The following is a 62,256-nucleotide window of genomic DNA, read 5'->3' on the forward strand; positions in this document are numbered from 1 at the left end:
ACACAACCCACACATATGTAGACACCTGCATATGCACATGTCCCACTACTACACAAACTCACCTGGGAAGGTTTTCTTTGGATGAGGTGTTCCCTACATGGTATCTCTTCCTCCCCAGCCTGGTGCCTGGTGGCCGTGCCTCTCTGAACAGTGCTGGGCAGAGGTGAGATAGGAAACCCAATTTTCTATCCTCTCCCCAGCCTCCTCTAGGCTATGGCCACAATCTGATTCTCCTGCAGAGACTGCTTGGTCAGCTTCCTGCCATAACTCCTACCCCAGGGCTTATCCTATTGGGAGCTGAGACAGGTCCCAATAAGGTCCCACTGTGCACTGTGCCTATCTCTCAACTCCAGGGCTGAAGAGCCACAATGTCACCGTCCTGCCACTTCCGAGGTGGGAGAGAAACAGGTCTGGTGGCTTAGGCATGACCTGGAGGTCCTCACAGCCCATTTAGCCTGTCTCGATGTCCTTAGTGTGGCGGTGCTAGTGGGGTTAGCTCAGACACCCACCCTAAGTTTCAGGGGGAGACAGGCCCTTGGGCCTGTATCGTGGAGGAACAACACAGTTCTTCTAATGTCTGTGCCAGGATTGAGAGCTCAAGAGAAACAAGGTGTGGGCAGCCCCATACACACATAATGCTTCCTAGACATCACTCAGAGGAGGCACAGAAGAGTCCACTGCTCAGTAAGTGCCCAGCCAGCTCTGGTGACCTGGGTGTAAGAGGTCTCAGACCAACCAAAGAGCCAGCGCTGTCATCCAGGGTGGTAACTCCCAGCTGGGGACTGGGCTGATGAAGTCTGGCCTTGCCTCTCTGGGATATACACAGAGACAACACACACACATGTACCCCACAAAAAAAAAAAAAAAAAAAAAAAAGCAAAAAAAAAACAAAAAAAACTTCATGTCACTATGAGACCAGTGTCTGCTGCCAACATCCCATCACGGAAGCAGGTGTGTGGAGGCAGCCAGTTGGAGATAGGCTCAGATATTAGCCTTTGAGCTCCAGCGATGTGATCTCCATCGAAGACTATATAAGGTGACGAGGCCATCTTTGAAGACCCGGCTTGCCAAAGCTAAGCACCTTTGAGGAGGATCCTGTCAGCACTGCCGCTGGCAGGGAGTGAGACCTCCTGCCTCCCGGACTCCTACCTTCTGACGGTCATCCCAGAAGAGCAGACCCATCCCCACTGAACCCCTTCCCACATTCAACTCCTCCAATGAAGGGCTAAGAAAATTCATCAATCCCTTTCCTAAGCAGAGGGGTAGCAAGGATTTTTATTTTCTATAGAGAAAGCATTTATTCTGATGCAGAGCCGAAAGGGCCCAACCACCAGTTCTGTAGCATCTAGGCGGCAGCGGCTGCAGGCTGCGGGCAGCACCCTAGAGTCCCAGGCCTGGGGGAGGGAGCCTTGTTTACAAGCCCTTTTGCCCACCTTTGTGGCGTTCTGCTTTCTAGGCAAAGATGTCTGTCTGTGGTACTGTCCAGCCTTTAAAACACACCCCGGGGATGAGACTCTTTTTAAGAAAGGCAGTCTGTTTCTAGAGCTCTGGAAAGTGGTGGGGGCAGAAAAACATCCCCGCCTATTCACCACGTCGGAGGGATCTGCGGAACAGCTTTTCTCCTTCCTAGGTTAGGCTGAATAAGCAGCAATGTATCTTTTCTGTACTCAAAATAAATGCTCATTATCAACAAATACGTAGAAGGAAGTGATACTTTCGAGGGGTGTATAGGGGCCCCGGCGGGTTCCTGGTGGCTGCAAATTCAGAGGGTGAAGGGAACCCTGTAAACAGGCAGTCTTAAGTATGCCCCTCTGAACGCTGAGACGCCCAGCTGGCTGTTTCTCAAGTTTGCGCCAGGTGGCGCTCTTGTAGGGAGGGGGTGTCTGCACAGTCTCATGGGATTTCCTCTTTTGTTTCTCTGCTTGTGTTTGGGTTTTAGAAACAAATGTTGCTATGTAGCCCAGGGGGCGATCCTCCTGTCTCTGCTTCCTTATTAGTTTAGACCGGCTGGCTGGCCACCCAAGTCCCCCAGACCTCCTGTGCCCCGCTGTGCTTGTGCACCTGGACTTTATGTGGTACTGGGAATCTGAACTCAGATCCTCCTACTTGGACCTGCTTGCACGACAGGCACTTCACTTACTGAGCCATCTCCCAGCCCCCTTCATATGGAGCCTGCTGCCACTCCTCTGAGACCTGTCTGATGTGAGGATATGATGAGCCACCAATTTCAGAACTTGACTCCACATACACAAGGTACCATCTTTTGGCCTTCAGTACTCCATAGGCTTATCCTTCTGAGGAAAATAGAAATATGCTCCATGCTTCCCTCTGCAGAAACACTCATCTTTCTCATTGCCCTTCAGACAGAGGCTTTGCCTGGTGACCTCTTTTTACGCACAGAGACTGTCTTTCTCGGACATGTTTTCCTTCCGCTAGCACAGAGAATCCCAAAAATCACACCCTAAAATTGGGGTGTGACCCTGAACAAAGTGAGGCAGATGGGGGTGTCGGGGGTATTATGAGACAGGGACCCACAGGTTCCTTCTGAAAAATCCCTAGGCCTGCTGTCCTGCAACTGGCCTAACTCAAGCACACACTGCCCCCTGCTGGCTCTCTGCTGCCACTGTTCATTTGTCACAGACTCTACCCTAGGAGGAGGAGGAAATCCCTTTTATTTTTAAGCCCACTGCTGCTGTGGGACACTCACAGCTATATGAGCCTGATGTTTGGATCCCGGGTTTGTATTATACCGCTGATTTTCAAGAGGAGATTTTGTCTCTGGGTCTCATTTTCTGATAATTCCTGTTGGCTGCATTCTCCTCTCTATGCAAAACACTTGGCCCTCTGTTCTGTTTGCTACTATGTTGCACTGTGGGGCTCTACCTCCTTTATGGTGCTGGTGTCCAGCCACATGCTGACTCCCACCCGGACCACCTACACTGACGCTCATTCTAACGATTTAAACTCCTGGGACTCTCAGCCTCTTGGTTCTGCCTGTCTCTTCTATCCACGTACTCCTTGGGCTGTAGGCATCCTGCTCAGGGCTCTGCCCATTCCTACAAAGAGCCTGAGCCCTCTGTTTGCCAGGGACAAGGCCTAAGGAGAACAGCTGGGTGCCTGGAATCCCTGGGAGATGGCATGTGATGGTCCATCATTCGGATGGTAAGCCAGGAAGAAGCAGGACCAACTCCTGGTACATGGCCATACTATCAAAAGCGCCGGTCAGGGAAATGGCATCGGGGAAGTAGAAGGTGGAGGTGGCGGGAGATGAAAGCTTGAAAGGATGCAGGCCACCAAACTCTCCCAGTGGCAACCCAAGAGACAGGGTACACCATGCCTTGAAGGCCTCGATGTCAGGCATTCGGAGGTGACAGCTCCGTGTCGCTCATACCTGGCTCTCAGCAGCGCTGTTTTGAGGCAGCCTTTTACAGAGTGTTGATTCCTGCCATGCAGGCTCTTTAGATCAGAAGAGGCCTTCACACAGGGAAGCCACAGCGGGTGGCAGACAAAGCCATACCGTAGCTGAATCATTATGGATGGGCACAGAAAGTCCCAGGCTTTGGCTAGCAACCAGAGGCCTCTGCCACTGCTAAGCACCAGGCCTCACTGAAGCACAGACGGAAAGAACAAGTCACTAGCGAGGCTAACAGCAGTCCATGGCTACCATGCGCACCCTCCACCATCACTGGGTTAAGCCTGTGTTCATATATACAAACCGTGTGCATGCACACGGCACCATTACATAACTCCCTCCTCCTTCCTACACGTTTACTCAGACAACCTTGGTGCCCACACAAGTACCCTCTCCATGCAAGGCTCTCGTTTGCACAGCCAGGTGCAGCTCACACCTGCTCCCAGCTCCCGTCTGCATCCTCTGACACTAACATGGTTGTCCAAGGACTGGATATAAAGGCCACCGCTTTATCATCAGAGAGCGATCTATTGTCCTGGGTTCTGTTCTGCCTAGCTTCGCGGTACTTCCCAAGCCCATGCTAACTCTCTGGAGCCCAAGAGCCCTTATCTAGCCAAAGCCTAATGGGTCTGAGCTTGGGAGCTAGGTATACCTTTGACCACTGGGCTGTAGCAGAGCTGTGTCTGCTCAGCACATTTCCAAGAAATTCCAAGGCGGCAGCCCTGTTATAGTCTCAGCCACCAAACTGTCACCCTCATCAGGCTGAGTCCTTGGGGCCCGGGGAGGGGCTGCAGGGCTGTTTTCTATTAAAATGGAGAGTTTGACCCTCTGACAGGCTCTGAGCCCCAACCATCACCCCCTTCTTTATTCAATTGCAAGAGGCAAGAAAGAATACTTACTGGGTCATGTGACTAAATTGTCCAAGTGATAAGTCAGGCTTCATTTGTGGCTAGATCCAGGAAGTCCAAGGGCATGGATTGATATACTGTCCCTCTGGACTCTGACCACCACACTGTCTCCATTCTCCCATTGGTAAAATGACGATAAATGTCCCATGTCTGACTTGGTTGGTTCCTGACCCAGAATGAAGAGATGCTCTCTCTTCCAGAAAGCAAGTATCAGATCTCACAGGACTCTGACTGGACTGGACAGGACTCTGCTGGAGCCTCTAAGTGGCTGTGGTTGGCGGCAGAGCAAGGGAGAGAACATGTAACAACATACGGTTCTATTCTGACAGAAAACAGCCCTTTCCCTGGTGTTACACATGAGCTTGATGACAGTTAAGTGCTGAGTCTCAGGCCTGGGACCCTGTGCCCAGGCCGCATCCTTAACTGGATCTCTCTCCTTTATGAGCCCAAGTTCATAGGTTATACAAGGGACCTTAGGGCTATTGAAAGTGAAGGTCCTCCGGCCTGCTGAGACAAAAGAAGTTCTTGAATAGCCGTTGTCCAACCTCCGCACTAATCCCCGTTGCTTCCCTGCAGCTAAGTGCTTGGGCATCAGTGAGAGCAGGTTCTCTCTGAGCGCATCACTCTCTTGAGGGCCCAGAGAGTATAACCAGGCTTCAGCCGGCCAAATGTAGAGGCAGGCATCAGGCCAGGAAGCTGCCGTGGAGAAGCAGGACAGGTTCAAACATGTGAGGCCGGAGAGGGGACTTCAGCAACCATACGCAGCGTTTTCACTCTCCTTCCCAATCATGGCTTCCCTTTGAGAACTAGAAGTGGGTGGCTCTTAGGCCCAATGGGTGCTGGGGACTAAGGTGTCTAGATCTGGGGAAATGGTTCACTTACTAAGAAATCCAAAGCAAACAGAAGAATCCCATGAGAAGGGGGAAACTGAGTCTGCCAGTTTTCGAGGTCTGGGAGAGTGGAAAAGGAGGCCACTCCCGCCTTCTCTTCAAGGAACTAATCTGCCCACAGCCAAGGGATTAAAGAAAGAGATAGGAAGACAAACACGGTGATTAGTGTCTTTAAGATGCCCAAGTGCGTGTTAGCACTCAGGAGATGGAGGCCAGAGAATCAGAGCAAAACCAGGCTCAGCTCCATACTGGGTTTGAGCCAGCCTGAGTGGCATGAGCCTCTGCCTCCAAAAATCAGGGAGAGTGGAGACTCTGGCTCCCACGGACACACTTCGTGGTCAAGTGTCTTAGTCAGGGTTTCCATTGCTGTGCTGAAGCACCATGGCCAGAAAGCAACGTAGACAGCAGAGGGTTTATTTCGCTTGCTCTTCCACCTCGCTCTTCACAGCTCAAGGAAGTCAGGACACAGGGCAGGATCCTGGAGGCAGGAGCTGATGCAGAGGCCATGGAGGTGTGCTGCTTACTGGCTTGTTTCCCCTGGCTTGCTCAGCTTGCTTTCTCATAGAGCCCAGGATTACCAGGCCAAGGATGGCACCACCCACAATGGGCCCTCCTTCATTGATCACTAATTGAGAAACTGCCTTACAGTTGGATCTCATGGAGGCATTTCCTTATCTGAGGCTCCTTCCTCTCTGATGACTCTAGCTTCTGTCAAGTTGACACACAAAACCAGCCCGAATCGCCAAGGACCTAAAGTCCTGCATCTCCCCATCTAGAAGCCCCCCACCCCTGTTCTCAACGACCAAGTTTCACAATATTGGACAGGTATGACTTTGAGTATCAGCTAGACTTGGGATGGTGGACCACAGGACTCCCCTCCCATGCAAAGATGCTTGTATCGTAATCTCAGAACCTGTGAACCTGCTGCCTTTCTTACTGGTGGTCAGAACTGTCAGGGTTGCAGCAAGTATTTCTAGGTTCTTGGCCTTTTACCCAAAGAATTGAAAATAAGGGCTCAGCTTTCTGAGACGTGGTGGTGCGGGCTGTGGAGCGCTGTACAGTCTGCTCCGTCCCCACTCACCGCTGTTCCCTCCTGCTGAAGAACAAGTCGGTCAGGAAGCCATGCCTCAGCCATGGTATTTAAAGATTAAAGAGACCCGTGGAGCCTGAGATGGCAAGTCACCATACTGGAGTCACACTAACCACCCTCAGTGTGAAGTCGCTGGAGGAGGTTTGTGTGGATTTGATCAAAGGGGCAAAAGAAAAGGCTCTGAATGTGAGAAGGCTGGTGCGCATGTGTACCAAGACATGGAGAATCATCACTACCAGAAAAACCCCTTGTGGTGAAGGTTCCAAACGTGATCATTTCCAAAGGAGGATCCACAAGCTACTCAGTGATCTACACTGTCCTTCTGAGATTGTCGAGCGGACTGCTTCCATTAATATGGAGCCAGGAGTGGAGGCTGAAGTCACCACTGTAGATGCCTAAGTCAACTGTTTCAATAAATTAACTTAATGGCTAAAAAAAAAAAAAAGAAAAAAGAAGACGAGCTCACACCAATTTGTGTAAATGTAACTTACCAGATATAATTGGCATCTTCGAGGCTTACTGCTGAATAAGCTCACTCTTTCTAGTTCTTTCTGAGCTCCGGCTGGCTGGTTCAACTCAGTTGCTCAAAACTTCTCTCCAAGCTGACTGATTCAAACTGGCTTCTCTCAGCTTCTGACTGAATTGCTCGGCTTGACCTCGGAACTTTGGCAGTCTGTTTCTAATCTTCTGGTTCCTTCTCGTTCTCCGGCTCGTTCTGTCTTCACCCGCAATCTGTCTCAGTAATATTGTCCTGGTAGACCTGTCCCCCGCCTCCCCCTTCTCCTTCCCTCTCCTCATGAGAGTTGGGCATATCCTATTCTGTCAAATCTTTCTCTCATTTGTCACTCTACCACTCAATTAGACATCACTTTCAAATATGGCTGCTTCCTTCTACAACCTAACCTTAGCTGCATTGTTTGGGATTGAAGGTGTGTACTAAAGGCATTTTATGTGTGTATTACAGGCAGAGGGGTTGAAAGTGTGCGCCTTGTCAGCATTCCAGCCTGACCCTACAGATCTAAAAGGTCTCTGAATGTGCTCCCTTGCCATAGCAAGTACCTCTAATCAGAGCAAAGTGATGGAACAGACTGGAGAGGGACACACTGTCAAGACGAGTGGGTGAGGATGCCCAAGGCTCCGATTACGGTTCCCAAGAGAATCATTTGTTACTAAGAGGTGGTTCTGTTTTGATTGATAGCTTTGGACATCTAACCATCTTTCTGCTGGGCATACCGATTCTCATAATGCATCTGACATTCATCATACACACACCCTGCTAGGCATAGGCATATAAGATGGTAAAAATAGAAGATTCTGCCTACAAGTGTTTTTGCCTATCCTGCATGTACACCCAAAACCAGCTGAGGCCACACCAGCCTTTCTATTCTTTATACACAGACACACTAGGAATATATTTGAATAGAAACCATCTGATTGTTGTTAGAGGAAGAGAAACTCACCCCATTGTTTCAAGGTGTGTGTGCGCAACCTGACAGAGGTAGTGAGCCCATATTGCTAGGTAACCTGGTTACGGAGGGGTGTGTGCACAGTATGTACATATAAAGGAGCTAGGTTGCCCGTTATTATTAGAAGAGGGAGATGTACCTAGCCTACCAGAAGAGCCCCAAGTTACTGAACTATCCCTAGATTGCCGGCCTCACATTACCTGGCAAAGGAGCTATGGAAAATACACAGTGAGCCCATATCTGATCCCCGGAACCGTCGTCCAGCATCTCACAACATGAAACTACAGCTCCAGGGCATTCAGGGCCCTCTCCTGGACTCCGTGCACACTGTGCACAGGTACATATGTGTGTATATATGTACATATATGGGGCGCCACAGATACATGGGCATATACATGATTCAAAATAAAAAGAATGTTTTCGTTTAGGAAGCGAGTCCACGAGGTCGGGAAGTACCTCTCTCTCCCTCCAGGAATACCACACCTCAGTAGCCTACTACTTAGCCTGAGGAATCGTGGAGGCCAGAAGCAAGGGCACCTTGCTTGGCAGAGTGTTTACCACATTTATTTAGCCACAGGTCGTTTTCCAAACACTGAGAAGGGACCCTCCAAAATGCAGTTTGTGAAATCTGACCCAGATGAAAGGAATAAGTGGTCTTGGTTAGGATCAAGTGACAACACTCTAGCTCTTCAGGGATGCCAGTCCCTGCCACGCTCCACCAGCCACTCGGAGACAGCTGAAGGCAGTGATGCCCTGTGTCTAAGAACTAGGCCTTGTGGCCCACCATGTGTTACCTGCCCTTTTCTGGCCATGAGATGTTAGTGCTGGTACTTGCTCCATGACCCCTGCCCCTACCAGGTCTGCCTGATAGCAGTCCTTGGGAAAGATGCTTCTGGCTGTTTTGAGTGTGATCTTTTGAGCTGGAAGGTTCTGCAAACCTTAGCCATTACTGGAGATGATCTCCTGTCTGCAGTGTTGAAGTGCAAGGACAGCAGGCTCTTTTTTGAGCCATGCGCACTATACTATAAAATGTGGTGTTTGAAAAATGAACACATGGGGCTAGAGATGGCTCAGGAGTTAAGCACGCTGGGTGTTCTTCTAGGGACCCTAGGTTCAAGTCCTAGCATGCCCATGGCAAGCCACAACTGCAACTCCAGTCCCAAAAGATCCAATGCCCTCTTCTGGCCTCTATGGTCACCAGGCATACTTTTATATACAGGCAAAACACACAAACACATAACAATAAAAAATAAAATAAAGTCAACTCAAAAGTGAACACACAAGCCAGACATAGTGTCACATGCCTGTAACTCAAAAGTTTGAGGCAAAAATACTTCTGAGAGTTCAAGGCCAGGCCAGTCTATAAAATATAACCTGACTCAAAGAAGAGAGGGAGAGTGAAAAGGAGAGGGAGGGAAGAGGGAGAGAAAGAGAGAGGGGGAGAGAAGGAGGGAGGGAGAGAGAGAGAATATGGATGAATGAATGAATGAATGAATGAATGAATGAATGAAAATGAATTTACATCATGGTTTAGCTGTAGAATTTTATTGGCTACTAGAGAGAAAGAGAAACAGCACATTTCTCCCCAAAACAAGTGTTCTGGTAGAGCAAAGGGCAAGTACTAGACTGTTCGTTTGCAAATTCTAAAGATGCCCCCATGAGTACTGCTGGTTCAAAGTTCCTGCCTTTCTCAGGTTTATCCATTGCTGGACTGCAGGTGCTGATGGACAATCTCCCTGGATGCTACTCTTCATACTACCAAAAGGGCCAAGAATTGGTCCAAACAGAAAGGACCAAGAGCTGGACTCTTGGCCCTCTTTCTAGCTCCCAGGCAGCTAAACAGGGGAGCAGGGCTCCCCTGCAGCCCCCTCCCCAGCCTGTGCTGTGCTTCTCCAGGGTATACGGTCATCATTCCCCTGTATCATCTGTGTCCAGTCTTTTCCAGATGCACTCCATCCATTCTAGAATGTCAAGAGCAGCAAGGCTTAAATTGTCTTTGTTGGCAAACCATGACTTTCCAGTCTCACGGTCCTGAGGAATGGCCGGCCTCTCTTGGTCATGACTGATTCAAGTAACAGCTGCACCTTCAGTGCACAGTTACGGCTCAGCAAAGCTAAGGTATTTTCTGATCCAATAGAGATGACTTCTTCATGCTCGTGGTCCATGACATCTGCTCAGATGGAAAAACACTTCAAAGGAGTTAAGGCCACTGTCACTCTCCCTGGAGCAAGGGGACACTGCTCCTCACACAAGGACAGGAGAGAGTGATGGGGTCTTGGAAGCTCAGCTGGCTGCCCTTGGCCTCGCTCAGCAAAGGGTAAAGTGTCCAGGTCCCATAACCCCCTTTTTTCTGACACAAAACGACAGGGAACTGGTAGAGTCTGGGGAGGACTCATCCTCAAGGACTCTGGCACCAAGCAGAGGCCGATCCAGGAGTCCCCAGTGGACACCGAGGTCCAGGTGACAAAGGAATGGATAGAGGTCACAGTACCCTCATACCAGGACACCCTGGGCTCATGCCAAATAAGAGAGGTGTGCCAACACCTAGTGATGTCTGGTCTCCTTGAACTGGCCCGGTACTGAAAGATGATGGAATTCACAAACTGTCCACTCTTCTCACAGAGGCGGGGGCTGGTGCTCAGAGCAGCAGGGCGGTGGGGAACAGCTTAGGAGGAGGCAGCCCAAACCAGGTATCTGAATGGTCCCAGCTCCCTCCACAATGCTCTGGCTTGACGAGTCCCCACACCTCTCTGGGCTTCAAATCCTTGCCTGGGGTGGAAGACTGCTCCCTCACCCATGAGGTGACCTGATGCAGAGGATCCAGAACAACCCCAGGGATACAGTCAGTGATTTTAACACAGGGCTTCATCGTTAGGAAGCCACCAGGAGGGGCACCAGGAGGGATGTATGCTGCAAGCATCTGACAGACAAAAGCCATTTGTACTGCAGTGAAAAGACCATTGAGAAAATAGATCTGATTAGATAACAGACCCTCCTAAGAGTAGATTCTTCCAAATGCTCCTAGCAGCTAACCTGGCCCTGGCTGGGCTGTTCCTGGCGCTGTCTTGTAGATCACTCAGTCCTAGGGTCCATGCTTCCAGTTCTCTGGAGTTAATATCCGGGCCCGGTTTTGTTCAAAGAGTTCTAACATTTTCTCCAAGTTGTGGTCAGCCTCAATCACCTGGAAATAAAACAAACAGGTCACAGGCTGCACTGGCCATCTCCATCCCCACTGGGGAGGCAAGAGGCTGAGAGGCCAAGAGGGTCAGAACCACACACTCTGGCTCCAGGGCAACTGACACTCTCAACCAGATTTCCACATCCCACCAACAATGCCTTTTCTTTTCACTGAGACAGGAGTTGGGGCTCTGCTGGGGGCTAAACCCGGGGACTCCAATGTCTAGACAAGTTCTCTGCCACTCTGCCACTTTCCCAGCCCTCTCAGGTTTGCTTTTCACAGTGAAGGAAACAATAAACTCTGAAAGTTCCCACAGTGACATGTCCCTTATCACCTGTCTCTTAGCACCAGGATGTCTCTGTGGCCTACAGCCCAAGGGCATAAACAAAAGCCCATGATCACCGGCTGGATGTGAGACGGCCTCAAGTACACCTGCCTGCCTGAGGAAATTCAGGAGGAGCACACTGGGGCACAGGACACACAGTAGGACATATGGATAGGTAGGACACACCAGCACTGCTACATTGGCCTGCAGCTTGGAGGCAGCAGGAGCGTGGCACTTTTACACCTCAGCAGCTCCTGAGGTGCCACTGTGTGACAACTGAGGACAACCACTGAGATGCCTTCAGAAGATGCCCAGTCACCTAACTATGACGATGGGTGACGATGGGCTCCGTGTCACCCACTGAAGAATGGACACCATCATCCCCAAAGGTCCAAATGCAAACCCAGGTCCAGAGTAACTGAGGACTTCTTTGTGGTGATGATGAGTACGACATGTTACTAAAATAACTAGCCTCCTCAAGTCCGAGTCCCTCTGAGTCTCTGTCCAGGTGACATTCTCTGGGAGGGACAGTGACTTACCAGAACAGGGGCTGCAGCTGGGAAGAGGCTCCCGTTGACCAGCCACTCCTCGTAGAGGCGGTGAATAGCATGGAGGTATTCCTGCCATGGAAACACAAGGGCTGTAGGGAGAGGGGAGGGGGGAATCCCACCCACCAAGGGTCTCACAGGGACAGGGCGGGGCAGAATTCTCAAGGACTATTAGGAAGTGACATGAACAGCCTGGACTCCCCCTGGTACTAGAGCCAAGCTTGTCCTAAAGACCTTGGCAACCCCTTGGATAATGGATTGGAAGAACTCCAGACATGGCATTTCTAAATGCCAAGCCTCATTACAGCACAGCCCACAATGCTCCATCCTCTATCACTCCTGTCTTTGAGATTTCAAACGAAGTGCCCAGAGCAAGGCCTAGGCCTTCATGGCTGGGATGTCTCTTGTTAGTCCAAAACAAAACCTGGCTGAGCTTAAGGGATCAGACTGGTCTTTCAGGTCTCATCTTTTTTTTTTTTTTTTTTTTTTTTTGGTTTTTCGAGATAGGGTTTCTCTGTATAGCCCTGGAACTCACTTTGTAGACCAGGCTGGCCTCGAACTCAGAAATCTGCCTGCCTCTGCCTCCAGAGTACTGGGATTAAAGGTGTGTGCCACCACACCTGGCTTTTAGGTCTCATCCTAGGTTCAGAGCACCATGATGTCCCAAAAGAGCCTGCCCCTATCTATCCTTCAAGGACAACTGTGCACATAAAGTACTCACACTCAGTCCAGTATTAACTAAGCAACTGCTAGGTGCTAGGCCCCAGGACACATGTTGAAGACAGAAGAAATAAAACCAAAATCTAAAAGTGTTTATGGTGTAAAGATAAATGGGAACAAACTCTGCCAATATGCTGTTCTGAGGGCTATCACCATAGGAGGCCTAGGGGCAATGTAAGGAAGGCCAGGAAAGTGACATCACAGCTGAAGAGAAGCTACTATGCAAAGGCACATTTGTCTAAGTCCATGGGGTGTGAGTGCATGCATGTGCGTGTGTGAAGACAAGCTACTGTACAGAACAAATGAGTATATACACAGTGGGTGTGTGGGGGGGGGGGGTGTGCCTGTACGTGTGTGTGTGTGTGTGTGTGTGTGTGTGTGTGTGTGTGTGTGTGTGTGTGTACATGGAGGTGCAGAGGCCTGAGTCAGGAAACATAGGAAGTAAAGTGGCCCTGGGACCCACAAGGGCTCCAAAGCCATAGAGGAAGCCTGAGCTGCCTCAGTCGTACTTCCTGGGTTTTGCTCCAGATAAGCGTGATAGTGTCATGGTGGAGGAAAGGAGAGGGCTGGCAGGATGAGGTGGAGGTGGCTCTGGTCTCTTACCATCGGAATGACTTTCTCCTCTTCCCGGCACCTCATCTTTAATCTCTGGTAGCAGATTTCGGGAGTGGTTCGCAGATAAACTGAGAAGTAAAACCACAAGCGACTGAGTGCTGTGCTCCTGGTGTGGGAGCAGACAAGGGCAACACAGGCCTGGGGTGGAGCGTGCAGGAGCCTCACCAAGCCTGCTCAGTCTGTGGGACCAACAGGATTCCCGACCCTCAGGCCCCAGTCCCCTTTCTTGTCCTCAGCCCTACAGTATCATCATGAAGCTTAAAGGAATTCCATTCTTAGACAGGGTCTGGCAAGCCATTGGCTTTAGCCACTACTCAATTTCTGTCCCTCCCACACAATACTGAAAAGCCATCAAAACAGAACAAATGGGGGCCACCAGAAGTAGTTGACCCAGAAGAAGGAAGTTTAAGGAACCAAGGCCAGAGTTCCTTCATGGACAGAAGAACCCCCTAAATGCTGCCTGCCTTGGTGAGCTGTGATAGAGGAGGCATCACAGGTGATAGGTGTCCCTGCCTTCTGTCGATCCAAGGTAGAACCTCCCAAGTATACCCCAGCTGTGCCCAGGGAAGCCTCCAGGTAGGGGACAGAGAGAGACTGTCTTACCTATCAGATCAACAGAGACATCAATGTTCCTGACGATCCAGTCAAACCACTCAGACAGAATCGCGTAGTCAACCTCGGGCATCTTCCCACTGCAATCAGAGGTCAAAGATTTTTATTCACCCATGTGCTGTGTCATTCCCCCAAAGGACTAAGGGGTGGCTTTTGTTTGGAAGGGCAGCACCAAGAGCATGTTGCATAGTGTGGTCCACAGATGATGCCCACATGGTACTGCCAGGACCCTGAGCATCTGTCTGTCTGACCTTCCACCACTGGGAGATGGGAGCTGGCCCCAGCAGTGACTGATGGAGCCTACTCTGGAATGAACTCCAAGGAGACAAAGCATCTTAGTCTGCCCTCTACACGTGGAGACATCATTCAAGTTGGGAGTGGATCAGCCAATCATTTTCACTTCTAGAACTCATTCTCTGTGAAAATGCTCATGGATGCTCGCCATGCACCACTGTTCAGCATTGTGAGAAATGAAGTCTTGATCTATCTCTGCAGCAAAAGCACACAGTAGCTGAAGGATGATGTAGGAAAGTCATACGCAGACAGGGGAAAGACTCTGAACTTGATGCTGCTCAATGGATACAGGAGGCTAAATTGTATGCATATGCCTCAACCACACAAAAAACATATGTCCTCATTTGAAAAGATACACAGAAATGCTTGCAGGGCTTCTCTCTGAGCTGCAGACTGTAGACTCTTCCTCCTTGGCTCTTTACTTTTTAAACTTGAGCAAAGTATCAGTGCTCAGAACAAGAGTGAGGCGGCACTATTACACAGTTTAAATATTAAGACTAAAAAAGCAATGCTGGGAAGAAGGCTCAGTAAATAAGAGTGCCTACTCTGCAAGCATTAGTGCCTGAGTTCAAGTCCCCATAGGGAAAAAAAAAAGCCAGGCATGGCCCTGAGCCTCTAAACCCAGCCCTGTGGTGCTGGGACAGATAGAGCTCCTAGACCAGCAAGTCTAACCGAAAGCAAGCTTTGGTTCAGTCAAGGACTCTGTCTCAGAGAAGAAGGTATAAATGTGATAGAGCAGGGACTGTGTCCTTATCTGGGCTCCACACTTGTGTATAATGAGCACACATACACGCTGGGTTCTATAAGCGAGCAGGCTGAGCAAGCCACTGGGAGCAAGCCAGTAAGCAGCACCCCTCCACGGCCTCTGCATCAGCTCCTGCCTCCAGGTTCCTGTCCTGCTTAAGTTTCTGCCTGTTCTAACTGCTTTTGATGCTGAGCTGATCCATGGAACTGTGAGTGAAATACTTTCTTCCCCAAGCTGCTATGGGTCATGGTGTTCATTAAGCAATAGTAACCCTGACCAAAACACAGAGAGTCCAATTCAACTCCTTAGCTGAGCCATGGACAGTCCCACTGTTCACCATACTTTGTACCATGTTTCTATTTAGTTCAGTTGAAAGTACCTGATGCTCAAAAAACCAAATCAAAGGCTGGTTGAAGTGGCACCTGCTTGTAATCCTAGCACTTAGGAGGCTGAGGCAGGATGATCTCATGATTGACACCAACCTGGGCTACATAAAAATTCTTAGTTCCAGATTAGCCTAGGCTACACAATAACACACTATTTCAAACAAATTAAGACAGAAACCTGATACTTAAATACACTGTTTCCTCTTCTAGCCCTGTGTTCCAGCAGAGCCTTGCCCTCAGTCCCACCTGCTCTCCACTGCATTTGTTGTCCTCCCTGAGGGGCTAACCTGGATCCCCCGTGTTTCTGTGGCCTGGCCTCCTGGTTCTGGGGCTGGGCAGGGAGGTAGGGAGGACCTGCCCATTGTTCCCATGTGCCAGGTGAGTCAACGCCATGTTCCCAGCTGCACCCACTCCATTCCTCTACCCTGACCTTAGGAAAGGAAGACCAAGCAGTCTTGTAAAACATTTGCTCAATCCCTCAGCCACAGAGCTTACTACACAACTGCCTGCGTGGCTTCTTTGGCCATAACGCTTCTGTGCCACCTTTAGCTCTGCATTGCAGCCCAGTGCACACAGCTCAGTTCCTGTTTCTGAGGACAGCATGAAAGCTGACCTTCCTCTTCAGTAATCCACACAAAGCTCTCGGACTGCTAGTGATGTAACTGAGCTCACTCTGCCTTCCTACCTCACCAGAAGAGGTATGTCTCTCCTTCGCAGTTACTTGTTCAAGATCCCAAAGGCAAGAACACGGAGAAATTTTGCTTTGAGGAAATGTAGAACACCAATTCATATCTGTGGGCTTCTCCAGAAACCCAACCTTTCAATTACAGATTGCAGAGCCAGGCCCCCACCTCCAGATCCTCAGCAAAGGGTCTAGGGATCCCTGGGGAAAAGATGAACCTGGCACTGCCAGGTCAGCCATGACTAGACCCGTCTATGAAAGGGCTTTCCACCACTGCACATTAGCAAGCCATGGGCAGCACAGGAAGTGGGGAAGCATACCAGTGCCCAGCTGAGCTTCCACAGGTAAGAACCAAGACATTTTAGTCCAAATACAGGCTAAGGATACCACTAAAGCTAATTCTGCATTACAGAACCAGCTTTCAGGCTGGAAACAAGTTGACGGCTCGTATACATGTTTGTCGTAACTCTATTTTATCCACCATGAGAACCTGGCGTGTATTTCAAGCCCTAAGGAGCAAATAGATATTCAGATAGCTATCAAGGGTGATGTATGCTGGTCACTGATGCCCAAACTGCTTAACTGACACAGAACACATTGACGGTTTATTTAGTGGTGGTTTTTCAAAACAGGGTTTTTCTGTGTGGCCCTGGCTGTCCTGGAACTCACTCCGTAGACCAGGATGACTTCAAACTCAGAGATCCGCCTGCGTCTGCCTCCAGAGTGCTGGGATTAAAGACGTGCACCACCACACCCAGCAACCCTGACAGTTTTTTGTTTTTAAGAAAAGCCAGGTACCTATCCAATCGCCAGCCTGAACAAATACGTTTCTCTCCCTGCTTTAGGGCGCTGGGCTCCATCCTCCATCTTGCTGTCACCCAAGGCACGCTTCTGCCCCCAAGTCCCTAATAAACTGCAGTTTGCACAGTCCTGGATCTATCAGCCTCTTTGTTTTTTCAGCACCTTCTACCTAAGGTGACTAATTCTCGATGAGATGGGAACAGGAGGTAGAAAGCTCTAGACAATTTCCTTTCTCTATAGCACCCCCTGTGAGACACCGGTGCACTGGGCATGCTGGAGTTACGAGGAGAGTGACCGTATAAGAACCCCAAACTCCCTTCTCCTCCTATTGGTCCTCTGAAGCTCTGATCAAAACCCTTTTCACTGTCAAAACAGAAAGCCTTTGGCTGACAGCTGCTCCACTCTAGACCTGGACAAAAACCTGGGACTCTTTACCATAGAAGTGTAAAAACCCAACCAGCAAAACCTCAGGTCCCACGTGTGAAATGGAACCCACAGGCTGAGTACAACACAGAGGAAACCCTGCACCATAAACCCTCAATCCCAAGGACAACTCTCAGAGCTCAGTCTTGTTCCCAGGACAGAAGGCCAGGCCTCCCCGGCAGGAAAAGGGCTAAAGCATAGGGATGCAGGAACCCCTGTAGTTACGCAGTGGCTGCCCTCTGGTGGACCTCGTTTACATCACAGTCCTCAACCAGAAGGTGCCTGATAAACACAGAGAGCCCTGGGCGGCCTCAGTACAAGGGGACTTGCTCAGTATGGTAATAGAGGGCATGAGTAAAGCCAGTGTGGAGAGAGGAGGGGCTTCAGTGGTGCCTGAGGGATGACCTGAATAAGAGAAATCGGAGCCTCTCACTATTCCGCACACCTTGCTTGCCCCACTAGCAAGATGTAGATAATTATCCTTTGTCTTGAACTGTTTGCTGCTTCCACCTAGGAAATGGAGTTAGCTGTGTACATAGATTTAGTCTGAGAGGATCCAATGCCTTATTCTGACCTCCATGGGCACCAGGCACAGACACACAGACACACAGACACACAGACACACAGACACATGAAGGGCTGAGACAGAACCATAAGGACAGCTGTGATGGGAGGGAGGGGTCTGGGAAGCTAGGAACATTCTGTACAAGTGTCAGGACTGCCTAAGAAGTGGCAGTGGCACTGCAGGCTCAGAGCAGGAAGAGGTGGTAAGAATCGGGCACTGACAAGGACATGAGGACAAGATACATGGCTATGAAGATGGAAACAGCTCAGAAAAGGCTGAAACTTCAGACCTCAGTCTGCAACCTGTTTCCTCTAAGACCCTCCCAAATTATCAATAACCTGAGCAGACATTAGGCCCTGCCCACACTGGAGCCCTAAGCCCGGGTGGGCACCTGAAGCCTTCCAACTGTCTAGATAACTGAGGACAGAAGCTATACACAGCATAAGCACGGGGCAGACTAACTGCTCTAAGCATCCCAAATCTCCATCTTCCCAGAAGCTTGCATTGTGCCATGGACCCCCTTGGCCCTCTCGCCTGCCATCCCTAGGCATGGGACCAATGGGATGTGGGCAAGGGCGGAACAACAAATGTAAGCATGCCGCTGTGTGTCCACTGGGACTTTTGCCCTATGCCACACACATGAGATGACAGGGCCTATGCTTGCTTCTGGTCCCAGAGGGGATGACAGGTGAGAGGAAGAGAAATGAGTTGCCTGGACCACCTGGGTCAAGTCCATTCTAGTCCAGCCCACTCCCAGGCATTTTGCTAAGCCCAGCCAAGGTAAAAGGAGCCACTTGGCTGACCTCCCAAACTGACCTGGCAATAAAGGAAGGTGGCTGTCACTAGTGGGTTGGTGGTTGTTACACAACATTATAAAGCAACCGAAGCTCATCAATACTGTTGGTACTCCGAATCTGTCAGGTAACTAGGCAACTAACTCCACCAGCAATAGTTTAGGGCCAGGGAGACAGCTCTGATGGTAAAGTATTTGTGCTACCATGGGGAGCCGAGTTCAGCTGCCAGATCCCATGTAAAAGCACGGGCATGAGGCTATCTGCTTGCAATTTTAGCACTGGAAATTAGAAACAGGCAGATCCCTGAGGTATGCTGGCCAGTCAGCCTAGCCTAGAAGCGATAACTAAGAAGTGAGCAACCCTGTCTCAAAAAGCACAGTGGAGGGCTGGAGAGATGGCTCAGGGATTTGCTACTATCTCAAAGGACCTGGATTCAGGTCCTAGCACCCACATGGCTCACAACCATCTGTAACTCCAGTTCCAGGTAATCTAATAGCTTCTTCTGTCCTCCATGATCACACCTGGAACACATACATATATGTAAGCACACTCATACCCATAAAACTAAACAAACCTAAAGAAAAAATAATTAAAGTAATATAGATACTTCCTGAGAACCAGCACCCAAGGCTGTCCTTTGGCCTCCACATGCCTACATATCCACACCTATGCACTCACACCTACACACCCACATCTACGCACCCACACCTATGCACTCACACCTACACACCCACACACCCACACCTACATACCTACACCTACACACCCACACCTACATACCCACACCTATGCACTCACACCTACATGCTCACACCCACCTACACCTAAACACACATATACATATTAATATATATACACAAACACACATACACAAAATCAGTTAATAAATGATGGGCTATACAAGCTACAGTACCTTCTATACAGGTTTTCTACAAAAATGTATCTTGCGCTGTAAATTGACCTTTCCATCAACCGTACAGGTGACATCTAAAGGAATGGAAAAAGGGATTTACTCTCAGGCGAGGAGGAAGGTACAGGAAGCCCTGAAGAACTTGCCCCAGTCCTCTTACGGGTCCCTTCCATCTCTGCTGGACAGAGACTGTGAGGGAGGACAACAGTCAACAGAAGCCAAATCTGCCATGAGACTCACTGTGTGTCTCCCTCCACCCTGACCTGAGCCATCCTGAAGTTTAGAGGACAGAGGACAGTAAAGGCAGCCATGTGGGGGCCCAGGGCTGCCAGCAGCCCCACAGTTGCTCTCACAGGAGAAGGGAGACTCACTAGGATATGGAACACGTTGGCAAAGCTGCCCCGCTGACACAGTCTGGTGAGTGGAGCCCTGAGCCAGGGACCTGGGTGTCTGAAGCAGAGCCCCAAAAGACTAGGGTTAGGGAGGCACTGCCTGCTGGAACTGAAAAGTACTCTGACCAACAGAGAAGAGGCTGCACATCACCTTTCTGCAAGTTGCTCACACCCTCCATGGATCATCTTTCCCTTCGTCTACTACGTCCTTTTGGAGAGCAGGAGGGACCTGCCCATCCGACACCTAGTAGACAGTGTGACCCAGAGCACGTTCAAGCCTACAGCCCACTCGCTGCTTACCTCCCGGCCTCCTGGCTCTGCGCACCCATCTGTTTTCCTTCTGTCCCTTCTGCACGTGCTGCTCCTATCTTTCTTTCCCATCTGTTTCCGGCTCCCTCTTCAGCCATCTCTCTCCTGCTGAGTCCAGCCAGCTCTGCCTTTGCCTCCTTAGCAGATTTCAGCCCACATCCCATAATATTCACAGATCATCGGATATAATTTAAAATGCCCACTTAGGCAAAGCAGAGCAAACCAAGGGGAAGGTGCTAACTGCAGGTGTTCTGCTCTCTGTCACTTAGGAAACCATTGGAAAGGACAAATTCATATTCTTCTAAAGATTCTATTCCCATCTGTCAATTTGTAAAGATACAGACTGATGTCGACAGAAGAATGACACCTACAGCTGCAGGGAGCCACACTTGGAGCCAACTGCTCAGCCTAATGATGGTGCTAACGTAACTGGCTATAGGGGTATCCTGTCTCCTACAGGGAAAGGGTCTACCTGTGTATAAAGCTTTTCCCATAGGTAGCAACCATGGTCACCCTTGCCACCTGACCTCCTAAGACAACCTGCTCCTGCTAATGGAAGGACCTAAGTATCGCTGTGTGTCCTGTCCTGCCCCAACACCTGGTTGTGACCCAAGGTGAATCAGATTCTTTCGAGAATCTGAAAGCCAGACCTCACAAAGGTCTGCTCTCAAACAGGTAGACACGCAGAACACATATCCAGGAGTCCTGCACAGCTGGATAAAGCAGGCTCCTAGACCTTAGCCCCAGATTTCCTGACTCAGTAGATCTGGGGAGGAGATGAGAAATGTACAATTCTAACAAGCCCCCAGGTGACAATGATGCCCCAAGCCAGGGATTCTGTGTTAAAGGATGGTCAAAAGCTGGAATCACTCAGCTCTATGACAGGAATCTCACTTGTGTGCATGCGTTGGTATAATAGAGAAAAACCACCGGCCTTCATACTTTCTAGAAGTCAGAGAGAACTCAAGGCTTGATATCAAGTAAGACAAGGGTAGTAGTTTAGATGCCTGAGACTCAAGGAGACACTTCACAGACCATAAGTACAGTCTCAGAAGGTTGCATTGTGTGTGTTATCCTTAGCAACTTTTCATCAGATTACAGATGTGAGCTCAGGATGGCACCAGCACAGCCACCTGTGAGGACAGGAGACCTTACTGAAGTCAGAAGACTGGACAGCATAAAGGTCCAAAGGGACATTTACTATGATGTCCCTATCTGACAACACCTGAATCTGAAGGATGTTTATAAGGTTGAAAGTGAGACCTGTGACATACCTGAGGGCGCGTGTGCTGGTCCAGCATGGTGAGCTGCACGTACGTCTGCAGTGTGAGGCCCCATCGGCTGGCATCATGGTACATGAGGCTCTGCAGGGAGGAAAGCAAAGCACTTTGTGTCCAAGTGGCAAGTACAGGCAGGGCCCAGGTCTTGAAGTCCGTGAAAGCCATTTCAGGAAACCCACAGGGGCAGGGCTGAGGCCAGAGATGTACTCAGGACAGCTGTAGGAATCTCAGAGTAGGTGGACAGAGACAAATGTGAACACAACTATAAGAGAGCCCCCTAACAGCCAGACCAGGATGTGCTGCCTGAGGAAAAGGCACTTAGACACTCATAGTTGGCCTTTGAGTTTCCCTGTGGTCTGTTCTCTATCCAGCAGCCAAAATGAGCTTGCTAACATCTCCCGTCTAGGGACTTTGCATTGGGTGCAAATCAAATCTAAACCCCCATCTGAACCACAGGCCCTAGAAACCCACCTTCATCCACTTGTCTCTTACCCTTCTTTCTCTGGCCAATCAGCTTCCAGGCACACAAACTTCCTTAGTGCTCTGCAAGCATGCCAAGCAGGCCCCCACCTCAGGGCTCTGGCACCTGCCTCTTTTACTCTTCCTCCAGGTGCCTGCAGTGCCCCCTCCCTCACATGTAGGTCTCTGACAAATGTCGCCTTCATAGAGATGCATTGTCCTACCTACCCTGATAAAATAGAGGCCAGCCCTCAATCTTCTGTCACCTACAGATAAAAGCACTTCCTGCTGCAGTCTACTCTCTAGTAATTCTAGTAATCTTTTGCTTCTCTCTCTAGGGTGTACGTGTGCATATGCACGAGTGTGTGTGTGTGTGTGTGCTGGTGTGTGTTGGACGGATAAGGATGGGGTTCTGTCTGGAGAGAAGAGGGAAGACCGAGTCTTATTAAACAACCAGGATGGTCAGGAACTTGGGGTTTTCCTGCCTCAGCTTTCACGGGTGGAGAGATCACAGGCATGTGACAGGACGCCAGCTTCCTTTCTGCACTTCCGCACTCGGTGCTCAGCACTGAGAACTAAAGGCTTTCCTAGTTATGGGTCAAAGAAAATCTCAGCAAAGTCAGAAGCTGGATGACTGCGGAAACAGGCGACTTTCTGCATCACGGAGCCAGCGTGGTGAGCCAGTAACTGTCACACAAGCAGCAGTCTTGTGTTTCCAACCAGCAGAAAGGAGTGGAAATATATCTGATGATGGTGGTGATGACGATGATGATGAAGAGATGGTAAGGATAACACTTGTTATGCGACCTTCTGAGACTGTACTTCTGGTCTGTGAAGTGTCTCCTTTAGTCTCAGACATCTAAAACTACCCTTGTCTTACTTGATATCAAGCCTTGAGTTCTCTCTGGCTTCTAGAAAGTATGAAGGGCAATGGATTATCTCTGTTATACTAAAAGATGGCTGACAATCCATCTTCTTCCACATGCACACAAGTGAGATTCCTGTCACAGCTCTGTGCGATTCCTATTTTAAAACTGTGAGCTTCTGTCTTATCTAACTAGCATCCTTTCACCTGCTGTAGCTCTCCTCACAGCTCCTGTCACTCGCCACCACATTCTAATACCTGTCTCCTTCATCTCCACAGTGGATGTTAGGGCCAGGAGACCAGAGGCTTTATTAAATTGCTCAGTGTCCTAGAGTGCGAAGCAGTGTTGGCCACATAAAAGGTATGTAATAAATCCTGAGTGAGTGAGCAAGTGGGTCCTAAAGCCGGGTTCCAGCAGACACAGTGCTGTCTGCTGTGGGCCTGAGTCTAATGGACTCTACACGTGGTATTGCCGAGGTACTGCGAGGCACTGCTAAACCTACATGACCAGTTTTCTTAGCTGAGAAATACTAAGCACCCCATACCATAGCACGGGAGCCCAGGACCACAGTCCTTCTTCATCCCCTCTGGTAGCATCTGCTTTCTATCAGTCTTTGTTCAAGCAGGCAGCACAAAGCTTTCAGAGTGTAGGAGGGAGAAGGCTCATGCACATTACAGTCCCTGGCTCTCTAGCCCCACCTTGGCAAGGAACATGGGTAGCTCCAGGGTAAACCACAGGGATCCATTCCTCGGTAATGTAAAGCCCAAACCCAAGTCAGAGGCTCATCGAGAAACCTGGTGACCTGGAACAAGTGCCAAGGAAAGCTAAGCCACTTGGAACCTTGGAGACACCTCACGGGAGGTTCCTGGGCTTCGTGCAAACCCACCCAGGCCTCAGAAATCCCTGGCTCGCCATTCCCCTTTCCTCTGAATGAGCTAGAACAATGGGGACAGACTGGCTGTGCTGGGCACAGGCCTCAGAACCAGCACTCCTAGGCACTCACAGGGAAGCTGGCATTTGTGCAAGAGACAAACTACTCACCAGAGGGTTATGGCCATGGACATTTCTCCACTTGAGCACAGGCTCCATTAACACCTGGAAGGAGAGCAAACGTGTGACAGCATGCCAAATCTAGAATACAGGCAGGCAAGCACTACAGACCAAGGGTGGGATGAACCCTTGAACGGCCACAGCTCCTTCTAGGTGGGGAAGTCCTTCCTGTGACTGACTGCAAACTGGCTCAGTCTAGAGGGGAATAGGCTCGGTGAAGTCAACCAAGCTCTTCACAGCTTGGAGACAAACATGGACAGCATCCCTGAAGCTCCACAGCCTTTGCTGGGACTGGCCCCGACACACACTACTTGATAGGTGAGGACTCTCCTCAGAGGTAGATCCAATTGCATGAACATAGAAACTGACATACAAGATGAAATTCGTGAGCAAGATTGGCTCTACCATTATGGAGGCCAAGACCTCTGTGTCATGACAGGTCGTCTCCAGCTTGGGTCCCAGGGATGCAAGCGGCAGAGCTCAGTCTAGGTCTAAAGTCTGATAACAGAGAGATCACTGGCGTAATGTTAAGTATGGGGCTGAAACCCTGGAGCCTGGGGCCTCTGGCTAAGTCCCTAAGTCCTAAGGCTGGAAAGCCAGCAGTTTGGTGTCCCACAGCAGGAAGAGGGGGGGAAAATCCTTTTCTTTCCTTTTTGTTCTATCCAGGACTGTGGCCAATTATATGACCTGTTATATTATATATTAGTAAGGCTGCCAATTTACATATCGGTCTTCTCCAGAAGCACCCTCTAAACGTGTATAGAGGTAACACTTCATCAGCCCCCAGGCACAGTGCTGCCTCCTTGTTCCTGGGGTTGCAAGATCCCCAGCGGATGCCTGAAGCTTCAGGTACAACAAGCCTAACACTTGCCATGCTTTTCTTTCCTATGCTAGACAGCAGGATGGCTTACATGGGCGGGATGAGATCTCTTTGGGTACATCGTACAACAATGCAGAACTTAAATACATCCCAAAGTTTCTACTTAATACTTTAGATCCTGGTTGACCTCGGGTAACTGAAACCACGCTGAGTGGGGGAGGCTGCTGCAGTCGTTAATTCTGGCAAGCTGCCACCTAAAATTAACTATCACACCATATAAATTCTATAAGCCAGTTATCCTTTGCTTCCTCGCCTCAGCAGAGATAACAGTGCTTACCTCAGAGGGTTGTTAAGCAGATAAGCATGGAATCAATTAGATATGCCATAAACACTTAACACGGTGCCTTGGATCATTTTAGCTACTGCTGCGGCTACTGTTGCTAACTGGCCCCAAGGTCTACAGTGAGGATATAAGCACTTTTCAAGTTCTGTTCAGAGGGTCACCACTCAAGGCCGGTCGCTGGGTCGCTGATGATCGATGAGACATCATCCAACACTGACAGCCAATATTAACTGCCATGAGAGGTCACAGCACCAAATCTGCACAGGGGATGTACCTGGAGGGAGATGGGCCAGAACTCCCAAGTATCCTTGCCCAATGGAGTCACACAAGACACACTCAATTTTCCCAGCAACAAGTTGTGACAACACATGTCAAGTACTGTCTACCAGGAAAGGTGACCTAGGCCTGGAAGCTCAGGGGTCACATAACTACACAGACTATCACTGCCTGGCACATTCCAAAAGCCCAGCTCCCCAAGAAGCAAGCAGTTGTCCAGGATGATCCATACTGTTTGCATCAGCAGCCCCCACACAGAAAGTTCCCTTCTCAGACAGGAATGGTGGGAGCTCATGTACCACTGCATACAGGGGCCACAAGCCACATGCAACCACGATGACCTTGAAGCTTGACCACAGATGCGCCTCTTCTTTAAGGGGGCTGTGTCCTCACTTGAAAACAGGCCGAGCTGAAGTGCATTACTAATCTACTGGACTGAATGTATACTGCCTTGGCAGCACGGTATAGTCAAACAAAATCCGGAGTTGAGAAATCATGCCTTGGGCATTATCTGGGAGTCCAAACTGAGAAAGCTGTAAACACTAACTGAACTCCAGGCCCAGGGATTGAGTATCAAACACAGAATGTGAACAGTCCATTCATTGCTTTAACACTGACTTCATGTTGACATGTTAATTGACATCAGGGCTGTCTTACAGCTCCCCCTGCTTCACTCCACGAGGCTTTAAAGGCACCGGATCAGACGTGCAGCTCACTGGCAGCTCGCATCAGCCTTCTGCTGGACAGGGCTCTCTGTGCCCGGTATAACTTACTCCACTGAGGTGTTTCGGGTTCCTACAAACCCACTGTAAGAGCCTTACCTCGACGTCTGTTGTATTGGAGAAGAACTCCAGGCATGTCGTCTTCCCACTTGCAATATTGCCCTCAATACAAACCTGGCAGAAGACAAATGTACATTAGGCATAGAGATAAAGCACGACAGAACTAGGCTCAGGTGAATAGCCAGGTTCTTGGTTCGGGCCAGGACTTTGAGAGGTAAGCTAAAACCCTACCTTGGGAATCCCCCAAGGTCCCACCACACAGTATCAGCATCCCTCATGCCGCACCCTCTGACAAACCCATGTGATCCATCCACACCTGACCCGGTCCCGCTTGTTCTTGTTTTAAATAAGCTAGGGGTCAAACCCAGAGCCTCATACATACCAATCAAGCTATCTGCCCCTGGACTACATCCTCAGCCCAAACAACACACCCTTCTCCCTGCCACCTACGTCACCTAAACTGCACACAACTTGTCTGCCCAGTCAAGTTCTGAGCCCTTCCCTAGATCCACCCTTCACACTGTTCTGTGTTAGTATAAAAGTGTCCCATTTCCTTAACCTGACTTTTATCAATGGCTTTGAGACTAAAAATCGCGTGCATGCCGTCTAGGATCCAACTTGCTGACTTGTACAGAGAAGCCCTCAATCGATATTTTGGTTTTGGCTCCAGCAGATCACGACAGGTGCACAGTTCAATCTAAGACAGATTGCTCCTTCAGAACCTTCTTGCACATCCTCTGGGTCACACAGAGAAGTGCCTACCCTACCATATAGCAAGTAGCCTGTTGCTCCACACCCTCGCTAGAAGTTACCACCAATACGTGGTGATTTGACAAGGCAGTAAACCAGGCAGGTTTGAGTCTTTCAACTGCTTGAAGGCCTACTATGAGCCCAGCACATCATATGGAAAATCTGGTCCCAGCCTCAACAGTGTTCACAGTAAATGTGAGGGTAGCAAAGAAAGTAACAGATTACAGAGATAGGAGGCTGTGCTGCTGTAGGATGCAGGCAGCTTGGCTCAAAGTTCTGTGTCTGTGCCGCGGCTCAGCCCACTCTCCCCCAGAAGCAGAGTCCACTCTCCAGCCACTGTAACTGGCACGGGTGAGCATCTTTCTCTGGTGCTGGGAATGGAACTTACCTGATGCTTGCTAAGCACGCGTTACGACGGAAATCCACCCACTCTCATTTTTACTTTTTAGTTATTTAGAGACAGAGGGGGGCTGGAGAGATAGCTCAGTGGTTAAGAGCACTGGCTGCTCTTCCAGAGGTCATGAGTTCAATTCCCAGCAACCACATGATGGCTCACAACCATCTGCCATCTGTAATTGTATCCGATGTCCTCTTCTGTCTGAAGATAGTTACAGTATACTCATATAAATAAAGTAAATAAGTCTTTTATTTGGGGGGGGGGATGTATGTGAGTGTCTTGCTGTTGCCCAGGATAACTTCAAATTCTCCAACCTCTCACCTCAGTCTCCTCAATGCTGGTATTACAGGCCTGTACCACCATACCCAACTCTACACCTTTCTTTTTAAGTAACATTTAATATATCAAAAAAAGGAAGTTAAACATTCTCATTGTATAGGTGGTCTCTGTGAGTTCAAGGCCAGCCAGGACACAGTTGAGACCCTGTCAGGGGAGGAGCAATACAATAGTAATGATCACCGTAACCCTACAGAACTGCCAATCAATTTGGATGTTTAATGAAAACCAAGGACAAACAAGTAGCATTTCTCCTACTCCTAGAGGGAGACCTCGCTACTCCTCTGTACCTCTCAGCTTACCCCACAGCTCTCCTGCTGTGATCCCTACCATCTCACCCTGAAAGGCAAGTCGGACCACAGTGCGTGGCAGTGCTACGATCTGAATGCATCCCCTAAAGTTCACAAGCTGGAAACTTAGTCCCCGGTACAACAGTGTTGAGAGATTAGACCTTGCAGAGAGATTGTGTGAACTCCGCCATCAAGAGTGACTGGTGGGGGTTAGAGAGATAGCTCAGTGGTTAAGAGCACTGGCTGCTCTTCTAGAGGTCCTGAGTTCAATTCCAAGCAACCACATGGTGGCTCACAACCATCTGTAATAGGATCTGATGCTCTCTTCTGGCATGCAGGTGTACCTGCAAATAGAGCAGTCATGCACAAAGAGTGACTTGTGGAGGCGAATTCGGGAGTAGTATTGTGGAGGTAGGGCAGTTATCAGTGGATGGGTTCCTGATAAAAAAAGGCATGATCTGTGGAGTGGGTCTGGTCTTGTCTTCTCTTCTCTTCCATGGGATGAAACACATATGCAGCCTCCAGCAGATATTAGTCCTTCAACCTTGAACTTTCCAGCCCCCAGAAACACGAAACAAATAAATTTCTACTCCTCAAAGGTTACATGATACACCCTTTAATGCCAGCACTAGGGAGGCGGAGGCAGGAGGATCTGTGATTTCCAATTCAGACAGGGCTACGTGGTAAGACAGTGAGACCCTGTCTCGAAAACTTAAAAAATAAATAAATAAATTAGTAAAAATTACACAGTTTATGGTGAAGTCCTTTGGTGACTCTGACGTTGGCATCTAGCCCAATTTCTCTGAACACTTCCAAGCCTCCACTATCTAAGGACAGACTATAAAGCCAGCCTACGGCTCTCTCTACATTCTTACAACTACAGTCCCCTCTCCTCTACCTCTCAGGGGGCATCAAGGCTTCCCAAGGCTGCACAGAGTCCTGAGTCCCCTCCTCAAAGCCCCAAGCTCACTCACTGCTTTCTAGATTCACTGATGTCCTTTTTACTGTCCCGTCTGTCAGGTTACCGTGCGCAATGCCAATGGCTTTGTTTTCAAGTCTCATGGTTCCAGCCCAGCGCCTCCCACACAAAAATGTACTTAAATGGCTACCCTGAGCCTGAGACCAGGCTCCACACTACCACTTTCTACAAACTGCTACTGTACACCCAGGGGTGCATCAGACCATATCCAGAACAGGTCCAACACTTGGCAAGGTTAGCTCAACAATTACAAATACAAATTCTATGTCACTAGCTATCCATATTTTCTTTCTCTCCTTCATTCATTTTATTTATTTATTTTGGTTGTTTAAGACAGGGTTTCTTTGTGTAACTCTGGCTGTCCTGGAAATCCCTCTGTAGACCAGGCTGGCCTTCAACTGAGAGAACTGCCTCCCGAGTGTTGGGATCAAAGGCCTGTGCCGCCACCACCACCTTCCTCCTCTAACTTTTTAGATGTATTTTATATGGATAAATGGTTTGCCTGCTTGTACGTCTGTGCTCCAGTGTATGCCTGGTGTCCATGAAGAGCAGCAGAGGCGGGGTCAGATCCTTTGGAATTGGAAGTAAACAGTTTGTGGGCTGTCACGTGAGTGCTAGGAACAAAAACCTGAATCTTCTGTAACATCAACAAGAGCTCTTAACTGCTGAGCCATTTCTCCAGCCTTGAAAACCAAGCCTCCTCTTCCTGTGATGTCACTCCTGCTTCCCAGGGACACGCCTTCCTCCTGACTACCTCCACTGCCCCACCAAGGGGTACAGGAGGGCACACCTTCCACCCTCCAGAGGCACTAAGGTGCTCCAGCTGCCTTCTCCCCAGCCATCTGAGCTCAAGGCTTTCAGCTCCCTTACAGAAACGGGCCCTGACCACTTGGGAGTGACACACAACTGAAATCCCAGTGTTCAGGAGGGGTCGAAGCCGAAGGATCACAAGTTTGAGGCCAGCCTGGGGTGAGATGATCTCAAAGGAAGAAACTGAACCCTTGGGCTGGTGGTAACCAAAATACTGCTGCAACATTTAAACCTGTCTAACTTGCACTTCCTTTGACCTCACAGCCCCAACCCCCAGAGCCTGCCTGTCAAGCACCTCCTGACTGAGGCCACCCTGAGGTCCCTCGTGGATTCTCTGGTCTCCACTAGACAGCAGAAGGAAGTGAGAAGAACACTTCCCCCCACATCTGGGCGGGGCAATCGGCAGTGAAGCAAATAGATGCAATTTAAGCCGTTTAGATGGCTCGGTCAGCATCTTTGGCAGTTCACAAACACCTGAACATGAGTGCTTACTACCTGAATGCAGCTCGAGGCCCCACTCCCGCCCGTACACACAAGAAATGGCTAACGGTGATGGAATCTAAGGAGAGGAACCGGGCCACAAGAAGGAAGAGAGATTTGTGACCCTGGATATCGTCTTGGGTTTGGTTTTTCACTGTGCGCACCATTGTTTTTGTTCTCCGCCTCAAAAAAAAAAAAAAAAAAAAAAACAAAACCAAACCGAAATTACGCTGGAGAAAGCATGCAAAGAGAAACTTACCACTGCTTTTTTCTCCTTATCATTTTCTCTATCTTTATCTAAAAAAGGAAAGGAAATCGATGTTTCAATTATTCACTCTGCTCTGTGCTGACCTGATAAATGACCACACAGTCATTGCGTATGCGTGTTCCCTGGCTTACAAAAAATGTTTGCCATTCTTGGGACTCTCTACAGTTGGGTCCGTATGTGTCGCTGTACTGGGCCCAGGCCCATGTGTGCTTGCTTAGTTTCCTTTGCTCGGTACATTCTACTTTCCGTTTCACCTGGATTGTGTGCTTAGGATCTTCACAGCGCACCCAGGGATAACCTACACTCTGAGAGATTCCAAGGGTTGGGACCCAGGCTGTCTAGGCCAAGACTGGCAACACTGCCAACCCACCTGGCAGCAGCAGCCCGAGGCCAATGAAAGCTATGTCACCTGGCTTCCATTTCCGAAGAGAAAGATCCGCACTGCCAGCAAGAGGAGAAAGTCGCAAGCCTGAACCCGCCCCCTAGGTCCGCAGACACCTGCATCCACTAAGAGCTGATTAAATACAGCTCGTGCCCCAACTAGCCACCTCCCAAGCCTAAAGAATCTGACAATAAAAAATAAAAATTAAAAAAATGGGCCGAGAAGCCGCGTTTGAGCCCCACTAAGTGCCGATCCTGACAGTTCATTAGGGTCCCACAGTCCCCAGACCCTTCCTGGGGACTAGCAGGTGAGGGGGCGGGGTTCAGTGTGGCCCCTACGAGGTGGCACAAAAGCACTAGTTACCCGGAGGCCAGGCGCGGCGAGGTGCCCACAGCGGCCCGGCGCCCGAATCGAGGCTCCCGGGGCTCCCGGAGCTCCCCGGGCCCACGCTACGCAGGGACCGGGCAGCCCAACTACGCAGCGACCGCAGCAGCATAGTCCCTGGCTGATGTGCAAGTCCTACTTCCTTCCGGTGCGTCCTGGAGCCCCGCCCCACCCCTTGTCCGGCCCCGCCCCTTAAGGGATCCGCTAGTATTTCTCCCTCTAGGCTACACCGAAGAGATTCAAAGTGAGGATTTCCCCACTTACAGACCGCAGAATGGCCCTGACCCAAGTAGATTTAGAGAATGGATGGCATAATAATGCCGGGGACTGCTTAGTATATCCGATTACTTCCTTGGTTGCCGGCTCCATCCACACCTCGCACCGCCTACTCAGGATGTCCTGTATTTTCCTTCGAAAATACTCTGCAAGTAGACCTTGTCAAACTTGGGAACATTTTCCAAGCTTGTCCTTGGGCTTCAAAGGGCCCTCCTAGGTTTAATCCCCACCATCACAAAAAACAGTGTGAGGGACACAGGTGAGAGGGCCGTGAAAGCCATTGTTCCCAAATGTTACAGTCTTTGACATTTTCAACGTTTGGATTTTAATGTTCCTCGGGAAAGCATAACGAATATCTCCCCTGAATGAACAAAAAAGGGATAAGAAAAAAAGCATGTAAGGCCAACTTGTAAGCAAAAATAAGCTTGGGTACTATAATTCACCCATTCAAGACCAATAAGCCCAGATGTTGCCGCCTTGACTGTATATGGGCAGTTACAATGCGTGTAAAGAAGATTTCCACTTCTTCCAGGTGGCAAGATGCTGGCAGTCGTCTTGGGCAAAATGAAGAAAGACATTTTCTGGGTTTTGTTTTACTCTTTTAGATCTGTAACAAAAAAGCCATCACCCTAACAGGGCTTCCTGTTTATTTGCTAGGCACCTAGTAAAGGCAAATAAAATCTTCAAATTCAAAGTCGACAGTTGTGTGTGTGTGTGTGTGTGTGTGTGTGTGTGTGTGTGTGAGCGTCTTGGGGTGAGATTGTTGGTAACTGTTGATCAGATTCAGCCAAATGAACAGATCTTAGATGGGCAGGATCCAAAGAGATCTAAATGGACTGGGGTTGTGGGCTAGTTAATTCTTACCAAGGCAACACAAACTAGAAACACCTCGGGAAAGGGAGCCTCAATTGAGAAACTGGCTGCGGCAGATTGGCCTGTGCGCATGTCTGTGGAGCATATTCCTGTTGCTAATTGATGAAGGAGGGGTTTTGTTGTTGTTGTTGTTTTGTTTTGTTTTTGTTTTTTGCCTCCTTGCTATGGGCAATGCTGTCCCTGGGCAGGTGAGCTGCGGGTCTTTATGAATGAGCAAACCAGAGAACTACTGAAGCTGATAAACACTCTTAGTTCTTCTGCTTCTGCTTCTTCTGCCTCCGGTTCCAGCCTTGAGTTCCTACTTTGTCTTCCCTCCTGTAAGCCAAATAACCCTTTCTTCCCCCAAATTGCTTTTGGTCAGTGTTTGTTTTATCACAGAGAAGCAAACTAGGACGGGTGGTTATTCAGTTCTCCAAAAGAAATCATGAGACTTAATTCACATAATGGAAGTGACATATTCTTCCTGTGTCTATCATCATGAAATGCTCCAAGATGGTTTGTCCTGGCTACACCGGAGCACTTTATAAACTGTGGGACAACTAACAGCAGTGGGAGGCGAAAAGTACTCTAGAGACAGGCTTGCACGTTCTGAGAGCAAGGACAGACTAACAGGGCCAGGCCATAAGTTCAGGCTATATATTCTATAGCTATTGATGAGTGGCCCAGACCATGGGGACCCTTCGAGCAGAGAAGCAGACAGATCCTTGCTTTATAGAATTTATATTTTTTATTTTAACTGATACATAATTGTATTTATTTACAAGATACCATTGGATGTTTTATTACATGTGCACATTGTGTGATATTCATATCAGGATAAGTCTGTCTCTTCGGAATAATTTCTGTGCTGAAAACGGCCAAATTCCTTTCTTGTAGCCTTTTAGTTTTTAAATAAAACTATACATTTTCATTATCCGTGGTCAACCAGACTAACAGAACATCGGAACTTCTCTTGCCTAAGTCTAACTTACTACCAGTGAATCAACGTTTTCCTGGGGGATATTATACTTGTAATCTGGATGGGATCTAAAAAAAAAAAAAAAAAAAAAAAAAATGCTGAGGAATGACTAGACAAGGTAACCAAGGGAAATCCTAAGGAGGTGGCATTTGAGATGCTCAAATGGCGAAGAGGCTGGGCTGGCATTCTTGGGTTTTTCTCGCCTACTCCAACAGTGCTTCTCCACAGGAAAGCTCCAGGGCAGAGGAGCAGTGGTGGGGACCTGGCTTGGGTTAGGCTAGACAGGTGTCAGCAAGAGTTAGGAACTTAAGAGACCAGGAGGCGGAGCCAGTGGGCGGCCCGCGCTAGTGCGCAGGCGCGCCCGGACTTGGCCTGAGCGCGGTGCCGCAGGCCCAGCCCCGGCAGTTGAGCTGGTGGCGCGAGTCCTGGAAAGAGCCATTAATCGAGAAGGCTTGAAAGAGAGGCGTGACTGTTGGGTCTGTGGGCAAGATGGAGACTCCACGGCCGGTCGTAAGCCGTCGGCCCTTCTGCTGTACTCTGAAATGCTTTGTGAAGTTCCTGCGGTTGGTGAGGACCAGGGCGGGAATGCAGGGCGGTCGGTAGTCAGGAGTGCTCCGGGGTAGAGAAGACTGGGTTCGGAAGCCTGGAGCAGCGTTTGCTCGGCCACCTGGTTTCCAGCCACGCCTTTCCAGACGCAAGGCATTGATTGCTCTGTGGCTCAGTTCGACCGGAGAAGAACTATAGGGTAGAGTGGCTTCCTCCTTCAGATGATGTAGGGACACGCCCATGGGTCTATCCGAAAACCCTTCACTTGTTTTACGAACTTGGTGATAACCTCTACCAGACCAGGCGCTGTATAGTCTCACCACTCAAAAGTCATAAATATTTTTTTAAGATTTTTTTTTTAAGTTGGTGGTCTTTTACTGTAAGTCGGACATTGGATGTTACCGAACTTAGAGCGGATACAACCCAGAGCGAGAGCAAAGAGGAAACTGCCCGTATTAGGGCTCCAAGCCCTAACAGGGGCATTGCAGTCTGTTCTGGACAGCACTTTGGAGAAAGGAGATCATTATTAAAGGGTAATGTTCTCAGCTCGTTAGAGAAGTACAAACGGCCAGGGACTGGGTTCACTCTGTACCTGTAGCTCCTCCCAGAACTTCTCACCCCGCCCCTACCTTAAACCTCTCCAGCCCAGAGGCTGGGATTCATTTCCCTTCTCCCAGCTTCTCATTTCCATATAAACTGGCCATCTCTGCAGACTCTCTTGGTACCCCACCCCCTTCCCCCAACACACACTCTCCTCTCCTGGTCCTCTTGATTCTCTCCCTCTCCCCGTCCCCCTCTCTTCCTCTTCCTCTCTCCCCTGCCCTCTCCTCTCATGGCTCAATTCAATCTGACCACTTCCAGATACCTCTGACTGTATCCTCCGTCATACCTACAATACAACTTTCTCCTCAACCATACCTAAAAGCCCTGGTTTTCACTGAACTACCATATTAAAAGGAATGTAAGAAAACTCAAAGAAAAGTTAAGCCGTTCAAAAAATTTGGAGAGCTGAAATGAGATGGTTAAAAGTTCCAAGGGTAACGTTTCCACATAACACGAAGAGTTTATTATATTGAAGGGGCGACAAACTTAAATGACCGCCAGAGAAGACAGTATTTCCCTGACTACAGAAGGCACGGGTGGGCACTAAAGAGGATGTTGTAAAGGAGATTCAAACTTCAAGTGAATGAGGAAAATTAATTGCATAGGAAACCTTCCCCGTGTCAGAAATCCGTGATTCGGAGAGGTAGCTCCAAATTATGATTCATATGAGACATTCAGAAAAAGACTCTGGAGCAGAGGGAGAGGTTACCTTTGCCTTATTTAATCAAGAAGGTGACTGGCCACCTGGAGTTTTACATTAGCTCCAGAACATTGAAACAGATAGATAGTTGGGGAGGGGGGAGGAGTTTAAGTTTAATATAACTTGTTTTTTGTTCTGTTTTGTTTTTTTTTGGTTTTGGGTTGTTGTTGTTTTTTTTAAAGATTTATTTATTTTATGTGAGTACACTGTAGCTGTCTTCAGACACACCACAAGCTGGCAGCAGATCCCATTACAGATGGTTGTGAGCCACACCAACTGGTTGCTAAAAATTGAACTCGGGACCTCTGGAAGAGCAGTCAGTGCTCTTAACCGCTGAGCTGTCTCTCCAGCCCCATTTGGGTTTTAACAGGTTCGCATAGCATGTCTTTGGCTGGTCTTGAAAAACTCACAAGCATTTCATCTGTCTCTACCACCCAACCACCCAGATGCTTGCTTGCTTTATTTATTTATTTTAGATCTATTCCGTTTATGTGAGAGTGTTTTGCCTGCCTGTATTTATATGCACCACACGAGTGTTTGGTGCCTTTGAAGGTCAAAAGAGGGCATCAGATCTCCTGGCAGCAGAGTTATGGATGGTTGTGAACCACCATGGGATGCTGGAAAACAAATCCAAGCCCTCTGCCAGAGCAATATATGCCCTTAACCACTGAGTCAAATCTCCAGCCCTGATATTACCGCTCTACTCAGTGTGAGAGACTGGGTAATGGCTCAGTGCCACAGCTACTGCCCTGACAGAGAACGAGTGTTCAACTTCTGGTACCCATGTTGAGTTGCTCCTGGCCAACTGTTTAACTCCAGCTCCAGGAGATAGGATGCCCTCTTCTGGCCACCATGGGTGCTGCACACCTGAGACACAAAGCTGTACACGATGTGACTATTTAATGTGTTCCAGCTTCTGGGCTGGTAGCTGGAAGAAAGAGCAACCAAGACAAAAGTGGATTCCTAACTCACAGAATTCTTCCATTTAGTTACCAAGACAGAAATCCCTGAATCATAAAACTTTTATATTTAGTCACCAAAATATGTGACTCTTCAGGAGCCACCCACATTGGCTTTTGAGACAGGGTTTCTCATTGGCCTGGGCTTACCAATTAGGTTAGGCTGGCCAGCAAACAGTCTCCAACTCCACAATGGTAGGATTACAAGGATAACAGGCAGAGTTAGGGTGTTCTATCATGTCCGGCTTTGGCTTTTTGTTTGTTTTTGTTTCTTTGTTTGTTTGTTTGTTGTTGTTTTTAATATTAGTGTTATACTATTCAACAAGTGCTTTACTGACTGAGCCATGTCACCAACCACAAAATTTCTCTTTTTTCTTTCTTTTTTTGGGGGGTGTGGTAGTGGTTTTGTTGTTATTGTTGTTGTTTAAAGATTTATTTATTTATTTATTTAATGTGAGTATACTGTAGCTGTCTTCAGACACACCAGAAGAGGGCATCAGATCCCATTACAGATGGTTGTGAGCCACTGTGTGGCTGATGGGAATTGAACTCAGGACCTCTGGAAGAGCAGTCAATGCTCTTAACCACTGAGCCATCTCTCCAGCCCCTTGTTTTTGTGGTTTGTTTGTTTGTTTGTTTGTTTGAGACAGGGTTTCTCTGTGTAACCCTGACTGTCCTGGAACTCACTCTGTAGATCAAGCTGGCTTCAAACTCAGAGATCTGCCTCCGCCTCCCAAGGGCTGGGATTAAATGCATGCACCTCTATGCCAGGCACAGAACAGAAGTTCTTGCCTCATAGAATGCTTCCATTTAGTCCAGGACACAAACATGAAAGCAAAGGGGTACTATATGTGATAGGATAAAGGTAGGATACAGAAGCGAGACATATACCAGAAGAAAATTTCCCAAAAGAACCCACGTGAATGAAGGCTAGTAAGAAAACCTTAAGAATCTCTGCTCTGAACAATAAGAAGTTTGGTGCTTCGTGTACTCATCCAACAAGCACTTACTGAATGCCTGCTGTCCGCAGTGAACAAGACATTTACATATTGGGATGGGAGATAGGGCAGCAGAGTCAAGCCCAGTGCATTACCTGGCATCTTAAGCCTAAGTGCTAGGGGATAAGAGAAATAAAAGGCAGAGAACGGAACGTGAGGAGGAGGAGGAGGAGTTTGACAAAGGTTTCAGATTGTAGTCTTGGGGTTAGACTTTGCTGGGATGGTATCGGTCAGAGTTAAGTGAGACGGAGTGCTAGTGATGAGAATACGTTGTGAATAGAAAAAGCCAGTGATGTGAAGTAAATGAGGCGGGAATGTACCAGGGTTACAGCTCATCGCTGCAAGACACGCCAAGCAAGCAAGGGTCGGGTGACTGAGTGCGCAGCAAATAGCAAATAGTCAGATCAGGGATCTACAGATTTCCTATCCCAAATGCTTAAGACCAGCACTGTCTAGGATATTTGGAGTATCTACAAGTGTGTAATGAGATATCTCGAAGATAGAACCCGACTTTAAATACAGAATTGATTTACGTTTTATGGATACCTCGTACACATAGCCTGCGGGGTAGTAGACAGTGTTTTTAGTGATTTCATACATGAAGCAAAAGTTTGTGCACATTAAACCATCAAAGGTCAGCTGTCACACACAGCAGTCAACATTTTTGCATTTTGACCAGGCACAGTGATACTTGCCTTTAGTCCTGGTATTTGGGAATTTAGGGGCCTACACATATGAAAAAGTGTAGGTGCGACACACTGGTATCAGAAGCCCTGCAGGAGAAGCAAGTGTGGGAGGAGGAGCAGGCAGCTTTGAATGCAGTAGTAGATTAGAGATACCTGTGAGAGCCATGAGTAGCGAAACTGAACTGGATAGAGCTGGATTTGGGTGAGAGATGGTCGTATTGAAAGTCAAGTGGTGGGTGGAGTCATGAAGAAAGAAATTTAATAGAAGATACAAGGGGATGTGTGAACTCTAGCAGTCTGTGAGCAGTAAAGGCAGGGCAGGGAGAACATGCAAAGAGTGGGAGGGAGTTGTTAGGGAGGTAGAAGAAGATAAGTCAGGGTGTCCTGGGTGCTAAGTGAAGAAACTTGAGGCTGTGATCAGCTGCATTAAACACCAGGGGGAACAGAAGTAAATGAGGCCTGGGAAGTGACCACTGGAATTTTCATGGACAAATTGAGAGGCGAATTTTTGCTACAGTAAATGGTAGCTGACTTTGAGATACAAGACACATGGTGAAAGGGGGACTATATAATAGAGAAAATGTAGACTTGAATTTTAAATAGACAAAGGATGTGAACAAATTTATGTTTTAGAAGGTCGTGTTGCCATAGTTGATGGGAAAGACACTTGCATTTCCAGTGTGTGTGTCATTGGATCAATTGGACACAGATATAACCAATGAAATTATCACCATAATCAGGGTAATCAATACAGTCATGCCTGGCAAACTTTCTTAGGTATGGGCTGATTGCTTATATATCAGCAGTCCCATGAGACGATGTCACCTGGTGATATCAGCGCCATCTTAGTATCTGTATTTTTATGATAACTTGCACGACAAAATCACTCACCGTATTTCCCAGAGTGGATCTATTTGTTAAGTGGCACATGATTGGCTCCCAAACCCCTAAAATGTTCCTCATGGCCACGATAATCCCTTCTTCCTGCCTACTCTAGCCCCAGGGGTCCACTCATGTGCTCTCTGTAACTATATTTTCTATAAAATTTAGTTCTGTTTTGTATAAATAAGCTTTTTCTGTAACTGCAGATGACCTTTTACTTCCTAGAATTTTCTATAAATAGCATGATGTATACTCATCTTGTCATCTTTCATCCATCTAATTATGAGAGTCATCGATGTCATATGTCAATAGTATATCCATATTAATACTTCAAATTTTTTGTTCCTAACATTCCATTATGGATAGACCTATTCCCCTGCCTTTCATGCATGTATGCACTTGAGTATGTGTGTGTGTGTGTGTACATGCGTATATGTATGTTTTTGTGTGTGGGTGTATACATGTATGTATGTGGTATGTGTATGCATGTGCACGTCCATGTGTTTCTGGGAATTAACAAAGGCCATCACATGTGCTAAGTTAGTGACCTCTCACACCAATCATTGAGCTGCATCCCAGCTCTGATCACATGCTCTTTATCCATTCACTTCTGGGTGTCATTTAGGTTGTTTCCAGACTTCAGCTGTCCCTTAATTCTAATGGCAATGTATTTAGTAAGAGGACTTACATGAAAATGCACACAGGTTTATTTTTGCTTCTGACAATGTTTCTATCCATCTCCTCCTCCTCTGCCACTCCCACCCTCCCCTTCATCTTGCCCCTCACGGCAACATTCAACTGAAGTCCAATAGGAGATTGCAGATTACTGAGCGTTAAGGAGTTATGAGGGAGTGGATGGTGAAGAATTCAGGCAGCCAGGATGCAGATGTTTTTGAGAAGCAGCAAGAAGCAGAAAACCAACAAACAAGCAGAACAGAATAGGATTTGTCTGGGGAAGAGGTGAAAGGAAAGGGCTTTGGGAGGAGTGTTTTACAGAAGACAACCTAGATGTCTTAGAGGAAGACGAAGAGATGAGCTGGCCGAGGAGGGCAGACCGAGAGGGAGAGGAGACAATTGGAGGGGACAGACCTGAGAGCACAGTGCAGTGATTAGCTGCACTTGAACAGGTCACTTAGTCCTCTAAACCACAAGCAGGACTCAGTACCCACGTTAGCCATGCCTCTCCTTTCTACAATGTGTGACAGAAATCTTATTGGTTTTAGACCTCATTTGGGGGCTAGGGATATGTGTAACTTCATGGTACAGCACTCACTACCTGAGACCCTGGATCCAACCCCCAGTACCACACATGCACCCAACCTCCCCATAGGAACTAAACCCATTGTATGATCAATGACTAAGTCTTTGTTTTCTTCTGCTAGGTGGTAACTGTGACATCTATGATCTTTTTCATCGTGGGACAAGCCCCTGAACCATATATCGTCATCACTGGGTTTGAAGTCACCGTTATTTTCTGTTTCCTAGTCTTATACACGTGTGGACTTGACAAGATAATGAGATCTTTCTTTTGGCCTTTGCTTGTAAGTGATGAACTTCAACCTTAAACCTTAACTACCTTTCCTGCCTTAGGAAGACACCTTAGTCAACTACTTGGATCTCCTAAATATTTAAGGTGATCTCTGCTCACTGCTAATCAATCCAAGCTTGGGGGATGCTCTCAGGGATTCAGGATACCCACAGAACATAAATTCTCTTTATTGTTTGTACCAGTAGGTATGGCTGACCTTTCCATTTGAAGAATTCTCTTAAGTATGAATGTCCTAAAGAAATTTAGATTTAGAGCCATGAACCATGTTAATAAATTAGAGCATGTTTTTAACTTTTGGCCCCCCCCCACTTCTTTCTGCTTTTTTTCTTTTATTAAAAATAAGCCGGGCGTGGTGGTGCACGTCTTTAATTCCAGCACTCGGGAGGCAGAGGCAGGCAGATTTCTGAGTTCGAGGCCAGCCTGGTCTACAGAGTGAGTTCCAGGACAGCCAGGGCTACACAGAGAAACCCTGTCTCAAAAAACAAAAAAAGAAAAAAACAAAAGAAAGATCCTTTTCTCATACAATATATTCTGATTATAGTTTCTTCTTCCTCTGCTGCTCCGAGTTCTTCCCTAACTCCCCTCCTTCTGGATTCACTCTGTTTCTGTCTCTCATTAGAAAAGAATACACTTCTAAGAGATAACAACCAAGCATGACAAAATAAATATAATAAGTGGAAGCAAAAGCTATCATATTGAAATTGGACATGACAACTCAACGGGAGGAAAAGAGTCCCAAGAGCAGGCACACGAGTCAAGAGACCCACTCACACCATCGAGGACGCTTGCACCATCAACTGTTCCAGTGGCTACCACAGCTGTCAAAACAGACAAATGGAAATCATCGGGTGAGGTCTAGGTGGCCCTTCAGCAAGAGATTGCAAAGTTAGTTCTAGAAAAAAACAAAAACAAAAAACAAAGCAAAGTAAAACACAGCTTAATTTTTACCTCTTCTCTCCCAAGTCACATCCCAGAACCTCGTCTCTCCTGGTCTGCCTTGTGCGCCCCCCGACTCTCCATCCCTTCTTTGGCTAAACAGGAAGCTGCCCCCTCTTCCTCCACTGCACTTGTCATGTCCTCTTGGATTCTGACGTGCTTATACCCAAGCTGCTAACTAAGGAGAGGAGACTTCGGAGCTGTTCTCAAACCAGGAGCATGCTTTTAAATGGTACCTTCTGGAACCATCATTGGAAGCAAGTGATGAGCGTTTCAGGCTGGAGGTGTGTAATTCAGTTGGAAGAGTGCTTGCCACGCATGAATACATCCCTCGATTTGATCCCTTGAATAGCATAAACCAACCATGCGAGCACACACCTATCCTCAGCATCTCAGGCGGCGGAGGCAGGAAGATCAGAAGTTGAAGGTCATTCTTGGCTACACAGAGCGATGAAGGGGAACCCTGTCTCAAAATGATAGCACAATACAGGTTAAAAATAAGGCCCAACTAGAAGTGGTTTAGTTTAAAGAGATCATTTAGGCCGTTGTCATAATCCAGCTGTAAAATGATAATGGTATGGACTAAGATTATAGCTATAGGCGGAGAGACAGGAGTTCTCTAATGAAGTTCCTACAACTTATGACTGGATGCAACATCTGCTTTCTGCACAACTGTCATGGATACTCTACTGGGGAGTTTTTCTACCGCCACTTGCATGTTAAACACTGAGCTACATCTCCAGCCCTCTTTTTACTGTTAATTTTGAAACAAGGTCTTTGAGCAAACTGTGTTGCCCAAATTGGCCATGAACTCACCCTGCAGCCCAGGCTGGCCTTCAACTTTCAGTCATCCTGCCTCAGCTTCCCCAGTGTAAATACCGACCTTGGAGGAGTGTTTACCCACCTACTGAGGGAGGAGAATAGGCTAAAGAGAGCCTGGTGGCGTCTTCGAGTGAAAATGTTGACGACATCACCAGCTTTGGTGGAGAATAAGAGCTGAAGTGCTGGTACTGAGCTCAGAACGAATGTAGGAAGTGAAGAGAACCGGCCAAGAAAGGCAGGGAGGGAACCAAGGAGCCCAAGTGTCACTGACCGAAACAATACAGGAATAGTGAAAATTGTCACATAGACAAAAAGAAAAGTACTAAAATGTGCAAACCTCACCCCCCATCCCTGGCTGTAATCATAGAAAGGCCCTAGTAGGCTCTCTTCAGAGTGGCTCGCCATGATTGGCAAGTACTAGGAAGACTGTGAGGCCAGGCGTGAAAGGAAGACAACTTATAACCAAGAGGCCACCACTGCTCTAATTTCCTATTTCCTATAGGAATTCTACAGATAGAGGTAGCAATCCTGGAGCCGCTGCCCAGTAAGCAGGAGAGTGATCAGACACTCGCTAGCATTAAAGGGCTCTGAGGTTCAAAATGACTATATGAAAATGACTATATGAAATCTCCACTTTCTTGGCATTAAGTTTGCTTCCTGCTGCACAGCATATTTGGAATTTGGGGATTTCTTTTTATTTTTGTTTTCTGACAGGGTCTCTCTAGCCCTGGCTGTCCTAGAACTCACTATATAGACCAGGATACCCTGGACCTCCTAGAGATCTGTGTGCCTCTGCCTCCTGAGTGCCAAAGTTAAAGGGTATCCCACCATGCCTGGTTGCATTTTTAGTTTTCCATGTAAAGACAGTGTTTCAAGTTGGGTGTGCAGGCTCACACCTACTGTCTCAGCATGCAGGAGACTGAAGCAGGGGGCCTTGGGGCTGGAAATCCATTTGAGCTACAGGATGAGTACCAGACCAGCCTGGGCTACAGCCTGAAACCCTGGCTCAAAACCCAAAAATAAACAATCACAATATTCTAAACTTCCTGTGGTGAGCAGAGGTATTCAGACATAAAGCATATCTCATCCTGCCCTCCCCAGCCCCGAGGTTCTGTGCACTCCCTAGAATAGTACTTTTGTACCAAGCCAGTTACAGCCTGACTTGTAGCTATTGCAGCTGCTGGCTGGGGTGGGGCTTGCGGCCCTGAAGCCAAGCATCCAGCCAAGGGGAGTTTACCCAAGACATCCAGTCTCATTAGCCACTGCAACATTTTTCCTTCCTTAAAGCAAAGCTCTTTCCTCTTAATTAACTACTTTTCTTTTGGAATCTACTATGTCTTCATGACTTCCTCCCTGCCTGCTTATTGAAAGCCTCCATAGACTATTGCATGTTGAAGACAATTTAATTTCGGACAATCCACATCAAGCAAGAAATGTAACTTGCTCATGTCAAAATGCTTCATTTTGGAGAAGTGATTAGAAGAAATAACAATTGGCAAGCTACTGCATGACAAATGTAGAGAAGGCTTATCCTGGAAATGATCAGTTTAAATGTGTGCTATTTTCAGTTAAGGGTGAGAGATAGGATTTGTTTTCTGTTTGTTTGTTTGTGTGTGTGTGTGTGTTTGTTTGTCTTAAAATGGGGTCTCACTGTGTGGCACTAGCTGGCCTGGGACACCAAGTAGATCAGGCTGACATCAAACTTCTGTGTGCTGGAATTAAAGTTATGATCCACCATGTTTGTTAATGGCTTCATGTTTGTTAATGGCATCTTAGAAACAAATTTGACAGCAAATTTATCATATTGCCTATTAAAAAAATAAGCATTCCAGCTTCCTAAGGAATTCTCTATAAAACTTCTACATAATTATCTATCTTTCCTAACCAGAGGATTTCTCCCTCTAGCTATATCTATGTTAAGTGAAACATATATATAAGTGCTTAAATAATTAAATAAAGTCATGTGTTCTAAGAGGCCCTCGAGGTAGATCGTAGAGCAATTATAGGAATTATTTTACCATAATATTTTACTTTCCTAAAAGACATTGATGTCTGCAAAATTAAATAAAACAAGCTTAAAAATATTTTTAGGGAATTGCTCCCAGCTTTTTATTTTTATATTTTTATTTTTACTTTTTGAGCAGTACTTGTTGGAATTGATCCCCTACAGACCCCATGGAATTCCTAATCCAGAGCTCTGCCAGGCTCTCAGCTGTATTTGCAGTCTTTGACAACAAGCTGACTTCTCCATTCTGTGTTCTTAGGATGTTATTAACTCAATGGTAACAGCATTATGCATGCTCATTGTGTCTGTGTTGGCTCTAATACCAGAAACCTCAACAAAGACAATCCTTGGAGGGGTAAGTAGAAGTCTTCCAGGTTTCTTCCAGCTGGATCAAAATGCAAATTAATTTGGAAATCTGACATGATCCTGGACTGGCCTACAGTACCTACTGGCTTTATAGTTTGTGTGAGCGGATACATTCCCTGATTAGCATAAATAGACAGGGTTTCATACTGAAATCTGCCAAACATGGAGATCCCTGCATGTTTCTTACAGGGCTATACAATCTGACAGAGAGAATCTGCTAAAATCGGCTACCACGCTTAGCTCTAAAAAACCTGATGTTAGAAAGGAAGCGTGATCATTTCATAGTTCTCCTTTTGAAAGGATCCATCTAGCAGTGTTAGGTGAGACAGACTATTCCCATAACTCTACAGATGCAATTTAACAGATTCCCTTACTGCAAGGGATATGGTAGGAAGCCTTGCAAACCAAGAGCTATTCTGAGTACTGCCTAGAGAGAAGCAAGTCGGCTTAGACCGACAAGCCCACAGTGAGCTCACTCCACCTCCACCTGCTTTTCTCCTGAGGTTTGGCCATCTGCCTTTCCTAGGCTCTGATCTAGAGTGCTGACTTAAAAACATCTTCCTTCCTACTTTCTTGTTCTCCCTCAGCAAGGGCCACATAGAACTGACCTTGCTCTGCCATGACTGTCAGAACCCTGGACTTCAACTCATGTCGGCACTAAGCAACTTCCTGGGAGACTAGGGAAGCTTTCTAGATAGGAGGTATGCTGAAATACCAACCTCCCAAGTTGTTCTAAAGACAGTCCTGTCTGTCTACTCTTTTAAAAGATGAGCCAGTCACAGGACTCCAATTCATGTGCCTTTCTGTTCTCCCACTTACTCATTGCTTAAATGATGACAGCGTGGAGTCCTTTCCCAGCAGAGTGGCCCATGGCTGTGTGGCTACTGAGCAGAGGGGATGGGACTAATATGACTTGAGACAAACTCTGACTGTAAAATACACAACTGAATTTCAAGGATTTTATTTTCTCCCCAAAAGAACATAGAATAGCAATGATCTGTCAAGGGATGCAGCCAGCTCTAGGTAAGCCATTAGTGGAGTGCTGCCCAGCCCAGAGGAGAGGGGGTAGCCACTTTTCTCTGGCATGGGAACTGCAGTTAGCTCACTTTCCCTTCAGCTCAGTGTCATTTTCCTCGGGCCTGTCTCAACTCCTCTGCCCTACACAAATGTGTGCCCAGCCTTTGAAAGCTCACTCTGGAGATTCCTGTCGCTCCACTTCTACAAAAGTTGCATCCCAACTATGGTCCCCGGGACTTAATCTCCAGCTGCTGCCAGCACCAGCTCTTTCCCCAGATGAGTCTGGTGATAGAAAAAGCAAAGAGCTGACTACTGGAGAGAGAAATGGGGGCTGGGGGAGGGGGTTGATAGCTAAATATGGTCAGTAGGGCTTTAAAGAACTCATGAGTGCACACATCCACATATGCACGCAATGCACACAAGCAAACAAGCCAGTGCAAATCAAGATGGAGAGGCAACTTGCACTCCACCTCAGGGGCAGTGAGTTCTGCTCACTGCAGTTGTCTTGTCCTTTACTCTGAGTGGCTATGGGGAAAACCCCGCGTCCCTTCCCACTCTGGTGTTGGATGGTAGCACAGAGAGCAAGCTCCCTACCTGGGAAGGAAAGGAATCCATTGGGCAGATGACTGAGAATTTACTTGCCAGAAACTGACGACAGTGTCTCTGTTTGCAGGTGTTTGGTTTCCTGACAGTAACATGTACTATTGCCGACTGTGCCCTTATGTGCCAGAAACTTCGGTTTCGTCCACGTCAACCTTATCAGAAAAAGTCTACTAATGACATCGATGACAGAGAATAATTTTGTACTTATTTTTTACTACTTATTAAACTAATTATTTATACATCCATATATTTTCTGCAGATCTCCTTTCCATGTGAGTGCCGGCTAGTTTCATGTCAACTTGACCCAAGCTAGAGAATGGAAAGGCATCCTGAGACACAGGAATTCAGGAACCACATACCTCTACAAGGAGCCACCTCAGCAGAGGCCGTCCAGCCCCAGGGAGGAGATCCCCAGCTGAGCGCAGGACCCTCAGCCACTCTCCTTCTCTTCATTACTTTTTTCCTTCATGGCTCCTCCAAGGAGAGTGTCACACCAAGAAGAAAATCTCATGAAAGAGATTTATTGGGAGGCCCATGGTGTATAGCTGTGAATCCAGGGATAGCTGCCGGAGCGGGCAGCACAGATTGGGACAAAGGGGCAGTGCTTATATAGGATTTCTGAGGGGGCAGAGCTTCTCTGGACAGATTCAAGTCATGAGCTTGGGGTACTCAAGAATTGATAGGTTTTCTTGTTCAGAGATTGGTAGCATTTTTCACCCCCTTCCCCCTGCATCTGGCCCATGGGTTAGGGTGGAAAGTCCTTCCTGGCCTGAGCTGGCTTGCGCTGAGATGACATCTCTGTGGAACTGCTGGGGTCAGAGGGTACTAGAGAAGTGGTGCTGCCCCCAAAGACGGCTTTTGAGGGACAACTTTGGCTGAGGCAAGAGAGGAAATGGGCCACCATAGACAGCTCCTGGGTTGGCCCCACACTGAGGAGATGTAGTAGTGCCTCATTTTAACCCCAGGCACATTTGGACATCTCTTGTGGGGTGTTTTACTGCAGTGGTCGTAGACTGGGATGTGGAATGGCCTCTGCTTTCATGGATTTTGCACCATGCCCTATAGACACTATACATACCCCCAAATAACCCCAGAACCCCTTTTCTCTGGGTTGGCTGGCAGCAGCTCCTGTGCATGTGGTTGCTGGGTCTTGAGTTTTCAAGCTAGGCATGGCGCCATTTTCCCACAACGAGGACAGCAGATTGCTAGGCTAGGCAGCAGCCATCAAAAAACAGGTGCACGCGGGATAGACTGCCAGCAGCCGTTGAAGACAGTTTCCCAGGGGGCCATCGCCCTGCGGCCACCCAGCCAACCGGAGGTGCAGGGCCAGCCTGACATAATGAGGCTTGGAACCCACCATGAATCCTGCATCCGCCAGGCGTGAGTCCAGCGGGGATGGGTCCAGGCGTGAGTCCAGACGCTCAACTTTACGACCTCGAGTGTTGGATGCTTCCTCACCTTCGGATTCACAGGCGTATGCTGCCTCTGCTCCACCTCACCAGGGACCTTCAGTACCCGGGACACCAACCAGCCAGGGACCTTCAGTACCCGGGACACCAACCAGCCAGGGACCTTCAGTACCCGGGACACCAGCCAGCCAGGGACCTTCAGTACCCGGAACACTAACCAGTCAGTGACCTTGAGTAGGGACCATGCCATCTAGTAAGTTCATGCAGTCGCTGCACAGAGATCACATTGCCAACAAATTACAAAAAAAAAAACCAAACAACAAACAAACAAAAAACAAAAAAAAACCCAAAAAAAACCCAACATGAGAAAGTGCCACCAACTCAAGGATTCAAGGTACTTGCAAGCATCAACAGACAAGGTAGTTGATTCAGAGACTGCATCAAGCATTTTTTGCTGCTCAGCCAATGGGATGTTGAAGGTCTTGAGGATGGTGAGCAGGAGCTGACAGCTGATTGGCTGGGTGGAGGGAGGGTGGGTGGCCTCGGGAGTGGAGCACAAAGTTACTGCTTGAGCAAAGTCTCCACAGTTCCCTCTGCCACAGTTTTCAGTCCTTTCTTGTCCCCAACATATGTAGCCCTGGCTGGCCTGGAGCTCACTATATAGACGAGACTATGAGACTAGCCTCGAACTCAGAGATCTCTGCCTGCATCTGCCTCCAGAGTGCTGGGACTAAATACTGATCCACCACGCCCAATATCACACACATCAATTCTCAGTACTAAAGGGTTTCCCTGCCCTCCTCTTCCTAGGGTTTCCCCTCACAAACGGAAGAATGGAGACACTAAGTAAATAACAGCGTCGTAAACTAGCAAGCACAACCAGTAAGAGCTGCCACCCAGAAGAGCTAGTCAAGCAATGCACAAGAGGCAAGAATCCAGGACAAAGGCAAGAGAGGCAGACATTCAAGTTAAAGTCAGAATGGAGGAGCGCTCCTAAGCATCCCTGACAGTGAAAGGACCCGCGGATGGGGGCACAAACCTTCTGGGAAGGAAAGTTTCAGGATCCAAACTGAACCCAAAACAGAGATGGTCAAAGGGAACAATGTTTAAAACAGGAAAAGCAAGGGGCCCTAAGGTGGCTAAGTGTGGAAACCCTGCTAGGTCCACGCCCAGAGATCAGACTGCAATTCCTAGAACTCACCCCTGCCATTATCATCTGACCTCCACGTGCACCCTCTGCTGCAACCATCTCCTCCAACATAAACAAAGGGGTTTCAGCTCCTTATTTAACTCTCAAAAGATCCTATCTCTAGAACGTTTCTTAAATAGTGAATCAGACCCAGGGTTGGTGTTAGGGTCTGGGCTTTCAAAGCATAAGATAGCATCCTGATGACGCTCGAACTTTTCCTTCTCTCTTTTTTATTTCATAGGAGCAAGCGTTTGGGGATGATTTGCCTTTCTAAAGAATGAATCAATCCACTTGCATTTGTCAGAGAAAACTCTACCAGTGAGCTAGGTCCCCATTCCCTTCTGAGTGATTTTTCCCCCTCTTTTTCAAGACAGGGTTTCTCTGTGTAGCCCTGGCTGTCCTGGAACTCACTCTGTAGACCAGGCTGGCCTCAAACTCAGAAGATCTGCCCGCCTCTGCCTCTGTAGTGCTGGGATTAAAGGCATGCGCCACCACTGCCCGGCCTGAGTGATTTTCTTATAGTCAGTCAAACATTGATGTCAAAACTTGATCAGGTTTAGAAAAAGCAAACACAATAGAGATCTCACAGAACCAAAGCAAAGATTAATATACAGATTAATATACAGGCCTGAGATTAGCAAGTGCTCTGATCACAGGATGTATCCCAGAACGGGAAAAAAGGTTACCATATTTTCTTTTAAAAGATCGTCTTTATTTTTAAAACATATAACACAAAGAGGAAAATAAGGGTGATTTCCTATTAGAGCCCCTAAATTAATCCACCATATTATGAGTAAAATCTTATGAGATTAAATCAAACTATGTTTGAGAACATGTGAAAAACATGAACGTTTGTTTCTGATTCCCAAAAAGGAGGAAGAGGAGGCAGAGAGAGCTGGAAAATAAGCAAAGAGCTTTCACTGCCGTTCTAACACTGAACAGCTGAGCCCAACTCAGCAAGGTCTTTAGCTAAGGCATCACAAGTGTTCTTCCCATGATGTAGAGAGGGGGTGTCTACCAGCGAGAGAGGGCTTTTCCAGCATGACAGTCACTCCAGAACTCTTCATCATAATGGAGGAAAGGAAATGAGACTACCTGAAGGGAGGCCAGATGTATTTCTTTCCACCGGCACAGTCACAAATCTTGAATCCATTGGGAGATCATATACAACAAAGTAACGTAGCTGGGTGGCAAGCAAATTAATAAACTAAAAAGCTTTCCTATAGTCAACTCAAATGTAAGAAGCCAAGCCAATGACAGACAGCTTGATTGAATCCCAGCATTTGGGAGACAGAGGCAGACAGATCTTTGTGAGTTCAAAGCCACCCTGGGCTGCATGGTGAGCTCCAGGACAGGCAGGACATAGTGAGACCCTTTCTCTAAAGCAAAATAAAACAAGCAAAATACAAAGTAAGGAAATGATTATCTTCACGCAATGATCAATATTTAGAAAAGTAAAAATAAGAACCAGTAAGAAGAAAACTTTAAAACCTTCCCTGGGGAGAAAATACACTAAAATAACAATTTAGTGTTATTGATTAAAAGTTAGATGAACTCCTAATGAAATGCCCACAGGTGTGATGCAGGAACACAGCTAAGGCAGTCTGAAACGAAAAATGAGAACAGTGGCTCAAACAGGATCACTAGTGAGCCGCCCTACCATTTGCCTGGAGAAATGGCTTAAACCGGGGTCAGGCTTCAGCACAGATGGCTCACAATCCCCTTTAAGTCTACCTGCAGGGATCTCACACACACAGAGGAGGGAGGGAAGAAGGAACGGAGGGACAGAGAGATTTTAAAATTAAAACTCAATGAGAGACTAGCATGGAAAGAGATACAAATACATCTAAGAATTTAGTAGATGACAAAGATGGCATTTTTTTGTCCAGTAGGTGAGATCCAAGCATCTCCCAGGGACTGACTGAGATAAAGTGCTGTTTGGACAGAAAGAAAACTGGGATTATACCTTACAACTCCAGTTGAAATCAACATCTCTTCTATATTTACCGGCAGATACTAGGATTTCCTTCTACAAGTACAGACCAGTAGTAGTGATCTCTCCTCAGGAGACAGACTAGGTAGGAGTGGTGGCACTCACCTCTAATCCCAGCACGTAGGATGCAAAGGCAGGCAGATCTCTATAAGAAATTGGTTCCCTCTGAGAAGCCAGAAGACGGTCCAGGTCTCTTGGAAATGGAGTTATAGTCAACTGTGAGCCACCATATGGGTGCTGAGAACCCAACCAAGGTCCCCTGTGAAGAGCACCGAGTGCTGTTTACCACCCTGCCAGTTCCAGTTCCACGCCTCTCTTTTTCTACTTATTTTTAAAATTTTTATTATGAGATGATGTGTGATCCCATTGGATTACAGTGTCCAGTTCTGATATGATAGCTTTTGCTTCATCTTACATTTTATTTTGTCCTGTTTGGTTGTTATCTCATAGAAGTCTGTTCTTTTCTGATGAGAGACAGAAAGGGAGTGGTTGGGGGCAGAGGTTGGGGGGACAGACTGCAAGCTATAAAGGAAGGGTAAACTAATAAGCAGGTGTATTATACAAAAAAAAAAATCTCTTTTCAATAAAAGAAAAAAAAAGCAGAAGAAAGGAGGCAAAGTTAATTTATTAGCATGGTTGTAAGTCTAAATTTCTTTAGAACATTTATGGTTAGCTTACAGGCAATTCTGCTAGGCTCCTTCATGGGACCTAGCAACAGCTGATGTCATCATCTGCCTCTCCAGGTGCACCAGATGAGTCAGGTGTGCCATATGAGTCAGGTGCAAGCAAGTCAGGTGCAAGCCAGGGACAAGCCAGGGTCAAGTTGGGTGCAGCCTCAGCATCTGAGGACTGCTTACTACCCTAGCTCTTCCTCCTCTTTCTGTGTTCCCAGGACATCTTGGGCAGCCTCTCTAATCCTTCCTGTCCACTACCTCATGTCTCCTCACTTCTGTAGGCCTGTACCCCTTCTCCAGGTCCTCACTTCCCTCCCTTATACCAGGCATGATTTCTCAGGGGGACACCCTGGCATGGGCCTACCAGGTACCCGAGATGGCTCTGGTCACATATTTCATAACCTTGGTGCCCAAAGACTTGATAGGCTCGCCTGATACTTGTGCTCCCCACTGAGGAGTTAATTCACACATGGTAGGATCCTGGGTCCCTACCTCCAGTCTGCCTGCAACAGGATCTCTTTCCTGCCACCTGACCGCTGGAGTTCTCCACACACCGACCTATGGGAGAGATTTCCCTTCTGGTCAGCAAAGGGGCTTCTTCCCTGGAGGCCTCACTCTTCTAACTGTAGCTCCCTCTCTCCCTCCCCTCCCTGTCTCTCTCCCTCTCTCCCTCCCCATCTCCCTCTCTAGGAAAACTTGGCACCAGGTGCACCGTGTCTGCTCGGGCATCTGCCCTGGTCTCTATTCATCCTCATGATGTGCTGGGGATAGCATACCATGACAGGGATTGCTGGCAACAGGCCAGGATGGAAACATCTCAGAGCCCATGGAAGCTCCTTGTAAAAGAGGACGATGGTGTCTGGGATCCTGAGAAGCAGAAGACACATCCCTCTAGGGGACCTGCCATCAGAAATAAGAGACTGCCTGCAGTAGGCCGGGATGGAGATATCTCAATAGCTCCAAGCAGCTCTTTGTAAAAAACAGTTCTTCCCATTTCTCCTAACCTTAGCCCTGGACAACAGCTGTATAGATTTCATTTGTTTGTGAATGCTTTTCAGTTGGCCTTGGTGTGCATAACTATTCTATATGACTTTCCTATTCTCTTTTCTTTCTGCTCTGGTGAATTCTGTGAGACTAGCTGTTCCTTGATGTAATGATTCTTAAACAACTAGAAATTGAGGCATGGTCTTACACGCATTCGCGACCGGCCAGGAAAGACGCAGCAAACCAGAATCTTCTGCGGCAAAACTTTATTGCTTACATCTTCAGGAGCAAGAGTGCAAGAGGGCAAGAGAGAGAATGGTGAAACCCCGTCCCCTTTAAGGAGAATTATCCTCCGCCTAGGACGTGTCACTCCCTGATTGGCTGCAGCCCATCGGCCGAGTTGTCGTCACGGGGAAGGCAGAGCACATGGAGTGAAGAACTACCCTTGGCACATGCGCAGATTATTTGTTTACCACTTAGAACACAGGATGTCAGCGCCATCTTGCAACGGCGAATGTGAGGGCGGCTTCCCACATATCCCCCTTTTCTTTTAATAAGAGCAATAGGCCACCCATATTAATGAGAGTGGAGATAGAGGTCAAATCCCCAGTGTGCAGGTAAAGGAGCCATACACATAACCTCCTCCCAGGCTCATCACCCAGAGGGGTCCTGGTCTGGTCCCGTGTCATTTTTCCTGGAGAGGAGGACACTTGGACACTCAACCTTCTTGAAAGATGACATGTCTCCCTAGAATAGGCTCATATATGCCGCAGAGCCCTTCTACTGCAGTGCTTAGCCGTGCAACTCTCTCGGGCTGCTGAAGCACACTCACTCTATCCCGTGCAATGAGACTAGCCTCGTGGGGTGCAAGAGCTGAATGGCCAGCAACCTATTGCTTAAGCATAGATAACCATATATCAGGGGAAGCACCATGTTCTAGAGCTGCAAGTGCCTGGGCAATAACCACCTTGTCTCTCCTAGTTTGGGCCTTAAGCTTTCAGACCAACCAGAGAAGCAACACTAATCCACAGCAAAGTGTATCTCCAAATAATCCCACCCATACCCATTCTTTAAAGAAGGAAAATGCTGAGGAGATCCAATTGGGTAATCCTTTGGTCAGGGACAGGTCCAAGCGCATGGAGTTGACCTGAATGATGGCAATTCTCAATTCCCGAAGGATCTGTTCAAATTCAGCCGTCCAATTCTGTAACATATACTGAGAAAGACTTTTTGACAAATTAGCTGCCCTAGTAAATTTCTCATACTGAATGGAAGTAACGGACAATCTCGGAAACTTTTGTTCACATCCCAGCTGAGCTATTTGCCATAATACATCTAGTTGTTTCTGGACAAGATCTATGCGTTGATTCATTTCTGCCCATGGAGCATTTTTGGGATTGGAGGATGGCGGCCGCTAAGCCTGCATTGGTGAGAGGTCCCCCGAGCTCCCGACAAACCCTGAGCCAGTCTTGTAAACCTTTGTTCTTTCTTGGGGCTATGGCCGCTCAGCACTCCTGTGTGGCTTGCTCATAAATGAGCTGTTCTACCAGAGGTGCGGCTTGCTCTGAATCTCCAAAAATACTCTCTGCTGCCTCTGTCATTCTGGCCACAAAATCTGAGAATGACTCCTGAGGTCTCTGGACGATCTTTGTTAGTTGTCCAGTGGCCTCACCTGCTCGGGAGAGCGCCTTCCAGGCCCTAATAGCCGTGGAGGAAATTTGGGCATAAGCTCCCCAGTGGTAGTTTGTTTGATCAGCAGTATAAGCTCCCTGACCCGTTAACAAGTCAAAAGTCCAATCTCTCTGCTCTGGAGTCAAAGCAGCAGCATTTGCTCGGGCCTGCGCTTGTGCAGCCTCTTGCCATAGAGCTCTCCATTCCATATATTTGCCCATACTAGGGAGAGCGGCTTTTGCAATCATTTGCCAGTCGGCAGGAGTTAGTGCCATGCCAGCAAGCCTGTCTAACTGCACCAAGGTAAAATTAGCATTGGTTCCATATTTACAGACCGACTCGGCAAGCTCTTTAATCTGCACATATTCTACCAGAGCGTGGACACGCCCACCCTCGGCTCCTTCAAAGACCGGAAATGCCTGTTGTATTTTCCTTTGTTCCTCCTTTGGAATGAACGAGTCTGCGCATTGCCTCTCTGCGCAGGGCTGACGCACTACGCAGGGCAGGGGCTCCGCATAGGGCGGAAGTGCACTATGACCTTGAAGCCGACTGCCCGGAGGCTGAGCAGCATGCTGGCCTTCGCCAGCCGCTTTTGGCTTTTTCCTTAACTGATTAGCTAGCATTTTATCTGGCTGGTACCCTTTTCTCTCATAATGAGCTGCTTCCTCCTCCAAGTCTGTTTCTTCAGAGGAGAATTCTTCATCTGCTTCAGAGCTACTAAGAGCTGGCTCCTTGAGCTCATCTAGTGATGAGTATAGGCTCCTTCTCCTAGAGACCTCCGCTAATTGATCTTTTTTCTTTTCTTTTTTCTTTTCCTTCCTTCTAATCTCTCCCCAGGTATTCTTACCTGACCTAAACTTTTCCTCAGGTTCAAGACCCGTGGAAAGGCCTGTATACTTATTTTGTGAACCATATTTCCTCTTTGCTCCTACTCTCTCTCCCCGCTTTACTTCTGATAGATTGCCCTGAATTTCATCCAGAATTTTCAGCCCTGCCTTAACCGCTTGATAACATGTGAAAAGGAACAAAAAGGCTCCTAACACTAGAAAAAGTTCAAGGCCAAACATACCTTGTAAAGCTATTTCCCACTTTACTTCTGATAGACTGTCTTGAATTTCGTTAGAAAGTTCAAGACCAGACTTACCTTGTAAAGCTATACTTACGGGTACCCTGTTCCCCAGCTGAAGAGTTCTGAATTCACGCAGTTGAATCCTTCTCAACAGTCTGTGTTGCGGGAACACTTTATTACCACCGTTCCCCAGCTGAGGAGTTCTGAATCCAGGCTGGATCCTTCTCAACAGTCTGTTTTACGGGAACCTTTATGACCGTGACCCGCAGTTCTGGTTCCGGAATGAGGGATCTTACTTGCGCCGGTGATGGTAACCGTCCCGGGTTTTCTCATCCCAGGATTTCTCGTCCCGGGTTTTCTCGTCTCGGGTTTCAGCACCAACTCTTACACGCGTTCGCGACCGGCCAGGAAAGACGCAGCAAACCAGAATCTTCTGCGGCAAAACTTTATTGCTTACATCTTCAGGAGCAAGAGTGCAAGAGGGCAAGAGGGCAAGAGAGAGAATGGTGAAACCCCGTCCCCTTTAAGGAGAATTATCCTCCGCCTAGGACGTGTCACTCCCTGATTGGCTGCAGCCCATCGGCCGAGTTGTCGTCACGGGGAAGGCAGAGCACATGGAGTGAAGAACTACCCTTGGCACATGCGCAGATTATTTGTTTACCACTTAGAACACAGGATGTCAGCGCCATCTTGCAACGGCGAATGTGAGGGCGGCTTCCCACAGCATGGGGCACAGCACACAGCACAGTCCTAATGGCCCAATATATGCTATCCCCTCTCATCTTAGAAACAATGTAATAACTGCACAATGGTAGTTCCAGATTATTTGACTTGCAAAAAAAAGTTTGAAGAAATCATGTTTAGAAATATTAGAAAATGAAACAGAGCCACATACTGCTAGAGTCATACAGGGTTCATTACCAGATAGTAAAGAGATTTAGTAGAATCATGATAAAGCATTAGTACAAGAGACATAATCATGGGATACGAAAAAATGGAATAAGGGAACACAAACACTAGATACTTTAATTCAGAAAGGAAAAAAAAACCATTGGAGTTATGAAATGAGTTTTGCACAACATTTCAGAGCAGTTCCTGGTCTCCGTTAGATATGTATGGATAAGGAAGTATAAAATACATAAAATTATTTATTGGTAAAACTAAGTCAAAACATTGGGACTCTTAAAGAGAGTCATTGTGTGCAATGTGCAGAAGCAGAAAGCCAGCAGAATTGTTGATTAAGGGTTAACTTGACTCTTTCTGGCCACCACCTGGCAGCTTTGTCCATGTCATTTATCATTAGAGCTTCACAGAAAAAAAAAAAAATGCAAGTAGCTGACCTTGGGGCTCTGAGCTCTGTAGTATATAGTAAGCCAAAAATTAAAGTTTAAATAATGATAAGTTTGCGATTATTATTATTTTGGCTACGGGCCTGGGAATAGGGAAGCTTGGAACTTTGGGAGATAATTGTAATTCTTTATTTTCTGCAAGAAATGGTTATTCTTTTGAATTTGATTTAGCACATGATAATACAATGTCTTTTTTTTTTCCTACCTGCTTCTGGAGGAGCAATAAAAGACTGGGGCAAGAGAAAGGTAAGAGAGTGAGTGAAGAGAGAAGGTGAGGAGAGAGAGTGTGGAGTGTGTAGAAGAAGAAGAAGGTGGCCCCAAGTGAGAGTGTGAGTGTGAGAAAGAAAAGAATGAAAAGCACAACCCCAACAGGAAACCCGCCCGACCAGCAACTGGGGTTTATTCTAGTGGGCATCAGCCCCAGGCCACCTTGGGCTCTAACTTGGCAGACTGTCCCACAGTCCCCATAGGACTCTCCATGCTGCAGGCTCCCTAGCACACCCAGGATCTTAGGATCATTAAATAGAGTCTGCCTCCAGAGAGGACTCTGACACCAGGACTCAGGTGAGAGAGCCATCTTGTATCCCGGGTCTCAGAGACCAGTCCATGCAGGAGAGCACCCAGGCCACAGAAGCAACAGAGCTTCTTGAACAGGGTCCCTTCCGGCCTTCATCCTCATCCAGGAGACAGAGCTGAGACCCAGACCTCTGGGGACCTTCCCTGCAACAGGTGAGCTTGAGAGAAGAGAGTGCTCTGACCACTGGGACTCGGGAGAGAGTTGGACTCCCAGGAGTGCTGACAGAGGCTAACAGAATCACAGGAGGAACAAGCTCCAGCCAGAGACAGCTAGAACATCTAACACCAGAGATTGCCAGATGGCGAAAGGCAAAAGTAAGAACCTTACTAACAGAAACCAAGACCACTCGGCATAATCAGAACCCAGCACTCCCACTACAGCGAGTCCTGGGTACCCCAACACACCCGAAAATCAAGACTCGGATTTAAAATCATATCTCATGATGTTGGTAGAGAATTTTAAGAAGGGCATTAATAACTCACTTAAAGAAATACAGGAGAACACTGCTAAACAGGTAGAAGTCCTTAAAGAGGAAGCACAAAAATCCCTCAAAGAATTACAGGAAAATGCTGCTAAACAGGTAGAAGTCCTTAAAGAGGAAACACAAAAATCCCTTAAAGAATTACAGGAAAACACAACAATTGAATTGAACAAAACCATCCAAGATCTAAAAATGGAGTAGAAACTATAAAGAAAACCCAAGGGAAACAACTCTGGAGATAGAAATCCTAGGAAAGAAATCAGGAACCATAGATGCAAGCATCAGCAACAGAATACAAGAGATAGAAGAGAGAATCTCAGGTGCAGAAGATTCCATAAAAAAACATTGACACAACAATCAAAGAAAATGCAAAATGCAAAAAGATGCTAACCCAAAACATCCAGGAAATCCAGGACACAATGAGAAGACCAAACCTAAGGATAATAGGTATAGATGAGAATGAAGATTTTCTTTTTTTTTTTTTTTTTTTAAAGATTTATTTATTTATTATATGTAAGTACACTGTAGCTGTCCTCAGATACTCCAGAAGAACACATCAGATTTCGTTATGGATGGTTGTGAGCCACCATGTGGTTGCTGGGATTTGAACTCAGGACCTTTGGAAGAGCAGTCGGTACTCTTAACCACTAAGCCATCTCGCCAGCCCCGAGAATGAAGATTTTCAACTTAAAGGGCCAGTAAATATCTTCAACAAAATTATAGAAGAAAACTTCCCTAACCTAAAGAAAGAGATGCCCATGAACATACAAAAGTCTGCAGAACTCCAAATAGACTGGACCAGAAAAGAAATTTCTCCTGACACAAATAATCAGAACAACAAATGCACTAAATAAAGACAGAATATTAAAAGCAGTAAGGGAAAAATGTCAAGTAACATGTAAAGGCAGACCTATTGAATTACACCAGATTTCTTGCCAGAGACTATGAAAGCCAGAAGATCCTCGACAGATGTTATACAGACCCTAAGAGAATACAAATGCCAGCCCAGGCTACTATACCCAAGAAAACTCTCAATTACCATAGATGGAGAGACCAAAGTATTCCATGACAAAAAAAAAATTCACACAATAACTTTTCACAAATCCAGCCCTTCAAAGGATAATAAAGGGAAAACTCCAACACAAGGAGGGAAATTATGCCCTAGAAAAAGCAAGAAAGTAATCCTTCAACAAACCTAAAAGAAGATAGCCGCAAGAACAGAATCCCAACTCTAACAACAAAAATAACAGGAAGCAACAATTACTTTTCCTTCATATCTCTTAATATCAATGGACTCAATTCCCCAATAAAAAGACATAGACTAACAAACTGGCTACACAAACAGGAACCAATATTTTGCTGCATTCAGGAAACCCACCTCAGGGACAAAGACAGACATTACCTCAGAGTAAAACAATTTTCTAAGCAAATGGACCCAAGAAACAAGATGGAGTAGCCATTCTAATATCGAATAAGATTGACTTCCAACCCAAAGTTATCAAAAAAAGAAAAAAAGACAAGGAGGGACACTTCATACTCATCAAAGGTAAAATCTACCAAGATAAACGCTCAATTCTGAATATCAATGCTCCAAATTCAAGGGCATCCACATTCATTAAAGAAACTATAATAAAGCTCAGAGCACACATGGCACCTCAGACAATAATAATGGGAGACTTCAACACCCCACTCTCATCAATGGACAGATCCTGGAAACAGAAACTGAACAGAAACAAATTGAAACTAACAGAAGTTATGAAACAAAAGGATTTAGCAGATATCTATAGAACATTTTATCCTAAAACAAAAGGATAAAGCTTCTCAGCACCTCATGGTACCTTCTCCAAAATTGTCCATACAATCGGCCACAAAACAGGCCTCAACAGATACAAAAATACTGAAATTATCCCACGTATCTGATCAGATCACCATGGACTAAGGCTGATCTTCAATAACAACATAAATAATAGAAAGCCAACATTCACGTGGAAGCTGAACAACACTTTACTCAATGATAACTTGGTCAAGGAAGAAATAAAGAAATTAAAGACTTTTTAGAGTTTAATGAAAATGAAGCCACAACATACCCAAACTTATGGGACACAATGAAAGCAGTCCTAAGAGGAAAACTCATAGTTCTGAGTGTTGCCAAAAAGAAACTAGAGAGAGCATACACTATCAGCTTGACAGCATGCCTAAAAGCTCTAGAACAAAAGGAAGCAAATTCACCCAAGAGGAGTAGATGGAAGGAAATAGTCAAACTTGGGACTGAAATCAGCCAAGCAGAAAGTAAAAGAACTATATAAAGAATCAACCAACCCAGAAGCTAGGTTTTTGAGAAAATCAACAAGATAGATGAACCCTTAGCCAGACTAACTGGAGGTCACAGAGACAGTATCCTAATTAAAATCAGAAATGAAAAGAGAGACATAACAACAGAAACTGAGGAAATCCAAAATATCATCATATCCTACTACAAAAGGCTATACTCAACAAAACTGGAAAACCTGGATGAAACAGGCAATTTTCTAGACAGATGCCAGGTGCCAAAGTTAAATCAGGATCAGATAAAGGATCTAATCAGTCCCATCTCCCCTAAAGAAACAGAAGCAGTCATTAATAGTCTCCCAACCAAAAAAATAAAACCCAGGACCAGATGGGTTTAGTGCAGAGTTTTATCAGACCTTCAAAGAAGAACTAATTCCAACACCCCTCAAACTATTCCACAAAATAGAAACAGAAGGTACTCTACCCAATTCATTCTATGAAACCACAATTACTCTGATACCTAAACCACATAAAGACCCAACATAGAAAGAGAACTTCAGACCAATTTCCCTTATGAATATCGATGCAAAAATACTCAATAAAATTCTCACAAACCGAATCCAAGAACACATCAAAACAATCATCCATCATGATCATGTAGGTTTCATCCAAGGGATGCAAGGATGGTTTATATGGAAATCCATCAACATAATCCACTATATAAACTCAAAGACAAAAACCACAAGATCATCTTGCTAGATGCTGAAAAAGTATTTGACAAAATCCAACAACCATTCTTGGAAAGTCTTGGAAAGATCAGGAATTCAAGGCCCATACCTAAACATGATAAAAGCAATCTACAGCAAACCAGTAGCCAACATCAAAGTAAATGGTGAGAAGCTGGAAGCAATCCCACTAAAATCAGGGACTAGACAAGGCTGCCCACTTTCTCCCTACCTATTCAACATTGTACTTGAAGTCCTAGCCAGAGCAATTCGACAACAAAAGGAGATAAAGGGGATACAAATTGGAAAGAAAGAAGTCAAAAATCACTATTTGCAGATGATATGACAGTATATATACGTGACCCTAAAAATTCCACCAGAGAACTCCTAAGCCTGATAAAGAGCTTCAGTGAAGTAGCTGGATATAAAATTAACTCAAGCAAATCAGTGGCCTTTCTCTAGACAAAGGATAAACAGGCTGAGAAAGAAATTAGGGAAACAACACCCTTCCCAATAGTCACAAATAATATAAAATACTTTGGTGTGACTCTAAGTGAGTGAAAGATTTGTATGACAAGAACTTCAAGTCTCTGAAGAAAGAAATCAGGAGATGGAAAGATCTCCCATGCTCATGGATTGGCAGGATTAATATAGTAAAAATGGCCATCTTGCCGAAAGCATTCTACAGATTCAATGCAATCCCCATCAAAATTCCAACTCAATTCCTCACTGAGTTAGAAAGAGCAATTTGCAAATTCATCTGGAATAACAAAAAACCTAGAATAGCAAAAACTATCCTCAACAATAAGAGAACCTCTGGTGGAATCAAGCTGTACTACAGAGCAATTGTGATAAAAACTGCATGGTACTGGTACAGCATCAGACAGATAGATCAGTGGAATAGAATTGAAGACCCAGAAATGAACCCACACACCTATGTTCACTTGATCTTTGAAAAAGGAGCTAAAACCATCCAGTGGAAAAAAGACAGAATTTTCAACAAATAGTGCTGGCACAACTGGCGGTTATCATGTGGAAGAATGTGAATTGATCCATTCTTACCCCTGTACAAACCTCAAGTCTAAGTGGATCAAGGAACTCCACGTAAAACCAGAGACACTGAAACTTATAGAGGAGAAAGTGGGGGAAAGCCTTGAAGATATGGGCACAGGGGGAAAATTCCTGAACAGAACACCAATGGCTGGAGCTGTAAGATGCAGAATCTACAAATGGAACCTCATAAAATTGCAAAGCTTCTGTAAGACTTTGTCAATAAGACAAAAAGGCCATCAACAAATTGGGAAAGGATCTCTACCAATCCTAAATCTGATAGGGGACTAATATCCAAAATATACAAAGAGCTCAAGAAGCTGGACTCTGGAAAATCAAATAGCCCTATTTAAAAATGGGATACAGAGCTAAACAAAGAATTCTCAATTGAGGAATATATCAAATGGCTGAGAAGCACCTAAAAAATGTTCAGCATCATTAATCATCAGGAAAATGCAAATCAAAACAACCCTGAGATTCCACCTCACACCAGTCAGAATGGCTAAGATCAAAAATTCAAGTGACAGCAGATGCTGGCAAGGATGTGGAGAAAGAGGGACACTCCTTCATTGCTGGTGGGGTTGCAAGCTGGTACAACCACTCTGGAAATCAGTCTGGTGGTTCCTCAGAAAACTGGACATAGTACTACTGGAGGATCCCGCAATACCTCTCCTGGGCCATATATCCAGAAGATGTCCCAACTGGTAAGAAGAACACATGCTCCACTATGTTCATAGCAGCCTTATTTATAATAGCCAGAAGCTGGAAAGAACCCAGATGTCCCTCAACAGAAGAATGGATACACAGAATATGGTACATTTACACAATGGAGCTATTAAAAACAGTGAATTAATGAAATTCTTAGGCAAATGGATGGATCTGGAGGATATCATCCTGAGTGAGATAACCCAATCACAAAAGAACACACATGATATGTGGATATTATCCCAGAAACTTAGAATACCCAAGATACAATTTGCAAAACACATAAACTCAAGAATGAAGACCAAAGTGTGGATAC

At 46.9% G+C, this 62,256-nt stretch overlaps 3 protein-coding genes and 1 pseudogene across 29 annotated transcripts in view; 3 read left to right on the forward strand and 1 right to left on the reverse strand.

Annotated features, from left to right (window-relative positions):
* The window catches only part of Bean1 (brain expressed, associated with Nedd4, 1), a 48,720-nt gene extending 47,026 nt beyond the window's left edge, over positions 1-1,694 (forward strand). For 8 of the 13 annotated variants that reach the window (XM_030243708.1, NM_001141922.1, NM_001141924.1 and 5 more), the window contains one exon: positions 1-1,694. This exon is cut by the window's left edge and continues 477 nt beyond it. The gene's annotated coding sequence lies outside the window, so the exon portion shown is untranslated. The other 5 variants (XM_006531267.4, XM_006531265.4, XM_011248482.2 and 2 more) reach the window with 1 other exon arrangement.
* A 4,660-nt stretch (positions 1,695-6,354) lies between these two features.
* On the forward strand, positions 6,355-6,776 carry Gm45750 (annotated as a pseudogene).
* Positions 6,777-9,286: 2,510 nt separating this feature from the next.
* Positions 9,287-31,188, reverse strand: Tk2 (thymidine kinase 2, mitochondrial). 9 transcript variants are annotated; one of them, XM_006531233.4, is made up of 11 exons: positions 30,997-31,170; positions 30,243-30,280; positions 25,981-26,055; positions 23,712-23,765; positions 21,340-21,429; positions 19,368-19,441; positions 13,756-13,844; positions 13,141-13,220; positions 11,809-11,889; positions 10,800-10,947; positions 9,290-10,709 (listed from the first exon to the last, which is right to left on the reverse strand). In XM_006531233.4, the coding sequence occupies exons 1-10, from the start codon at positions 31,127-31,129 to the stop codon at positions 10,849-10,851; spliced, it is 813 nt and encodes a 270-aa protein (XP_006531296.1). In that variant the 5' UTR covers positions 31,130-31,170; the 3' UTR covers positions 9,290-10,709; positions 10,800-10,848. The 9 variants fall into 9 exon arrangements, 7 of the variants coding, with proteins under 7 accessions (NP_066356.3, XP_006531296.1, XP_006531297.1 ...); NM_021028.3 differs by having other exon boundaries at positions 9,287-10,947; positions 30,997-31,154; XR_003947322.1 differs by lacking the exon at positions 19,368-19,441.
* A 2,268-nt stretch (positions 31,189-33,456) lies between these two features.
* Positions 33,457-48,606, forward strand: Cklf (chemokine-like factor). 7 transcript variants are annotated; one of them, NR_104433.1, is made up of 5 exons: positions 33,457-33,691; positions 39,881-40,039; positions 44,070-44,165; positions 44,764-44,877; positions 45,867-46,043. NR_104433.1 is itself a non-coding variant. In NM_029295.3 (4 exons), exons 1-4 carry the CDS (start codon positions 33,614-33,616, stop codon positions 45,990-45,992), a joined length of 459 nt encoding a protein of 152 aa, NP_083571.1. In that variant the 5' UTR covers positions 33,457-33,613; the 3' UTR covers positions 45,993-46,043. The 7 variants fall into 7 exon arrangements, 5 of the variants coding, with proteins under 5 accessions (NP_083571.1, NP_001032930.1, NP_001273312.1 ...); NM_029295.3 differs by lacking the exon at positions 44,764-44,877; XM_030243826.1 differs by lacking the exons at positions 44,764-44,877; positions 45,867-46,043 and adding an exon at positions 46,056-48,606 and having other exon boundaries at positions 33,466-33,691.
* Positions 48,607-62,256: the final 13,650 nt, after the last annotated feature.

The sequence above is a fragment of the Mus musculus genome, chromosome 8 (assembly GCF_000001635.26).
Source record: "Mus musculus strain C57BL/6J chromosome 8, GRCm38.p6 C57BL/6J".
Taxonomy (NCBI): Eukaryota; Metazoa; Chordata; class Mammalia; order Rodentia; family Muridae; genus Mus; species Mus musculus.

Bases quoted from the DNA above. Each gene is read 5' to 3' on its own strand.
- Cklf (NM_029295.3), top strand. From the start codon at position 33,614: ATGGAGACTCCACGGCCGGTCGTAAGCCGTCGGCCCTTCTGCTGTACT. The intron at 33,692-39,880 runs GTGAGGACCAGG...TTCTTCTGCTAG, and splicing joins TTGTGAAGTTCCTGCGGTTG to GTGGTAACTGTGACATCTAT. The intron at 40,040-44,069 runs GTAAGTGATGAA...CTGTGTTCTTAG, and splicing joins CTTTCTTTTGGCCTTTGCTT to GATGTTATTAACTCAATGGT.
- Tk2 (NM_021028.3), bottom strand. From the start codon at position 31,129: ATGCTGCTGCGGTCGCTGCGTAGTTGGGCTGCCCGGTCCCTGCGTAGC. The intron at 23,766-25,980 runs GTAAGGCTCTTA...CTCTCCTTCCAG, and splicing joins CCAATACAACAGACGTCGAG to GTGTTAATGGAGCCTGTGCT. The intron at 13,845-19,367 runs GTACTGTAGCTT...CTCTGATTGCAG, and splicing joins GTAGAAAACCTGTATAGAAG to TGGGAAGATGCCCGAGGTTG.